The sequence below is a fragment of the Lagenorhynchus albirostris genome, chromosome 7 (genome assembly GCF_949774975.1).
Source record: "Lagenorhynchus albirostris chromosome 7, mLagAlb1.1, whole genome shotgun sequence".
NCBI classification, from domain to species: domain Eukaryota; kingdom Metazoa; phylum Chordata; class Mammalia; order Artiodactyla; family Delphinidae; genus Lagenorhynchus; species Lagenorhynchus albirostris.
Genome location: NC_083101.1, coordinates 96,768,003 through 96,840,091, shown reverse-complemented (window position 1 = coordinate 96,840,091; position 72,089 = coordinate 96,768,003). Strand labels below are relative to the sequence as shown.

The 72,089-nt window shown below is 39.5% G+C and overlaps 1 protein-coding gene and 1 pseudogene across 1 annotated transcript; one reads left to right on the top strand and one right to left on the bottom strand.

Annotated features, from left to right (window-relative positions):
• Nucleotides 1–7,258: 7,258 nt before the first annotated feature.
• LOC132522683 (nonsense-mediated mRNA decay factor SMG5-like) lies at nt 7,259–10,293 on the bottom strand (annotated as a pseudogene).
• An 8,044-nt stretch (nt 10,294–18,337) lies between these two features.
• LOC132522682 (zinc finger protein 25-like) lies at nt 18,338–47,498 on the top strand. The gene is made up of 5 exons (XM_060153231.1): nt 18,338–18,424; nt 18,519–18,716; nt 21,967–22,093; nt 40,220–40,312; nt 45,048–47,498. Exons 1-5 carry the CDS (start codon nt 18,338–18,340, stop codon nt 46,133–46,135), a joined length of 1,593 nt encoding a protein of 530 aa, XP_060009214.1. The 3' UTR covers nt 46,136–47,498.
• The last annotated feature ends 24,591 nt before the right edge of the window (nt 47,499–72,089 follow it).

Here is a 72,089-nt window from a genome sequence, read left to right as displayed (position 1 = left end):
TTCTTGAAATAACTCTATCAACTAGAGGTGAAATAGCACTCTTAGATACATCTTTTATACATGGCTCTTTAAACACACTCTTTTATAATCATTAAAATGGGGAACACAGTCATTCACTGAAGTAACATTATTCTCAACTTCTCACAGAGGAAATACTGTAAGAAGCATCTTTTGTAAATGTGCACTTAAACAATGCACATATAAGCAGTCCAGTGTGGCAAACACATTCATTCACTGAAATAACCTTTCTCACACCTTCTCGACAAAGTGGCCCTTTTAGAAACATGTTTATAACATTTGTCTCTAATGTTTACCATGCAGACCAATGTGGCAAATATTCATTGAAATAATGCTGTTCTAAAATTTGCACACTAGTAATGTTACATAAAATTTTTTCACACGTGTCTTTAATAGTGATTTAAATGCAGACAATTGGATGGACAATCATTCACTGAAATATTTTTTCAAATTCACATGAAAGTAGTACTGTGAAACATTTATATATATGTGTATTTAAACAGCAATTTATATATGGAGTGAGCTGATGAACCCATTTATTCTTTAAAATAATACAGTCCTCATAGGAGCTCATATGAGCTTTGTTAGAAATATTTGTTTAAATATATCTATAGGGCTTCCCTGGTGGTGCAGTGGTTAAGAATCCGTCTGCCAATGAAGGGGACACAGATTCGATCCCTGGTCCAGGAAGATCCCACATACAGTGGAGCAACTAAGCCCGCGCACCACAATTACTGATCCTGAGCTCTAGAGCCCACGTGCCACAACGACTGAGCCCGCATGCCACAACTACTGAAGCCCGCGTGCCTAGAGCCCGTGCTGCACAATGAGAAGCCCGTGCACAGCAACGAAGACCCAGCGCAGCCAAAGATAAAATAAATAAATAAAATTCTAAAAAAATGCTATGTCATGTTAAAAGAAATATATATGTGTGTGTGTGTATATATATATATATATATATATATATATATATATATATATATATATAAACACACAAAGCTTCTTTCCAACCCAGGTGTGGCTTCTTCAACGGACCAAGCTGCAACACAGTATTGATTTGACAGAGCCTCTGCTTCAATGATGTCTGTCTCACAGTGGCTCCAATAATCTCTATACAGCAAAATAAAGCCAAACTCTGGAAACAAACAAACAAACAAAAAACAAAAACAAAAACCCCCCCTTCTTTCCATATAGAACAATGTGGTGAACAATTCCTTCACTGAGAAAACATTGTTCACTATTTTTTGCAGATTATTGAGATTTAATTGCCAAATAACATTGTGTACTTTAAGGTGTACAATGTGGAGATTTGATACATGTATATATTGTGAAATGATTACCACAATAAGTTTAGTTAACATATCTATCACCTCACATAGTTATCTCTGTATAGTTATCTCTGTTTTCCATGATGATAACTTGTAACATCTACCCTCTTAGTATATTTCAAGTATATAGTATTGTTAACTATAGTCACATTGCTGTATATTACACCCTAGAACTTATTCATCTAAAAATTGGAAGTTTGTTCCCTTTGACCATCTTAGCCTCTCCCACCCTTATTCCTTACCTTTCCCTGCCAAATACCACCTACTCTCTGTTTCTATGACTTAGGGTTTCTTAGATTTCATGCATAAGTTAGGTGCTACAATATGCATCTTTCTCTGACTTATTTCACTTAGCATAATGCCCTCAAGGTACATCAATGTTGTTGCAAATGGCAGACATTTATATGGTTGAAATATATTCCATTATATATATATACATATATATATATATATACACACACATAATTTTCTTTATTCATTTATTGATCAGTGGACACTTAGGTTATTTTCATAATTTGACTACTGTAAATAATGCTTAAAGAACATGGAGGAGCAGACATCTCTTTGAGAGAGTGACTTCATTTGTTAAGAATGGACACCCAGAGAGGAATTGCTAGATCATATGGTAATTCTATTTTTAATTTTTAGGGGAAACTTCATACTGTTTTCCAGTGGGTGCACCAATTTACTTTCCAACCAGCAGTGTACAAAAGTTCCCTTTTCTCCACATCGTTGCCAACACTTGTTACCTCCTGTCATTTTTATAATAGCCATTCTAACCAGGTGTGAGGTGATATTTCTTTGAGGTTTTGATTTTCATTTCAGTGATGATTACTGACATTGAGAAACTTTTCATGTATCTGTTGGCCATTTGTATGTCTTCTTTGTGAAAAAAATGTCTATCCAGGTCTTTTATCCATTTTTTAACCAGATTATTTATTTATTATCATTATCACTGTTATTATTTGATATTGAGCTGTATGAGTTTCTTATATATATTAGAATTAACCCCTTATTAGATGTGGCTTGCAAATATTTGCACCCATTCTCTCAGTTGCCTTTCATTTTCTTATTTCCTTTGTTGTGTGTAGAAGCTGTGCAGAAGTTTGATGTAGTTCCACTTGTTTATTTTGGCTATTGTCTTTGTCCTTTGGTGTTGTACACATAAAATCATGGCCAAGACCAATCTCAAGAAGCTTTTCCCTGTATTTTCTCTGAGGAGTTTTATGGTTTCAGGTCTTACATTTAAGTCTTAATCCATTTGAAGTTAATTTTTGAGTGATTTAAGAAAAGGATCCAGTGTCATTATTTTGCATGCAAATAGCCACTTTTTCAAATACTATGTACTGAAGAGACTATCTTTTCCCCATTATATATTCACAGTTCCCTTCTCAAATATTAGTAAGCCATATACACATGAGATTTTTTCCTGTTTTCTCAATTCTGTTTCATTATCTACATGTGCATTTTTATGTCAGTACCATTCTGTTTTGATTAGTATTGCATTTTAATAGAGTTTGAAATCAGAAAGTGTGAAGCCTCCAGCTTTTTAAAAATTATTTCTCTGGATTACTTTGTCTATTGGGGGTCTGCTGTGGTTCCAGATTAATTTTAGCAATTTTATATTTCTGTGAAAAATGTAATTGACTCTTTGATAGGGGTTGCACTGAATCTATAGATGCCTTTGTACTGTAGGGACAGTATAACAATAACAATTCTTAGGAATGGATAAAGAAGATGGGGCACATATATACAATGGAATATTACTCAGCCATAAAAAGAAATGAAATTGAGTTATTTGTAGTGAGGTGGATGGACCTAGAGCCTGACATACACAGTGAAGTAAGTCAGAAAGAGAAAAACAAATACCGTATGCTAACACATATATATGGAATCTAAAAAAAAAAAAAAGGTTCTGAAGAACCTAGGGATAAAGACGCAGACATAGAGCATGGACTTGAGGACATTGGGAGGGGGAAGGGTAAGTTGGGACGAAGTGAGAGAGTGACATGGACTTATAAATGCTACCAAATGTAAAATAGATAGCTAGTGCGAAGCAGATGCATAGTGCAGGGAGATCAGCTCGGTGCTTTGTGACCATCTAGAGAGGTGGGATAGGGAGGGTGGGGGGGGGAGACGCAAGAGGGAGGAGATATGGGGATATATGTATATGTATAGCTGATTCACTTTGTTATAAAGCAGAAACTAACACACCATTGTAAAGCAATTATACTCCAATAAAAATGTTAAAAAACCAATTCTTCCAATACATGAATGTATCTTTCTGTTTATTTATGACTTCTTCAGTTTCTTTCATCAAAGTCTTATAGTTCTCAGTGTACAGATTTTTGCCACCTTGGTTAAGTTTATTCCTAAGTATATTATTATTTTTGATGCTACTGTAATGGGATTATTTTCTTTATTTCTTTTTCAGATAGTTTTTTCCTAGTGTAATGAAATGCAGCTACATTGTTTTCTATATTCTGTATCTTGTTACTTCATTAAATTTGTTTATTAGTTCTAAATGTTTTTTGCATAGGAGTATTTAGGATATTCTACATATATAATAATATGTCATCTGCAAAAGCCAATTTTACTTCTTCCCTTCCAGTTTGGATGCCTGTTCCTTCTTTTTCTCTTCTAATTGCTCTGGCCAGAACTACCAATACATTGTTGAGAGGACAGGTGAAAGTGGCATCCTTCTCTTTTCCAGGGGAAAAGATTTCAAACTTTTTCTGTGGAGTAAGATGTTAGCAGTGGGTTTGTCATATATGACCTTTATTATTTTGTGGGATATTCCTTCTATGTCCACTTGTTGAGAGTTTTTATCATGAAATAATTTTTAATTTTGTCCAATTCTTTTTCTGAATTTATTGAGATGATAATATGATTTTTAACTTTCCATTAAAGTGGTGTATCACATTTATTAATTTGTATATTTTGTACCTTCCTTGCATCCAGGGATAAATCTCACTTTATCAGGGTGCGTGTTCCTTTTATTGTGTGACTGATTTGGATTACTAGTATTTTGTTGATGATTTGCATCTATATTCATCAGGAATATTGGTTTGTGGTTTTTGTTTCTAGCCATGTCCTTATCAGGTTTTGGAAGCAGGGTAATTCTGACCTCAAAAAAAATGAGTTTGGGAATGTTTTCTCCTCTACAATATTTTGGAAGAATTTGGAAAGACTGGCACTACTTCTTCTTTAAATGCTTTGTAGAATTCACCTGGAAAGCCATCTACTCCCGTTGCAGAGCACAGGCTCCGGACACGCAGGCCCAGCGGCCATGGCTCACGGGCCCAGGCGCTCCGCGGCATGTGGGATCTTCCCGGACCGGGGTTCGAAACCGTGTCCCCTGCATTGGCAGGCGGACTCCCAACCACCGCACTACCAGGGAAGCCCGGGAGGTTTTTGAATAGTGAGTCATTCTCATTACTCATTATAGGTCTGGTCAAATTTTCTCTTTCATCCTAATTCAGTCTTGGTAGCTTGTATGTTTCTTGGAATTTATCCATTTCTTCTAGGTAATCCTATTTATTAGCATATAAATGCCTATAGTAGTCTCCTATAATCCTTTGTATTTCTGTGGTGTCAGTTACAAAGTCTGCTCTTATTCCTGGTGTTAGTTTAGCTGAAGTTTTGTTGATTTTCCTTATTTTTTTTAAACTAGCTCTTCATTTGTTGATTTGTCTATTGTTTATCTGATTTTCACTTATTTTTGCTCTGATCTTTGTAATTTTCTTCTGCTAAACTTGGGTTTGAGTGTTTTCTTTTTTCTAATTCCTTGAGGTAAAAAGTTACATTGTTTACTTGAGATCTCTTTTTATCCTTAATGTAGGCATTTTTCACTATAAACTTCTCTGTTAGGAGCACTTTTGCTGAATTTCATTAGTTTTGCCTTGTTGTATTTCTATTTTTATGTATGTCAGAGTGTTTTTTACATCTCTTTTTATTATTTTTTGATCCATTGGTTATTCAGGAGTATGTGTTTTAAAAATTTATACATATGTGCACATTTCCAGGTTTCCTCCTATTATTGATCTCTAGTTTCATATCATTGTGGTAAAAAAAAATAGTACTTAACATGATTTAAATATTTTAATTTTGCTAAGACTTGCTTTGTAACCTATCATATGCTTTTTCCTGGAGAACATTTCATGTATCCTTGAGAAAATGTCTATTCTGTCGGTGCTGGAATGAATGCTCTGTGTATACCTGTTAGGTCCATTTAGTCTAAGTAGAGCATAAGTATGCTCTTTCTTTATTGATTTTCTGTATGGATCATATATCTGTTGTCGAAAATGCGGTAATGAAATTCATACTATTATTGTATTGCTGTCCAATTTCTCCCTTCAGATCTGTTAGTATTGACTTAATATATTTAGGTGTGCCAATGTCAGTTGTATAAAATTTACAAGTGTTAAATCCCTTGCTGAATTGACCCTTCAATATTACATAATGACTTTCTGTGTCTCATGTTAAATTTTAGGCATAAAGTCTATTTTTTCTGTTATATAAGTATAGCTACCCTTGCTCATTTTTGTTTTTGTGGTTTTGTTTTTGTTTTTGTTTTAGGTTTCAGGTGGGGGTGGGTCTTTATTCAGTGATGCTTTAGTCTCAGTCTCTGCCAGGGACTGGAAATGGGGGTGATCACACTGCCCCCAGGTTGTCCCAGACTTACCGTCTCAGAGGAAAGAGGCAGGATGCCTGCTGTCCTCTGAGAACAGCCTGGGAAGCTAGGCTAGCACTGGGGCTGGGGGGAACAGCAGAGCTGAGATCCCCACCTTCAACCCCCAGTCCGAGCTCTATGTGCAGCCTGAGGGGGAGGGGCTGAGGCAATCCTGGCCAAAGCCTCCCACACACAGCCCTGCTCTTGCTGTTCCACTCATGATCTCTACTCCCACATTCACCTCGACGCTCCAAAAGCTAGACCCGTGCTCAGTTCCTCCAGGCCTTTAGTCCTGGGGAAGGACAAAAGTAGGGAAGCCTATCAGGGCAGAGGGCCCCCGGCCAGGCAGCTTCAAGGGATGTCTCCTTTCTGCTGCCCATCGGAACATAGGCCCCTCCCTAGAGAGTAAGGGAGGTGATGGCCTCAAACATCGCCCCCCCTCCTCTTACTGGCATCCCACTCTGTCCCAGCACAGCAGCCCAGAGCACAAAGCGCAGTGACCATGGGGCTGGTGGGCACAGGAGCCCTCACTGGCATACAGGCCTGACTGCGTGAAGCTGTCATGGGCCTGCTCCCTGCACTGGAAGCCAGATGAAGGGAGACAGAAACGAGAAGTGGGGTAGTGGATGTGCAGCCCCTGCAGCAAGATGGATCTAAGCTCTGCCCTACTATTGGTGCAGGCAGCTCCAGGCCCCTCTTTCTTAAGAGTCCCCAAGGCTCCAGAGCTGCCCAGTTTTTGCAAAGGGAGATGAGAGGGGGATGGGTGGGCCTCGAGGAGAGGAAGGGTCTGCAGAGAACCACCCAGACATCTGGTGTTACCCAACTCTACCCACAAGGCCAGAGGGCCCAAACTCCTGGCACCAACCACCCTATGCCTTGGGTGAGGAAGAAGGGCCCCTTCTTCTGTCCCTTCCCCCCAGCAGTCCAGGAACTACTCCAATGAAACGAAGACACCCGTGCCTACCACCTGCCCCTGGGGAAAGCAGGGGGGCTGAGGCAGGAAGGCTGGCTAGGGGCCCACAGGCCTCTCCTGCTCCAAGCACTTTCCTTGCTTTCCTGACATTATCTTGGAAACAGGGGGACCCCCGCCCTCCCAGCTGGCTCCTGGGCCCTTCTTGCAGCCTGTGTGCAGCTGGGCTTCCTTCCTGTGTACAATGCGTGAGTCTGCGTGTGGTGGGGTGACTACAGGTGGTGGTCCTGGCTGCCAGGGAGGGCGGGAGAGATGTGGAGTCAGCCCACTGCAGGGCCTGGGGGTCGGTCTCAGCCAATCTCCTTCCACTGCTTGTAGAAGTCCAGAACATTCTTAATATCCACACTGGCATGTGCAGTGGCCTGCAAGGCTGCCTGCATAGGGCCTGAGAGCATGCTGGGGTTGTCCAGTGGAAGGCCTGTGATGATGGTCACCATGCCACTCGGGTCCTCCTCACCTGCCCTCTGGGCTAGAGTCAGCTGTTTGCAGCTGTCCAGGATCTTATAGAGCACCGAGGCATCTGCATCCTGCCTCTTCAGCTTATGCCACTTGAAGCTCTTCCCCACCTCTTTCTGGCAGCCAATGTTCCTGTTCCCTTTTTTAAACTCTGCCTCCAGGTATTGGATTCCATCCTGGGCCCCTGGGTGTTCCTTCTTCAGCAAATCTAGGCCATCGATCACTGTCATTGGGATGATGACAATGAAGAGGCCACTGGTGGCCAGCTGGCGGATGATAGGGTGGTGGTGGCAGAGGGCTTGGGTGTTGGGGACGAGGAAGGGAGACATTGCTGACTGGGCCTTGGGCTGCTGCAGGCTCCCTTCCAGCTGAGAGACCTCAAGCTGAAGTCATAGCTGGGCCATGTCTCTCATTAGCCCATTCCGCTGAGCTTCCTCCTGTGCCATGAGGAACTGGGCCCGGGCCTGCTGCAGCAGGCTCTCTTGCTCAGACTGGGAGATGCTGACAAAGATGCTGATCTCTGGGTTGAACAGTAGGATGCTGCCATGCAGGCGGGCAATGAAGTGGCCAAAGCTGTGGATGCAGCAGATGTGCACAACTGTCTCCTCTAAGCTGCTGAGCAAGAGCTGATCCGTGTCAAAGTAAAAGCATCTGAGCAGCCTGGAGGGGAGGCAGATTGCGAAGTGCCATGTCCTCTGGGAGCAGCAGGCTAGACGGGAGGTCAGGCAGTTCACAACCTTCAAGAAGATCCTGGACCTTGGGACACAGGACCAGGCCAGACTCTTGGAGTTCTCCAGCAGCTGGCAACAGATTCAGCAACACAGACAGGCAGTTCCACAGACTTAGAGAGCTCTACGCACATACAATGATGAGGCTGCGGTTGGTTTGCAGCCAGTCCAGGAAGACTTTCACAGCAGGAAGCTGGCCTTTGGCCATGAGGACTTGCAGCTTCTCCTGGATGCTGCGCTCATTCCAACAGGCGCGCCCACTGTTGGACTCACTTCCCTCCGACTCACAGCCCTCTTCAGAGGCTGGCTCTGAGGGCTTGTCCACATCCCCTCTGACACAGGGCCTGGGGCTGGCCAATGTGGGAGCTTCGGTGGTGGGCTGGAGGAGCAGGTTGCTGAAGGTGGGGGCCAGTTGGAAGCAGCGTTTAGTCTGCAACATCTGGGTGGACATCGCTTGTAGATTGCTGGCAATGCTGGCCTTGCTGGGGTCCAGTGGGCCATTGAAGGATTCAGGAGCCTCTGACCTGGCCCAAGGTGGCTCCAGGGCTGGGGACCATGTCCCTTCCTCATCCTCCTTATCTTCCAGGTCTGATCTGGACTCTTGGCTCTTCATTTCTGAATCTGTCTTGGCATCAAAGGCTGTTCCCCCACCTTCAAGACTCTTGTCAGAGCCACTGTCTGAGCCCTCGCTGGCCTGGACTGAGTCATGGCTCAAGTCCTAGTCAAAGCCTTCACTCATGTCACTGTCATCACCAGCTGTGGGTGGGCGGCAGAGGCAGGAGAGGTGGGAGAACTTCTGGTTCTTTCTGGCTTCGCCCTCTTGAGGTGCTGCAGGAAGAGGCTCAAGACCCTCCTTCTCCAAGGGTCCCTTGGACTCTGGTTCATATGTGCCATCGCTCTGGAATGCCGGGACAGGAGTCTCGCCCTCTTCCAGCTCAGCTTGCCGCCCTATGTGGACATGACTGACGAGGTGGGAGAAGAGGGCCAGGGTGAAGGCAATAGCTGCACTTTACTGCTTGGATCTGCTCTCTTCAAGCTGTGCACACACATAGGCAGATGACGACCATTTGAAAGATGAGAAGGTCTGGGAGGAAATCATATCCACTCTCATCCTCACTGGCCAGGCTGAGGTTGGGTGGGGAGGGCAGGTAGAAGAGACAGAGGCTGAAGTCCTTCAGGACTGACTGGCAAAGTGACATCAGCTTTGAGTCCAGGGAGCTACTTTTGGGCTGCAGGAGGCTTTGCAGATACATAAAGTTCACCAGCAACCTCTTAATATCCTTACATCGCTTCTTGTTGGGAGAGCGTTTCCTAGTCTCGCACTTCTTCAGCTGTGGTACATTTTGGCTGCCTTGTCACACAGCCGCTTGAGATTCCCATAGGCCCCCTCAAAGGACACTTCCAACTAGATGCAGCACAGGTAGCAATACATGGCTTCCACATTATAGTACTTGCTGCCTGCAAGGGTGCCCAGCTGGTTGAAGGCAATCCAATCTGGGGAGCCACTGACAGGGCTTGGTAGTAAAATCTCTCAGCTAGCAGCTCAGAGTTTGTGCCAGCTAATTCATTCTGATATCATGACAAATCCCCCAGGTACACTAGCCATTGGTGGCATGCCGTCTGTGCTCAATCCATCTACTCCCCTGAGGCAGACACTGGCTTCCTGCATCCTATGAGGGGGTTGGTGACATGGGTCCAGTCGACGCAGCATTGCAGTTCTAGCTGGTAGTGGGACTGGATATAAAGAAGGAGATGCTGGTAGAAGCCAATCCCAGCGACCAGGTGTGTCCTGTAGGCACATTCTAAGGTGCTCCGGCTGTGGATATGCTTTTTGTTAGACTTGATGAGCTGGATAACTTCGTAGCATACCTTTCTCCACAGCAGCTCCTTAGCCTTCCTCCCATAGTCCACCGGGTGCTTGATGCAGAGGTCACGCAGCTTGCTCCTCGGGCTAATGTTCTCTGGTTTGAACACTTCTTGATAAGCAGTTTTGTTGCAAAGGATGAGGTCAAGTCGATGCACAGCCTTTACCACAGCCCGGATAAAGCTGCTTAGTGTTGGGGACCTTTGCTTCGCGGGCTCGCTGCTCTCCCATTTGGCGGGGGGTGAGCCTTGGCTCATGGTGCCTGGGCCCGAGGATGGCTCCCGGTCACAGGCCCCCGCTACACCTACCACTATCTCCACCACTGCCGTCTTTCTGGCCGCGGCAGCAGCCGGCCCTGCTCCGCTGCCATCGAAGGGAGATGGCTGCCCGCGACTGCCTACCCTTGCTCATTTTTGGTTTTCATTTTTATGGAATATATTTTTTCCATCTCCTCATTTTTATTTGTCATGAAAGCTGAAAAAAAATCTCTTTAGGTGGAATACAGTTAGTCTTTTTAAAAATTCGTTCAATCACTCTGTCCTTTAATTGGAAATGTTAATCTATTTACATTTAGAGTATTTATTTATATGTAAGAACTTACTAATGACATCTTGTTAATTTTTTCTGGCTGTTTTGTAGTCTTCCTGTTCCTTTCCTTGTCTCTTGATGTCTTTCTTTGTGAACTGATGGTTTCCTGTAGAGGAATGTTTGGTTTTCTTTCCTTTTTCTCTTGTGTATCTACTGTAGGTCTTTGCTTTGTGGTTACTGTGAAGCTGATAAGCCATGAACATCTTATACATATAACAGTCTATTTTAGGCTGCAACAACCTAACTATTCACATACAAAATTCTACCCTTTTACTCCCTTCCCCCAACAGTTTATGACTAGAGGTCACAGTTTATGTATTTTTATATTGTTTATCTATAGCACACACTTATAGTGTGTAAGTGTAGTTATTTTTAATGCTTCTGTCCTTTAACATTTGTATGATTAATTAACACACCATCATATTTATGCATTGTTGTAATCCTATTTCACTGTATACTTGCCTTACCAATGTGTTTTGTATTTTTTGTTTTAATGTTCTTAGTGTTTTTTCATTTAACCTTGAGGAACTCCCTTTGGCAGTGTAAGCAGTGTAGGTCTGCCAGTTGTGTTCTCCATTAGATTTTCCTTGTCTGAGAGTCTTTATCACTCCATTTCTGAAAGACAACTTTTCAGGTAAACTATTTTTGGTTGATCTTTTTTTCTTTCAGCATGTTGAATTTATCATCCCACTCTCTCAGACCCTGCAAAGTTTATTTTGAGGTATCTGCTTATAGTTTTACGGGGGGGTGGTTTCCACTGCATGTGATGCTTTTTTTTCCCTTGTTGCTTTTAAAACTTTCTCTTTACCTTTGATTTTAGGCAGTTTTATCACAATGCTTGTTGGAAAAGATCCCTCTGGGTTGGATCTGTTTGGGGACTTACGAGCTTTGTAAACTTGGATGTTCAAATCTCTCTGCAGAGCTGGAAAGTTCTCAGTCATTATTTCCTTAAATATACTTTCTACCCCTTTCTTTGTCTCATCCTCTGGGACCACAGTTATGCATAGATTATTACTTGTAATGGTTTCCTATAGTTCACAAAGGCTTTCTTCGCTTTTTGGGAGGGGTTCTTTTTGTAAGCTAACATATGATGTATCATACAAAATGTTCAATATGCACTTGAAGAAAAGTGTGTGTTCTGGGCTTTCTGGGTGGAGTGTTCTCTATATATCTTTTAGGTCTAATTGTTTTATATTGTTGTTCAAATTTTCTATTTCCTTATTGATCCTTGGGCTGGTTGTTCTACTATTGAATATGGGATTTGAAATCTTGCTCTCTAACTGTGGACGTGTCTATATCTCCCTTCAATTTTGTCGACACTTGCCTTGTATACTTTGGAGCTCTGAGGTTTCTTGTGTACATATCTATAGTTATTATATATTCTCAGTGAAATATTTCTTTTACCGATACATAATGTTCTTATTTTTCTCTTTCACCAGTTTTAGATTTAACATCTATTTTGTCTGATATTAATATATAGCCATGCAGCTCTTTTGGTTACTATTTGCATAGGATATCTTTTCCATCCTTTCACTTTTAACTTATGTGTGTCCTTAGATCTAAAGTGAGTCTGCTGTATATAGTATATCCTTTTTGTAAACATCAGCTGTGCAAAACTATGCCTTGTGCTTCAGAATTTTAATCCACTTATATTTAATTACTGTTAAGAAATAATTCTTTTGTTATTTTTCCATAAATAAAGTAATTATTTGTTTTCTGTAATTCTTATGGCTTTTTGTGGTAACTCATTTTGTCTATGACTACCTTCCCTTGTGTTTAGTTAATTATTTGTAGTCACATGTGTCAGCTGCCTTCTAACTCCTTTTACAGATATTTTCTTTGTGGCTACCATAAGGGTTACATATAACACCCTAAAGTTATAGTTCTCTATTTTGAATTGAAACAATATAAATGTAACTGCACACAAAACTACCCCTTTATAATTCCATCTCCCTGCACTTTATGTTACTGATGTCATAAGTTACATCTTTATATTTTTCTGTACTCATTAGCACAGTTTTATAATGACATTCATGCATTTTTCTTTTAAATCCTGTAGAAAATAAAAAGTATAGTTATAAACAAAATTATAATTTTTAAAAACTTTCTCATGGGTATACTTTTACCGGAGATTGTTATATGTTCATATGGTTTAAAATTACTCCCTAGTGTCCTTTCATTATAATCTGGAGGAGTCCCATCAGCATTTTTTAGGGTAGTCTAGTGATCATGAATTCCCTCAGCTTTTGTTTAACAGGGAATATGTTAATATCTTACACATTTATAAAGACATTTTTTTCTGGATATAAAACTCTCAATTAGATATAAAATTATCAGTTGATAAGATTTTTTTCCCCTTTCAATACTTTCTATATAGCATCCAATGCCTTCTGGCCTCCAAGATTTCTGCTGAGAAATTGGTTGATAACCTTAATGAGGATGGATACCTTGTTCATGACAAGTCACTTTTTTCCTACTACTTTCAAGATTCTCTCTTTTTCTTTGTCTTTCAACAGTTTAATTTTAATGTATCTCAGTGTGGGCCTCTTTGGGTTTATCCTCTTGGTAGATGATTGAGTTTCTGGAATTTGTACATACCTCCTTTTCTCTAATTTGGGAGATTTTTGGCCCTCATCCTTCAAGTAATCTCTCTGCTCTTTTCTCTCTTCTTCATCTGGGACTCACATAATGCATACATAGGTACACTTGATGTTTTAAATAACTTGATGTTTTAAATAACTAATTTTTTAATGAGTCTCACTCTAGCTTCTCCTTGGAGCTATGTAATTTATTATATGGGTCCACCAATAATCTAGTTCTCCAGAGAATGCAAATCTAAGATCTGCAGGTCTTAAAAAATTAACCTTAGTAAAGCAGTTTGGTCACTGAATTCAGCTCTCTTCAGAAAGGATTAATTTCCTCCACGCACCTCCTGCATAATGATCAGGATGAAAAGAATATGGGGTTATATGGACCTATTTTGAAATTTAGGTTCTGCCCTGATAATTCTAGTTTAGGTTACCCCCTTCTTTTCCTTGAAAGCTCCCTGAGGGTGCAACACTCTTATAGTCTTGAGTGGTTGTACAGATATATGGAGGTGACTAAATCCTATGTCAGGTTCTTTCCCTGAAGTTTGTCAGAATACTCAGATAAAATGATTATTTTAATTCTTATTTTTTACAGAGGGATGTCTAATCTGTGATTTGGTTTCACCCTACTTTCTAACTAATAATTTTCAAGAAAAAGGGCCCCTGAGAGTAGCTGTGATTAAATTCAAAAAGCAAATACAAATGAAACACAAATTCTTTAAAAAAAAATCAAGAGGTATTTTTTTTTAATTTTATTTATTTATTTATGGCTGTGTTGGGTCTTCGTTTCTGTGTGAGGGCTTTCTCTAGTTGCGGCAAGCGGGGGCCACTCTTCATCGCGGTGCGCAGGCCTCTCACTATCACAGCCTCTCTTGTTGAGGAGCACAGGCTCCAGACGCGCAGGCTCAGTAGTTGTGGCTCACGGGCCTAGTTGCTCTGCGGCATGTGGGATCCTCCCAGACCAGTGCTCGAACCCATGTCCCCTGCATTGGCAGGCAGATTCTCAACCACTGCGCCACCAGGGAAGCCCCAAGAGGTATTTTTAAAAAACTTTATTTTTTCATCATTTTGAAAGATTTTGCTGTTCTCCCCAACTGCCAAGTTGACAGGTTTTTTTTTAGTCCCTTTCTTTCTTTCTTCTTCTTGCTTTGTTTCTGACAAGAAATTTGTCATCTTTATCTTAGCTTCCTTGTACAGATTATTTTTTTCTCCAGCTGCTTTTATTTTTTAAAGCTTTTTTTAAAAATTAATTTATTTTATTTTATTTATTTTTGGCTGCGTTGGGTCTTTGTGGCTGTGCACGGGCTTTCTCTAGCTGTGGCAAGGAGGGGCTACTCTTCATTGCGGTGCACAGGCTTCTCGTTGTGGTGGCTTCTTTTGCTGCAGAGCACAGGCTCTAGGCGCATGGGCTTCAGTAGCTGCAGCACTGTGGACTCAGTAGTTGTGGCTCACGGGCTCTACAGCACAGGCTCAGTAGTTGTGGCACACAGGCTTAGTTGCTCCGCGGCATGTGGGATCTTCCTGGACTGGGGATCAAGCCCATGTCCCCTGCATTGGCAGGTGGATTCTTAACCGCTGTGCCACCAGGGAAGCCTCCAGCTGCTTTTAATATTTTATATTTATCACTGGTTTTGAGCAATTTGATTATGATATACTTTGGTGTAGCTTTATGTTTCTTATGCTTGACATAAACTTCATGGATGTATGGATTTACAGTTTGAAAAGTTTTCAAGCATTATTTCTCTAAATTTTCTCTCCCATATCCCTCACACTCCTACAGGAACTCCAATTGCATATTTACCTGGTCACTTGAAGTTTTTCTACCATTTGCTGTTTATTGTTATTTTTTTTCTCTTTTTTTTTCTTATGTCTTTTCCCTAGGAATTCATAATGTGCTGTTGATCCCATCAATTGTATTTTTATATCAAGCATTGTAGTTTTCATCTACATCTAGAAGTTCAGTTTCAATCTTTTATCTCCCATGCCTCTACTTAACTTTTTGAATGTACAGAATACAGTGACAATAATTGTTTTAAAACCCTTCTCCTAATTCTAACACCCGTATATGATTAGCAACAATTTTAATTGGTTTATTTTGCTCCGCATGGATCCCATTTTCTTGAATCTTTACAAATCTGATCATTTTTAATTGGATTAGAGACTCGTTGGGTGGTGGATATTTTGTAGTCAAAAAAATATTCTTGAGCTTGGTTCTGAGATGTATTTATGTTATTTGTAAACGGTTTGATCTTTTTGTGTTTTGCCATTAAGGTTTGTTAAGTGAGATGAGAGCAAGGCTCTTCTTTGGACTATCTTGTCCTGAACAAAGGGGCAGCCATGACCAAGCACCTCAACCTAAGGGAGCAGCACCAATTTGGTCAGGACTTTCTCCCAGGTTAGTGCCATACTCTCTTGCTCGCTTGCTGTGACTCCAACTAATAGACTAATCCTGAACAGAAAACCAAGAGCAGAGTAAAGGGATTTTTATTTCTTTTTCCCTACTGTCAACACAGCATCTAGAATAATAGGTGTCACACAGCAGGTTTTATGAATACACAGAAAAGATATTTCATATATAATATATATAATATATGAGATGAGATGTATATATACTTTATCTCCATTAGTAATCTTTACTTAAATTCAATTATGACTTATTTAATAAAGCTCCACCAGCCTTTTTGTGCTTATTACTTTTAATTCATTAGAGAGGTGTATTAGTTTGCTAGGTCTGCCATAACAAAATGGTGCAGACTAAGGGCTCAAGCAACAGAAATATATTTTCTTACAGTTAGAGAGTCTAGAAGTTCATAATCAAGGTGTCCTTAATTTTGGTGTCTTCTGTGGAATCTCTCCTTGGCTTGCAGGTGGTTGTCTCCTTTTTTAAATTGAAATATATTTGACATATAACATTATGTAAATTTAAGTTGTAAAACATGTTGATTTGATAGGTTTATGTATTGTAGTATGATTGCTGTTGTAGGGACAATCAGCACCTTGATCATGTTACATGATTATCTTTTTTTTTTTTTTTTTGGTGATTGGAATAATTAAGATCTAGTCTCTTAGCAAGTTTGACGATTACAATACAATATTGTTGTTTGTATTCACTATATTGTGCTTTAGATCTTTGGGACTTTTTTAGTGTTGCCCTCTTATTGTGTCTTCATATGGTCTTTCTTCTGTAGGTATGCATTCCTTGTGTATCCAAAGCTTCTTATAAGAACACCAGTTGGATTGGATTAGAGCTTACCTTAACAGCCTCATTTTAACTTAATTACTTCTCTGAAGGCCCTAACTCTGAATATAGTTACATAGTAGGGTACTCAGGCTTAGGGCTTCAACATATTAATTTGGAAGATGGGTACAATTCAGCCCATAATAGAGGACAAATTATGATAAAATTGAAAATGAGTAACTTGTCATTTTGTGCATGAAAATCCAAGACTATTAATATTAAAATTAGTTAAAAAATAAATTAGAGGATGAAGGAGAAAATATTGTTAATATATCAAAACAAGCATCTCTCCTATGTGCAAATAAATACTTGTTATACCATATGTGAGAGTGTTTTATTTACTGTAATAGGATTCAAATTGAAAGAACTTAATAAATGTTTACCTATATGTAAGTCTATATGAAGAAAAGTATTAACCTGCATAAGAGAGTTAAAGAAGAGAGAGGATATATAGTGGGCAGGATTATATTAGTGGCAGACAGGATAATGTCACTATTTCACTTTTGTAAAGATATCTTTTCTTGCAGGCATGCAGGGTGCAGCCCAGCAATGTAGTTCTAAATAGTTTGACCTGATGATATGATTACATTTTAATTAAGGGTCAAAATAAGCTGTAAATAAGTAGAAAAAAGGAAAGCTTGTATCTGAAAAATGTATTTGTGTGGTGTACTGCACTGAATAAAGTTGAGGCTAATTAACATTGGTTATATTTGGGAAGGAGATGGAGAGTGGGAACTTCCTCCAATTATCCCATCAAGCACTACTCTTTTGATGAAACTGATCTTGTGTTTTTGTATAATTTAAAACAAAATGTTGAAATATATTTATATACATTAAAGAACACAGGAAATACTCCATAAAATGTTGAAAGAATAATGATTTTTCAACAGCCTTGCTCAGGTCAGAATTGGTGGTGTATGAAAAAAATACTTGCAAAGTATATTGAGTATTTTGCTAGGCCTATGTCATGAGGAGGGCCATCTAATTTGCATAAAACAAACATGGTTGGGCTATCAGTGCATTATACTGTCATATTTAGATTTAGTGTTAGAAGGTCAGGCATTTTTACCTAGAAAATCATTGCCAAATGCAAGTTCATGTACCTGATGCACAGTAAGGCCAAACAGACCAAAACATTGATGTTTGGAGCAGGTAAAGATTTACTGCAGTGGTCAAGCAAGGAGAATGAGCAGGTGGCTCATGCTCAAAAGACCTGAACTCCTAGATGATTTTGAGGAAAGAGTTTTATAGGCATATTTGGGGTCGGAGCCTGCATGGTATCTACTTTGGTTGGTGATGAGGTGACTGGGTGCTCTTCAGGAATATTGTGCTCAACCTGAAGTTACCATCCTCCTGCAGAGAGGGGGCTTTAGATCCTGCAGCAAAACTCAAAGATATTTTATGTATAATCCCTTGAAGAGGAACCAGGTCCCTGTTTTATAGCTGCAGTATTGTTTCTTGACTGCTTCTCTTTGCTTCTGCACTCCCTCCGTTCCCTGGTTAGTAACTGTTTGAATCTGTCCTTTGGAACTCAGCGATGGTCTAGGAGCTGAAACCTTTTTCCTACAAAGATGCAAGGGACAGGGAAGGGCTTTTGTATCCAGAAGAGCCCTGTAGCGTCCTACTTGGTTTCAAAATTGCAGTAAATGAAAAAGAAGTCTGTCCCATTATGACTAAACCAGTGAACTCACTTTTGAGAAAATACGCTATTTGTCTTTCACAAAGGACGCCCCCTTGATGCCAAGTAGGTTAATTAATGCAGAGACGGAAAATTCTATTCCATTAGGAGGATATTTTCTCGGGACTATCAGGATCTACCAATCTGGAGAATCTGGTATCAGTCATGACCTTTACCTGCTTGCCTTGGTACACCCACATAGGCCAGGTATGGAGATAGTTCAAGAACCACAGTGCGGAGAAACACCCAATCCGGGGTCTCGGAGAACCCAGGACCACGGAACAAGCATTTCCCCCGTATTTCTACTCTGCTGCAATAAATGGATTGCTCTGTTCAAGACACCCCAGGGCGCGGGGAGCGACGGGAAATGTAGTCTTTCTCCCTCCACAGCCCTCCTGGTTTCTGGGGCTTCCTCTGCGCCTGTGCAACATAGGCCCCGCCTCATCTCTTCCGCCCTCGCAGGCCTCGTGGTGTGAAGAGCCTGGAGCTTCGGCCCTCGCAGGTGCGGGATCTGCACGGTGGAGACGGGAACTTCGCGTGGCCCGGAGCTTTGCTGAGAGCGGCGTTCTCGTGGCGGGGGCGGAAGTGGTACGTCTCGGGCCTTCTGGTCCAGGCGGGACTGCAGTGCCCGGGTCTGGCCTGGACGTCGGCCCTGGGAAGGTGGGTGGGGCGATCCCGGTTCGGGCCTTGTGGTTTCGGGGGCAGGTGGCGCTGAGACCCGTTAGGAGCGGGGACGGTGCGTGTGGGGATGGAAAGCCCGGCCCCGCCTGCATCTGACGGGGGGACGCCGGGGCGGACAGTGGGAGGGAAGGCGCGGTGGTCACGCTGGCCGTGAGCGGGCCAGAAAGCGCGGGCGGAGAGTGTGCTGGGCATCCCTGCTCTGGAGCGGGAGAGACCCGGTCAGTTACAGCCGTGTCACCGGTACTGTGGGCGGGAGAAGTAACCTGGGGACGAGTCAGGTCTGCAAAGGAGGCTATGAATAATGCCTGCTTCCTGGCGTTGTTCTTAGAATTCGATGTGGTGTCATTTGGAAAAAGAGGCAAGTGCCAGGTACTAACCGCCGAAAAAGTGACAGTAGATGTTGTTCAGAAGACACTTTGTTCTTTTCCTTGGGTGGTTTACAGAAGCCTCCCAATTATCTCGTGATAGCGGTATGAGCATCTGCATTAAACACACGTTAAGCAAAAAGCAGATCTGAGTCTCAGGGTGGTGAGGTGGTCCTGAGTTTGAGAGCGCCTGTGACTTCTCCAGGCCCACCCGGAATGTGACAGAGCCAGGAGTCGAACAGTCGTTCATACCGTTCAATCATCAGAAGAAACTTATCAAGAGTCCCTTTTGAGAAAATGCAGCCCACTTCAATAATGTTTTTAAAAATTGTCTTAAAGCTTGCCATCCTTTTTACTGGGCTTCCTGTGGATTTTCTAACTCCAGGGGTAAACAATATTGCTAGGAAAACAAAGTAAGGATGCAGGCAGTGTCTTTTCTTCTACTGTTAATTTTAATGAAACGTGTCGTTCTTTGGTGTATTTTAGTATGTTAGTTTTTTGTTTGTATTGTTTAAATTAGTAAAAAAAATTATTTTTACCAACTGAGAAGTGGTAGGTTTAAGCCCCATGATCATTTCAAACTGGAAGATGGACAAGTGGTGCTTCCACAGGGTACTTCCCTTGCCTTTTCAAGGGCCAAAGTGAGTCCTTAGGGAGGCTGCCCCTCAGCTGGGCTGCTGAGGTGATTGGGAGGTGAATGTAGGAACTATAAGGCAGGCCAGGTGTTCTGACCTTTTCCTCTTTCTGTCCCCCCCAGCTGAATCTTCACGGTCCTCTACACTCTCCCAAGACCTACTGAAAATGAACATATCTGAGGTGAGTGCTTTATTCATCCCCCTGTTAGTGGTATGATAGATTCAACTCTTGATTTCAGATTGCTCTCAGATTCTGTTACACATCTTTTATCAGTGTAAGTTATTTCTCTTTTATAATCAGTTTTACTTGGGTCATGAATGTACCCTGAATTATATCGAATACCTTTTTGTATCTGTTGGAGTAAAGCTACAGCTTATTTTTTTTAATCTCCAAATATTAGAGGTAGCAAGTAGCTTAAATGGATTTTAGAATGTTAACTTACTCTTGAATTCTTGTATAGACCCTACTTCATAGTGGGTGTGAGCCTTTTTTGTTTTAAATTTGTAACTGACATCTTTTTGCTATTATCATATTTGAACTTTTATTCTGTATTCACACACTACATTAGCCTATAATTTTGTTTTCTTATGTCCCTGACTAACTGTGGTATCTTGGTTATATTAGTCTTTGGGGCTCTTTCTGCTTTTTTCTCCTCTCCTCTCCTTTCCCTTCCCCCTTCCTTCTTTTATCCTTTCTCTCTCTCTCTCTCTCTCTCTCTCTCTCTCTCTCTCTCTGTCTCTCTCTGTGTCTATTTCATATGAGAAAATCATCTGTTATAGACTTACTGAAACTCACCTCTAAAACTGGACTTTGTGAGTACATCTGCTTTTTGTGTGTTGATGTAGATTACTGAGTCACTTTATTTAAACAGTCATGGATCTAGTCTGGTTTTCTATTTTTTTTATTATTTTCAGAGAAAATTGTACATTTTTGTCTGTTTTTGCAATGTATTTTCATGACCTTGTTGATAGTTTTCTCTTATATTTGTTGTTACATCAATAATTTCTGTTTTCATATATTTAAACTTTCTACTTAACACAGGGAATGCTGATCAGAAAACAACCAAACGTGTTAACGGGTCGGCCCTGTCATAAATCTAGAATTTCAGAGCCTGCTGTTGGGCTTGGAAATTTGTACTGTTAGTATATTCTAAATACTGAGTTGAGGGAGCATGCACTCAACCATTTTGCTGGTTCCAACTTCAGTACACCAGCTGTCAATTTCTTTTTTAGATAGGTGATATATTCACGTGACTCTAAAATCTAAACAGAAAGCATATTCGTTGAGGTCTTGATCAGTTTGAATTAATTATTTTTTGTGGTGCAAAGTATGAATCAAGGTTATTGTTATTATTTTTCTAATGGAGTTTTTAGTCTAACATGATTTGTGTCAGAATATACTTTCTCCATTGAATTGCCCTGACACCTAAATTAAATAATTGTGTGTGTGCGTTATGTTTGTATATATCATTTTTATACTTTTTCTTTTGATCTCTGTGTTTCATTTTCATTAATATCACACACTTTCTTTGTCTTAAGCTCTATGGTATGTCTTGAAATCAAGTAATATCAGTCCTCTGACTTTGTTCTTTTTCAAAACTGTTTTCATATTCTAGGTTGTTTGCTTTCTATGTAAATATTAGAATTAACTTGTGATTCTAAAAATCCTGGTAAGCTTTTGATTATGATTTCATTGAATCTATAGATTTCTTTGTGGAGAACTGACAGTCTCCATCATACTGAATCTCCTAATCTGTGAATTCAATATTTATCTCTGTTTACTAGGTTGTTTAGAGAATTTTGAGCTGAGAAAAGACATGACCTGACTTATAATTTAATAATAACTCTGAGAGTGGGCTCTAGTGAGATAGTGGTGGAAATAAATGATGTAGCAGGACTTTCAGTAATCCTTTCAAGAAATGGTGATGTTAGCAGTTGTAGTTTGAAGTGATCAAATTTTGGATGGAATTTAAAGGCAGAGCCAAAACTCTGAAAATGCCTGCTTCCCTAGGACATCACAGATAATGTGTGTACTGTCAGATATTTTTGATTTTTCATAATGTGAAAAAATTTCAGTTTTCATCTTACATTCCAAAGGTATTATCCATGTCACCTAATTTTGAATTCTTCAGATTGATGAGAAATGTGCTTTCACAGACATCAGTGTCATTCAAGGACGTGACTGTGGAGTTTACCCTGGAGGAGTGGCAGTGTATGAGCTCTGCTCAGAGGACCCTATACAGAGATGTGATGCTGGAGAACTACAGCCACCTTGTCTCATTGGGTGAGCCTACTTTATCATGCGACTGCCTACAGTGTATTTGATTTTCTGTTTCTTCTCCTGTTTTTTAAAAAAATCATCTATATTGAGGTATAATTAACAGAAAATAAAATTCAACAAGTTTCTATGTATAATTCAGTGACTTTTGAAAAATGTGTACGGCTATACCACCAAAATCATACAGGTATTTCTATCATGTGAAAATTTTCCTTATGGACTTTCTCAGTCAGTCCTCTCTTCCCACCCATTTTATGATAATCACTGATCCTCTTTCTATTTCAATACTTTTGCCTTTTTTGAAAGTTCATATGAATGGAATCACACTTTATATACTGTCTGTATGGCTTCTTTCCCTTAGCATAATTCTTTGGAGATTCATGGATATTGTTGTGTGTGTCTGTATTTATTCTTTATAGTGATGAGTAATGTTTCGTTCTTTGGCGTGTATTTTCAGTTGTTGATAAGACATGAGGTCCTCTTTGCTTTGGTGCTATCATAAGCAAAGGTGCTATGAATATTTAAGTCCCAAGTCTGTGTGTGGCTATGTTTTCATACCTTTGTGTAAAGACCCTAGTTGTTGTTTCCTGGGTCTTATGTATACCTACAGGAAAACCTGGTTTTATCGTGCTTTACTTTATTAGGCTTCTCAGCTGTTACTTTTTGTTACAAATGGAAAGTTTGTGGCAGCCCCTTGGGTCCAACCACGTCTATTGCTGCCAGTTTTCAAACAGCATTTGCTCACTTTGTGTCTCTGTGTCATGTTTTGGTAATTCTCACAACATTTCAAACTCTTTCATTATTATACTTGTTATGGTGATCTGTTGTAATTGTTTTGGGGCACCATGAATTGCACCTGTGTGAGATGGCAAACTTGATTGATAAATGTGTGTGTTTTGACTGCTCCGCTGACTGGCCATTCCCCCATCTCTCTCTTTCTCTTCAGGCCTCCTATTTCCTGAGACATAATAATATTGAAATTAGGCCAATTAATAACCCTGCAATGGCTTGTAAGTGTTCAAATGAAAGGAAGAGTTACATGCCACTTACTTTAAATTAAAAAATAGAAATTATTAGTAAGGAAGGCATGTTGAAAGCCGAGATATTCTGAAAGCTAGGCTGATCGCACCAGTTAGACAAGTTGTGAATGCAAAAGAAAAGTTCTTGAAGGAAAATTAAAGTGATAACTCGAGTGAACACATGAATGATAAGAAAGTGAAACAGCCTGATTACTGATATGGAGAATATTTTAGTGTCTTGGATAAAAGGTCAAACAACATTCCCCTAAGCCAAAGTGTAATCCAGGGCAAGGTCCTAACTCTTCAATTCTGTAAAGGCTGAGAGAGGCAAGCAACCTGCAGAAGAGTTTGAATCTATTATAGGTTGGTTCATGAGGGTTGAGGAAAGAAGCCATCTCTATAAGATGAACGTGCAAGGGGGAGCAGCAAGTGCTGATGGAAAAGCTGCAGCAAGTTATCCAGAAGATCTAGTTAAGATGATTAATGAAGGTGGCTACATGACACAACAGAGTTTTAATGTAGATGAAATACTCTTCTATTGGAAAAAATGCCATCTAGGACTTTCATACGTAGAGAGGAGAAGTCAATGCCTGGCTTCAAAGCCTGGCTTTAAATCCAGGGCTCGTTTACCATTCCAGAAATTCTAGGGGCCTTAGGAATTATGCTGAATTTACTTTGCCTGTGCTCTGGAGATGGAACAACGAAGCCTGTATGACAGCACATATGTTGACAACATGATTTACTGAGTATTTTAAGCCTATTGTTAGACCTACTGCACAGAAAAAAGATTTCTTTCAAAACATGCTCATTGGTTATGCACCTGGTCACTCAAGAGCTCTGATGGAGATGTACAATGTGATTAGTATATTTATGCTTGCTAACACAACATCCATTCTGCAGCCCATGTGTTGAGTTGTTTTGACTTTCAAGTCTTATTATTTAAAAAATATATTTTGTAAAGCTATGGCTGCCATAGGTAATGATTCCTCTGTGGGTGTGGGCAGAGTCAATTGAGAACCTTCTGGAAAGGATTGACCATTCTAGATGACATTAAGAACATTTGTGATTCATGGAAGGAGTTTACAATATCAGCCTGAACAGGAGTTTGGAAGAAGTTGATTCCAGTCATTATGGATGACTTTGAGGGGTTCCAAACTTGAGTGTAGGAAGTGACTGCAGATGGGTGGAAGAAGCAGAAGAATCAGAATTAGAAGCAGATCCTGAAGATGTGACTGAGCTACTGCAATCCCATGATAAAAATTTAATGGATGAGGAGTTGCTTCTTGAAGGGGCAAAGAAAGTGGTTTCTTGAGATGGAATCTACTGGTGAAGACACTTCACACTACTGGTGAAGATCCTTCAAAGGACAACAAAGGATTTAGAATATTACACATTTAGTTAATAAAGTAGTAGCAGGGTTTGAGAGGATTGACTAGTTTTGAAAGAAGTTTTACTGTCTGTAAAATGCTGTCAATTCGCTTTGCATATTACGGAGAAATAATTCATGAAAGGAAGAGTCAATTGATGTGACAAACTTCATTGTTGTCTTGTTTTAAGAAACTGCCACAGCCACCCCAGCCTTCAGTAACCACCACCATTAATAGTCAGCAGCATCAACACTGAGGCAAACCCTCCACCAGCAAGATTACCATGCACTGAAGGTTCAGTGATGGTTAGCACTTTTTAGCAATAAAGTGTTATTTTAAATTAAGATATGTACATTGTTTTTTAAGACATAATGCTGTTGCAAACTTAACTAGTCTACTCTGTGTGTAAACACAGATTTTCTATGTATTGGGAAACCAAACAATTTGTGCTTCTCACTTTATTGTGATATTCACTGTATTGCTGTGATCTGCAACCACACCTGCAGTGTCTGACATATGCCTGTATGTGAAGAAGAAAACAATAACTGCCAAATGTTTTTAAAGTGCATGTGTCATTTACATGGGCATTAGTAACTTATAGTAATTCTAGTTGCTCCAAATATTCACCATCATTTTGTGTTGTAAACCCGATGAGTTTTTATCCTTTTAGTGGGGGTCTGTTGTATCTACTTGGGTTTCATTTATCATTTCTCTTTGACTAATGACGATGAACAACGTTTGTATGCTATTTGTTCATTCACATAGCTTTTAAAAAAGTAAGTTCAGATCCTTAGCCCATTTGTTTTGTTGAGTTTTTCAGCTTATAATTCAGTTGAAAGAGTTCTTTATACAATCTTGATAAAAGACTTTTATAAGATACACATGTTGAAAATTTTTTCTCCTAATCTGTGGTTGATCTTTTTAGTTGTGAAACAGTTGGGCAAAAGGTTTTCATGTTGATGAAGTCCAATCTATCATTTCCTTTACTTTCCTATTCTATTCCCCCCACCCCCTGTTTCATAATTTGCCTAACAAAGGTCATTCAGATTTTCTCCTGTTTTTTTCTAGAAATATCCTTGGTTTAGATTTTACATTTAAGTCTTTGACTTTTTCCGGTTAATCTGTGTAAATGGTGTGAAATGTAGATTGTGATTCATTTTTGCAGCTAAAGGTCTGCTTGGCTCACTGGTTATCCTTTTCCTATTCAGTTGCCTTGGCACCTTTTGAAATAAATTGTACATATATGCATAGGCTTCTCTCAATATCATTCTGGTTTATTGATCTAAATACCTATCTTAATAGGTATGCACTGTTTGACTAGTGCACTAGTCATGCACTATTTTGATTAATCTGTCTATGCAGTAAGTATTTACATCAGAAGGAATAAGTCCTCTTAACTTTTTCTTTTGGCTATTACAGTTTGTTTTTCTTTTCCTATAAATTTTAAAAAATTTTATTTTTTCTGGAAACCCTAGTGGTGTTTTTTATAAGGACTGTGTTGAATGTTTAGAAGATTTGGGGGAAAGTTTACATCTAATAATATTGAATTTTCTGATGTGTGAACAATGTCCTTACTTTTCCTTAGCATTTAATGTTCCTTTGCAGTGTGTTACAGTTTTCACTTACGTGTCTTCAGCCTTTTTTGTGAGATGTATCCTTAAATCTTTTGATGCTATCTGTAATGATACTTTTAAAAACTTCAATTTCCAAATTTTTTTGGATTTAAGTAGAAATATAATTCATGTTCATTGATGTTGTTTATCTCTGTTTTGCTAACTTCACTTGTTACTTCTACTAGATGTCTTGAAGATTCCTTAGACTATTTTATATATTAAATAATATGATTTGTAAATAAAGATATTTTTCTAATCTCTATGCATTTTAATTTCTTTTTTGAACAGGCCAGGATTTAATGTGAAGAATTTATTTATTATTTACAACTAAGTATGATGTTAGTCATAGGCCTTAAATAGTTGCTCATTGTCACCTATTTCTTTTCTTTCTATTCCTAGTGCTGTAAAATTAATATTATTTCTTCCTTAAAAGTTCATACTAGAATTCATTACAGAAGCAATCTGGACCTGGAATTTTCTTTGTTGGAATTTTTTTTTTAATAACAACTTGATTGAGGTAGAATTCGTGTACCAAAAGTTCACCCTTTTAATTTACACAATTCAGTGTGTGTATATATATATATATATATATATATATATATCTCTTGTGTGTGGGGGGGTACGTGGGCCTCTCCCTGCTGTGGTCTCTCCCATTGTGGAGCACAGGCTCTGGACGCGCAGGCCCAGCGGCCATGGCTCACGGGCCCAGCCGCTCCACGGCACGTGGGATCCTCCCAGACCGGGGCACGAACCCGTGTCCCCTGCATCAGCAGGCGGACTCTCAACCACTGCGCCACCAGGGAAGCCCAGCATGATCTTTTTAAGGTTCATCAGTGTTATAATATGTATCCGTAATCAAATTCAATTTCTGGTTAAGTAATATTTGATTTTATGGATATATCACATTTTTTTTTTCCGTTGGTGGGCTTTGGGTTGTTTCCATTTTGACTGTTAATGAATAATGCTGCTAGACCAGTTGTGTTTTTGTGTGCACATAGTTTTCCATTCTACTTTGTATATACTTAGCGTAGAATTACTGGGTGATATGGTAACTCTGTTTTAACAATTTTAGGAACTGCCAAAAGAACTTCTCAAAGCAGTGGTACTTCTTTTACCACCCCACCAGCAATGAATGAGGGTTCCTGTTTTTCCACATGTACCTGCATAATTGTTACTGTCTGTTGTTTTTTTTTTAGCCCTCCTAAAAAAGTGGAGTGTGAAGTGGGATTTCATTATAGTTATGAGTTGTATCTCTCTAATTTTGAGCATTTTAATGTGTTAATTGCTTATTAGCTGTTTGTGTATATTCCTTGGAGAAATGTCTGTTCACATCCCATTCTCCATTTATAAGTTGGGTTATTTGTCTTCATTGTTGACTTTTAAGATTTTTTAATATAATCTGGATACAAGTCTCTTTATCAGTTATATGTTTTGTAAATATTTTCTTCCATTCTATGAGTTGTCTTTTCACTTTCTACATGGAGCTCTTTGAATCGCAAAAGTTTTTTATTTTGATAATATCCAGCTGGACTATTTTCTCTTTTCCTCTTTTTTGTCAAATCTCAGAAAACTTTGCCTAACTCAAAGTCAAAAACATTTACTCCTATTTTTTTCTGTATATTTTATAATTTTTTTCTCTACATTCAGGTCTGTTATTCATTTTGAGTTAATTTTTATAGATGGTATGTGTTACAACTTTATTCTTTTGCATGTGAATAGTGAAGTGTTTTCCAACATCATTTGTTGAAAAGACTATATTTTTCTGATTGAATTGTAGCCCCCTTGTTGAAATTCAGTTGTCCATAGATGTAAGGGTTTATTTCTGTCCTCTCACTTCTATTCCATTGGTCTCTATTTTTATTTTTATAATGTTTATTCTCACACCAGTACTACCTTAATAGTATAGTATGATATTGTGATTTATAATAAGAAAGAAAATTTGGTCTTCATCCCTGTTCCTGGCACAGAGTTCTAAATCCCTTGAGATTTCCTAAATGTAAGAGAGATTGAGGTGTCTTTTGTTATTGGTAACAAGCCCCTTTCAACCATGCCATAGTTCATGTTAATGAGGTAGCATTTGGAAACCCCCTGAGGATGTAGGCTTGTTGCCAGGAATACCAATCAAGTGATTTGAGGGTTGGGACATTCAGGCCCACCCCCAGACCTCCAGGGCTTGACCTAATTACTAACAACAGTTATTCCTACATAATGAAATCTCCATAAAAATTTCTGAACTCTAGGGTTCAGAGAGCTTTGTTGTTGGTGAACACTTGTAGGTGGTGGGAGGCCGATGCTCCTGGACAGGGCATGGAAGCTTTGCCCTATGCAGCTTTTTTATCTGGCTGTTGCTGAGTTTATGCTTTGTAATAAACCTGGCAATCTATTAATAGTAAGCAAACTGTTTTCCTGAGTTCTGTGAGCCATTCTAGCAAATTAAACCTGAGGACCAGGATGTGGGAACCTCCCATTTATAGCTAGCTGGTCAGAAGCACAGGTAGCAACCTGGACTTGTAATTGACATCTAAAGTGTGAGGAGAGGCAATCTTGCGGGACTGAACCCCTAGCCTGTGGGATCTGATGCAAACTCCAAGTAGATATGTCAGAACTGAATTGAATGTAGGACACCTTGCTTGTATTGCAGTTGCCTGGTAGTGGGAAAAACCTCTACACATTCAGTGACCAGCAGTGAAGTAGTATTGAGAATACAGAAGTATTTTGTGAGTAGAGACAGTAATATAGATGAGAAACAGGAGTGTTTTCTATAACAGAGTAATTGAAATTGAATAGTGTGAGCCCTCCAAGTTTTTTCTTTATCAAGGTTGTTTTAGCTATTTTGGGTAACTTGCATTTCCATAATTTTAGTATTGGTTTGTCAATTTCTGTAAAAGAGTAGAGCTGAGATTTTGAGAGGGTTCGACTGTAGCTCAACTCCTGGAGTATTGCCATCTTGACAACTTTAATTCTTCTGATCCATGAATATTGAGATTATCTGTCTTTCCATTTATTTAGGCCTTTTAAAATTTATTGCAATGATATTTTGTTGCTTTAAATGGGCAAGGTTTATACTTTTGTTAAAGGTATTCTAAGTATTTTATTCTGTTTGATGCTATTGTAAATGGAATTGTTTTCTTTATTTCGTATTTGGATTGCTCATTGCTAGTACATAGAAATACAGCTGAGTTTTGCATATTTATCTTGTATTCTGCAACCTTGATGAACCTGGTTATTAACTTTCAGAAGTTTACTTATTTATTTCTGGATACCTTAGGATTTTCTATACTGATTTGGTTTACCTTGCCCTTCCTTTCTTTGCTGTTTTATGATAAAATTTAAGCTCATGAATTGAGACTTGGTTTTGCTTTATTATTTTTATTTATTTATTTTTAATTAATTATTTTTGGCTGCGTTGGGTCTTCGTTGCCACATGCAGCCTTTCTCTAGTTGCAGTAAGCGGGGCCTACTCTTCGTTGTGTTGTGTGGGCTTCTCGTTGTCGTGCGCGGGCTTCTCATTGCGGTGGCTTCTCTTGTTGTGGAGCACGGGCTCTAGGCGCACAGGCTTCAGTAGTTGCGGCGTGTGGGCCCAGTAGTTGTGGATCGCAGGCTCAGTAGTTGTGGCACATGGGCTTAGTTGCTCTGCAGTGTGTGGGATCTGCCTGGATCAGGGCTCGAACCCGTGTCCCCTGCAATGACAGGCGAATTCTTAACCACTGCGCCACCCGGTTTTGCTTTTTTAATGTAAGCATAAGGCACTATATTTTCCTTTGAAAACTGCTTTAGCTGCATCACACAAGTTTTGATGTTGTGTTTTTATTTTCATTTAATCCAAGATATTTTTTAAAATGTCCAGTGATTTCTTGTTTGATCCATTGGTTTTGTAGAATTTGTTTACTTTCCAACTATTTGTTTCATAATTTCTTATTGTTATAATTTTTATATCCTTTGTTTGTGTGTCACTCTGGATAATATTTCATGCATGGTTCAGTCTTACTGAATGTATTGAAATTTGTCTTAGGGCCTAGCATATGATCCTGGGGAATGTTCCATATGTGACTGAAAAGAGTACTTTTTCTTGATGGGGATTAGTTCCAGTGGGCTGATCATATTGCTGAAGGCTTCTATATCCTTTTAATATCTTATCTACTTGTTTTATTAAATATTGAGAAAGGAATGTGAGTATCTAAGTATAATTTGTGTGTTATCTTTCTTAACAAGATTTGCTTCAGGCATTTTGAAGCTCTGTTTTTAAGTGGCAAAGCACTTAGGATTGTTACATCCTCCTGATGAATTTTCCCTTTTAGCATTTTCCATTGTTTATTTTTATTCCTGGTAGTATTTCTTTTCCTGAATTTTGTTTGGTACTGTATAGTCAGTTAGACTATCATTTGCTTATTGTGTGCTTCGTGTGATATATAGTTTTTCTGTCCTTTTATTTCTAACTTGTGTCTTTTCATTCACAGTCAGTTTCTAAGAGAGTATGTTTGTTTTACTTTTTATTAGCTCTGACAATTTTTGTGTTTTAGCAAAATGTTCATATCACTTATATTTAATACTATCTTTGTGGTTGAATTTGAAACCTTCTTGCTGTTTACCTTCTAGTTTTTTGTCTTTTTTTCCCCCCTCTTTCCTACCTTCTCTGTGATTAACTCGTTCCCCCCCACCCCCACCTTTTTTTTTTTTCTTTGGCTGCACTGTGTGGCATGCAGGATCTCAGTTCCCTGACCAGGGATTGAACCTGGGCCCTCAGCAGTGAAAGCACAAGTCCTAAGCACTGGACCACCAGGGAATTCCCTTAACTACTTATTTTTAATGAATCTCCTTTAACCACTTTTGGCTTCTGAGATATACTTGTTTGTATTTTTAGTGGTTTCTAAATATACATCTCTGAAGTGTCAGTCTGCCTTCAAATATCTTGTTACTTCAACTTTGTTATTACAGAATATTTTCCTTTTCTGTCTTTCATCCTTTGTGTTCTTGTTGTCATTTATTTTACTTCTACATATCTTATAATCCACATAATACCTTGTTTTCTTCTTATAAAATGTTATTTGCACTTTAATATATTTTTAAAACAAGAACAATGTGTTTATATATTATCCATTTACTTTTCTCTTTATTTCTTTTGTGTAGATTCATATTTACACTTGGTATAATTTTTTAAAATCCAGATGACTTAACTTTTCTTTTAGATCTGGTCAGCTGGCAATGGGTTTTATTTATTCATTTGTCTAAAAGTGTCATTTATATTTTTGGATAAGTACTAGCACTTTGAGTTTGCTCAGGATTCCAGACACTGGTTTGGGGAGACAAGAGGAACCTAAATTGATTGGGGCAGGTGAAAGTTAATACTTAATTTTAGGTCCTTTATTTAGCAGAGAAAGTTAGTAAGAATAATGTACTGAATTTGTAAGATAAGCATGAACAGTTTGAAAATCTCATGTTTGGACATACTGACTTTTTTTTAAAAGCTGCCATTTAGAATAAGTCACAGGGGAACAGAAATGTTTGCCATTCTAATATTAATATTAGACTTTAATATTAGACTTTTGAATCATCTGGGAAAATTTGTTAGAAATGCAGATTCTCATATGTCACCCCAGAACATTAGACATTCTAATATTAATATTAGACTCTAATATTAGACTTTTGAATCATCTGGGAAAATTTGTTAGAAATGCAGATTCTCATATGTCACCCCAGAACCACAACTTAAGAACCACTAGAGTAATAGAATGCTCAGTTGGCCGGGTGCCCTTTGAAATTAATGAGGAATTCCTGAAGGCACTGAATATGGCAGGTCTATTAGGACCATATGGCCCTTTGACTTGGGAGTCCCAGTGACCTTCTCAGAGTGCCTTTGAGGTCAAAAGCTGCCATAACGACACTAAGGTATTAGCCTTTTGCACCATTCACAAGCAAACAATGCAGTTTCCAAATAAGTATATGATTGGAACATAACAAAATGAGTGCAAAAGCACATGAGAACCTACATGTCTTATTAAAGAGATCTATGTCAGTTTTTATATCTGATGTAAATATTGGTAATCCTTTTAACAAAACCCTTTGGAGTCTTTTAGTGTTTTTCTCCCCTCCAGGGAGTATATTGTCCTGCCTTGAAGTTCAGTTCTGGACTTTTGTTTTAACACTGTTTTCTCAACATGTTCATGTTTTTCTCTATCTTCTTTAACCTATGGAGTGTATTAGAATAGCAGCTTTGAGGTCCTTGGAAGCAAATTTAATCTCAGATGACATTTTTTCTTCTGTCCCATTGATTGACTTGTTTCCTGGTCATGAATCATGTTTTCCTTCTTTTCATACTTGGTCATTTTTTTAAAATTTAATTTTAATTTTATACTGGGGTATAGTTGATTTATAATGTTGTAGTAGTTTCAAGGTACAGCAGAGTGATTTAGTTTTAAATATTCATATAAGCATTCTTTTTCAGATTCTTTTTCCATATAGATTATTATGGAATATTGAGTAGAGTTCCCTGTACTATAAAGTATATCCTTGTTTATTTGATATATAGTAGTGTGTATATGTTAATCCCAAACTCCTAACTAGTCCCTCCCCCGCCTTTCCCCTTTGGTAACCATAAATTTGTTTTCAAATTTATGAGTCTGTTTCTGTTTTGTAAATAAGTTCACTTACATCATTTTTTTAGATTCCACATGTAAGGATATCATGTAATATTTATCTTTCTCTGTCTGACTTCACTTAGTGTGATAATCTGTAGGTCCATCTGCAAATGGCATTATTTTATTCTTTTTGCTACAAATGTTACAAATGGCATTAGTTTATTCTTTTTTATGGCTGAGTAGTATTCCACGGTAGATATGCACTGCATCTTTATCCATTCCTCTGTTGATGGACACTTAGGTTGCTTCCTTGTCTTGGCTATTGTAAATAGTGCTGCAGTGAACATTGGGATGCATGTATCTTTTTAAATTATGGTTTTCTCCGGTTATATGCCCAAGAGTGGGATTGCTGGGTCATATGGTAGTTGTATTTTTAGGTTTTCAAGAAACCTCCACACTGTTCTCCACAGTGCTTGTACCAAATTACATTACCACTGACAATGGAGGAGGGTTCCCTTTTCTCCACACCCTCTCCAGCATTTATTGTTCATAGACTTTTTGATGATGGCCAGTCTGACTGGTGTGAGGTGATACATCATTGTAGTTTTGATTTGCATTTCTCTAATAATTAGAGATGTTGAGCATCTTTTCCTGTGCTTTTTGGCCATCTGTATGTCTTCTTTGGAGAAATGTCTATTTACATCTTTTGCCCATTTATTGATTGTTCTGTTTTGTGGGGTTTTTTGATATTGAGCTGCATGAGCTGTTTGTATATTTTGGAGATTAATCCTTTGTCAGTTGCTTTCTTTGCAAATATTTTATCTCATTCTGTAGGTTGTCTTTTTGTTTTGTTTATGGTTTCCTGTGCTGTGCAAAAGGTTTTAAGTTTAATTAGGTCCCATTTGTTTATATCTGTTTTTATTTTTATTACTCTAGGAGGTGGATCTAAATAGATGTTGCTGCAATTTATGCCAAAGAGTGTCTACCTGTGTTTTCCTCTAAGAGTTTTATAGTATCTGGCCTTACATTTAGGTCTTTAATCCGTTTTGAGTTTATTTTTGTCTGTGGTGTTAAAGAATGTTCTAGTGTCATTCTTTTTACATGTTGCTGTCCAGTTTTCCCAGCACCATTTATTTATTTATTTATTTTTTTTGCGGTACGCGGGCCTCTAACTGCTGTGGCCTCTTCCGTTGAGGAGCACAGGCTCTGGACGCGCAGGCTCAGCGGCCATGGCTCACGGGCACAGCCGCTCCGCGGCATGTGGGATCTTCCCGGACCGGGGCACGAACCCGTGTCCCCTGCATCGGCAGGCGGACTCCCAACCACTGCGCCACCAGGGAAGCCCCCCAGCACCATTTATTGAAGAGGTTGTCTTTTGTCCATTGTATGTTCTGGCCTCCATTGTTGTAGATTAATTGACCATAGTTGTGTGGGTTTATTTCTGGGCTTTCTGTCCTGTTCCATTTATCTATATTTCTGTTTTTGTGCCAGTACCATACTGTTTTGATGACTGTAGCTTTGTAGGATAGTCTGAAGTCAGGGAGCCTGATTCCTCCAGCTCTGTTTTTCTTTCTCAGAATTGCTTTGGCTATTCAGGGTCTTTTTTGTCTCCACACAAATTTTCAATTTTTTTCTTCTAGTTCTGTGAAAAATGCCATTGATAATTTGATACGGATTGCATTGGATCTGTAGATTGCATTGGGTAGAATAGTCATTTTGATAATATTGTTTCTTCCAATCCAACAGCATCTGTTTGTGTCATCTTCACTTTCTTTCATCAGCGTCTTATAGTTTTCAGAGTACAGGTCTTTTGCTTCCTTAGGTAGGTTTATTCCTGGGTATTTTATTCTTTTTGATGTGATGGTAAATGGGATTGTTTCCTTAACTTCTCTTTCTGATCTTTCATTGTTAGTGTATAGGAATGCAAGAGATTGCTGTGCATCAATTTTGTATCCTGCAACCTTTCCAAATTCACTGATTAGCTCTGGTAGTTTTCTTTTAGCATCTTTAGGATTTTCTATGTATAATATCGTGTCATTTGTGAACAGTGACAGTTTTACTTCTTCTTTTCCAATTTGGATTCCTTTTGTTTCTTTTTCTTCTCTGATTGCAATGGCTAGGACTTCCAAAACTGTAAAAGTGAATAAAAGTGGCAAGACTGGAGATCCTTGTCTTGTTCATGATCTTAGAGGAAGTGCTTTCAACTTTTCATGGTTGAGAATGATGTTAGCTGTGGGCTTGTCATATATGGCCTTTATTTTGTTGAGGTAGGTTTCCTCTATGCCCACATTTGGAGAATTTTTATAATAAATGGGTGCTGAATTTTGTCGAAAGCTTTTTCTGTTCTGTTGAGATGATGATACAGTTTTTATTCTTACATTTGTTAATGTGGTGTGTCATACTGATTGATTTGTGCATATTGAAGAATTCTTGCATCCCTGGGATAAATCCCACTTGGTCATTGTGTATGATCCTTTTAATGTATTGTTGAATTCGTTTTTTTAGTATTTTGTTGAGTATTTTTGCATCTATGTTCATCAGTGATATTGGCCTGTAATTTTCTTTTTTTTGGTGTCTTTGTCTCATTTTGGTATCGGGGTGATGGTGGCCTCATAGAACAAGTTTGGGAGTATTCCCTCCTCTGCAATTTTTGGAAGAGTTCCGGAAGGATAGGTGTTATCTCTTCTCTAAATGTTGATGGAATTCGCCTGTGAAGCCATCTGGTCCTGGACTTTTGTTTCTTGGAAATTTTTTAACCACAGTTTCAATTTCAGTACTTGTGATTGGTCTGTTTATATTTTCTATTTCTTCCTGGTTCAGTCTTGGGAGATTGTACCTTTCTAAGAATTTGTCCATTACTTCTAGGTTGTCCATTTTATTGGCATATAGTTGCTTGTAGTAGTCTCTTATAGATCCTTTGTGTTTCTATGGTATGAGTTGTAACTCCTTTTTCTTTTCTAATTTTATTGATTTGAGCCCTCTCCCTTTTTTTCTTGATGAGTCTGGCTAAAGGTTTACCAATTTTTTATCTTTTCAGAGAACCAGCTTTTAGTTTCATTGACCTTTTCTATTGTTTTCTCAATCTCTCCTTCATTTATTTCTGCTCTAATCTTTATTATTTCTTTCCTTATGCTACCTTTGGAATTTGTTTGTTCTTTCTCTAGTTGCTTTTGGTGTAATATTAGGTTGTTAATATTTGAGATTTTCCTTTCCTGTGGTAAGGTTGTATTGCTATGAACTTCCCCCTTAGAACTGCTTTTGCTGCCTCCCACGTTTCAGATCGTCATGTTTTCATTTTCATTTGTGTCAAAGTATTTTTTATTTCCTCTTTGATTTCTTCAGTGATCCATTGGTTGTTTAGTAATATATCGTTTATCCTCCATGTGTTTGTGTTTTTTACAGTTTTTTTCCTTGTAGTGGATTTCTAATCTCATAGCACTGTGGTTGGAGGAGATGCTTGCTATGATGTAAATCTTCTTAAATTTTCAGAGGCTTGATTTGTGACCCAAGATGTGATCTATCCTGGAGATTGTTCTGTGTGCCCTTGAGAAGAATGTGTATTCTGCTGTGAGATGGAAATGTCTTATAAATATCAACGAAGTCATTTAAGACTTGTGTTTCCTTAGTGATTTTCTGTGTGGTTGATCTGTCCTTTGAAGGTGGGGTTTAATAATAGTGGCATTGAAATCTCCCACTATTATGTGTTACTGTTGATTTCTCCTTTTATGGCTGTTAGTATTTGCCTTATATATCAAGTTGCTCCTATGTTAGGGCATATATATTTATAATTTTTATATCTTCTTCTTGGATTAATCCCTTGATCATTATTCAGTGTCCTTATTTGTCTTTTTGTAACAGTCTTTATTTTAAAGACTATTTTGTCTGATAAGAAGATTGGTACTCCAGCTTTCTTTTGATTTCCATTTGCTTGGAATATCTTTTTCCATTCCTTCACTTTCAGTCTGTATGTGTCCCTAGGTCTGAAGTGGGTTTTTTGTAGACAGCATATATATGGGTCTTGTTTTTGTATCCATTCAGCCAGCCTGTAAGTCTTTTGGGTGGAGCATATCTATATGTATGTTCTTATTGCCATTTTGTTAATTGTTTTGAATTTGTGTTTGTGGGGCTTTTTTCTTCCCTTCCTCTTTTCTCTTTGGTGATTTGATGACTATCTTTAGAGTTGTGTTTGCCTTGCTTTGTCTTCTTTTGTGTGTGTGTCTCTATTGTAGATTTTCAGTTTATGGTTACCATGAGGTTTTGATATAGAAGTCTGTATATAAACAAGATTGTTTTAAGCTGCTGGTCTTTTAATTTCAAATGCATTTCCAATATCCTACATTTGTACCATCCTCTTCTCACAGTTGCTGGCTTTGATATCATTTCTGTGTGGATGATTTCCTACCTTTACTGTTTGCCTTTACCAGTGAACTTTTCCATTAATAATTTTCTTGTTTCTTGTTTCTAGTTGTGACTTTTTCTTTCCATCTGGAGAAGTTCCTTTAGCATTTGTTGTAAAGGTAGTTTGGCGGTGCTGATTCTCTCAGGTTTTGCTTGTCTGTAAAGCTTTTGATTTCTCCATTGAATCTGAACGAGAGCCTTGCTGGGTAGAGGATTCTTGGTTGTAGATTCTTCCCTTTCATCGCTTTCAGTATATCGTACCACTCCCTTCTGGCCTGCAGAGTTTCTGCTGAAAAATCAGCTCATAACTTTATGGGAATTTTGTTGTATGTTATTTGTTGCTTATCCTTGTTGCTGTTAATACTTTCTCATTGTCTTTAATTTTGTCAGTTTGATTAATGTGTGTCTCAGTGTGTTCCTCCTTGGGTTTTTCCTGACTGGGCCTCTGCAGTTCCTGGACTTGGGTGACTGTTTCCTTTCCCATGTTAGGGAAATCTTCAGTTATTATCTCTTCAAATATTTTCTCAGGCCCTTTCTCTCTTCTTCTGGAACCCCTATAATGCGAATATTGGTGCATATAATGTTGTCCCAGAGGTCTCTTAGACTGTTCTCATTTCTTTGCATTCTTTTTTCTTTATCTGTTCTGCAGCAGTGATTTCCAACAATCTGTCTTCCAGCTCACTTATTTGTTAGTCTGCCTCATTTTTCCTGCTATTGATTCCTTCTCATGTATTTATATTTCAGTTATTGTATTGTTCAACTCCCTTCTCAAAGCTTCTAGTGCATTATTAAACATTTCTTCTATCTTCTTCATCTGTGCCTCATTTTCCCAAGATCTTGGATCATCTTTATTATCATTACTCTGTATTCTTTTCCAGTTACGTTGGCTATCTCTATTTCACTTAGTTGTTATTCTGTGGTTTTATCTTCTTCCTTTGTCTGGGCCATACTTCTCTGCTGTCTTATTTTATCTAACTTTCTGTGTTTGTGGTCTCCATTCCTCAGTTTGCAGGACTGTAGTTCCTTTTGCTTCTGGTGTCTGCCCCCTGGTCGGTGAGGTTGCTCCAGAGACTTGTGTAGGCTTCCTGGTTGGAGAGACTGGTGCCTGCCCACTGGTGGGTGGAGCTGGGTCTTGTCCCTCTGGTGGTCAGGGCCTTGTCAGGGGGTTTGTTTAGAGGCAGCTGTGGGGTTAGGAAGACTGTAGGCAGCCTGTCTGCTGGTGGGTGAGGCTGTGTTCCCACCTTGTTAGTTGTTTGGCCCGAGGCATCCCTGCACTGGAGCCTGTAGGCTGTTGGTTGGGGCCAGCTGTCGGTGCCAAGATGACGATCTCCCGAAGAGCTGATGGTGATGATTATTTCTTGAGGCCTCCGCCAGCAGTGTACTTGCCCCCACAGACAGCCACGGCCAACCCCCTCTTCTCCAAGAAACCCTCCAAGACCCACAGCTATGTCTGGCACAGGCTCCTATGGAGTCACTGCTTTGCCCTGGTTCCTAGTGCACGTGAAACCTTGTGTGTGTCCTCCAAGAATGGAATCTCTGTTTCCTCCAGTCCTTTGGAGCTCCTGCACTCAAGCCCCACTAGTGTTCAAAGCCAAATGCTCTGGCAGCGCCTCCTCCTGATGCCAGACCCACAGACTTGGGAGCCTGACGTGGGGCTCAGAATTCTCACTCCTGTGGGAAAACCTCTGTGATATAATTATTTTCCAGTTTGTAGGCCACCTACTCAGTGAGCATGGGATTTGATTATATCACAGAAGCTCCCCTCCAACCGTCTCGTTTTGGCTTCTTCTTTGTCTTTGGGTGTAGAATATCTTGTTTGGTAGGTTCAAGTCTTTTTTGTCAATGGTTGATTGCAGTTGTGATTTTGATGTTTTCATGAGAGGAGGTGAGCTCAAGTTCTTCTACTCCGCCATCTTGTCTCCTGCTCCCCGCCCCATACTTAGTCATTTTTGATAGTGTGCTACATATTGTGACTTTTGCATTGTTGACTGCTAGATTTTGTGATATTTGTTTAAATTCTTTGGGGCATTTTTTGGGGGAGTAGTAAATTAGTTGAGAATAATTTTAATCCTTTCAGTGCTTGCTTCTAATGTAATTTTTTTTTTTTTTTTTTTGCGGTACGCAGGCCTCTCACTGTTGTGGCCTCTCCCGTTGCGGAGCACAGGCTCCAGAGGCGCAGACTCAGCGGCCATGGCTCACAGGCCTAGCCGTTCTGCGGCATGTGGGATCTTCCCGGACCGGGGCACGAACCCGTGTCCCCTGCGTCGGCAGGTGGACTCTCAACCACTGCGCCACCAGGGAAACCCCTAATGTAATTTAATTCAAGTAAATCATTTAAATTAACTCAGTATTTGCTTGTTATTTCAGGTCTAGAGCATTCTTTAAGACTAACTTGGTCATAGTAGTAGGACAATAATACTCTTGGATACAGAGCATCTAATACCTCACATAGTAGAAGATCTTTCCACTCTTTCCAAACATCCTGTCTCTGTGTATGCTTGGGAATTTTTCCACCTATTGTGTTTGGGTTCTTTTTCCTGCATTGTTGGAAGCTTTCTTATATGAATGTACAAATTTTACTCAAGGTGACCTTTCTGTTAGAGCTTCCTGCCTCTCTCTCAGCATACCTCTTTCCTCTGAAATATTTTACTCCAGAAATTCTAATTGTTTTGGCTTTCCTGAACTCTGAACTTTGCATTCTGTAGTTCAGCAGGCTGTGATTTGGCGTCTTCTTTCTGTACCATAACCTAGAAATTCTGTTTCTTTCCCTTCTCTCAGAGGTCCTTGTTTTCCAGTGCCATTGTCTCATGTGTAATCCCTAAAGGTCATTATTTTATTGATTTTGTATGGTTTCCAGTTGATTGGCTTGTACCATTATTCCTCTTACACCATGATGGTCATGATTGGAAGTTCCTGTGCAGAGCCTCATTTAAACCTCTGTACATGTAGACTCAATGTTATGTATCCTTATGATTCAGGGCTTTAATGAGATCAATTCCTTTTTAGATTCAGAAAAAAACTATATTGTAGTTTCCTCTCCAAAGGAAAGGTCAAATGAGCACCATAACTTTGCTACTCCTATAACTATTCCTTCCTTCACATTCATGTGCATTAAAGCCAGTTCAGCTGATCTAAATGCCATATTATTTCCCATTTACAGGGTATTATTTTACAAAACCGGATGTAATCATCAAGTTGGAGCAAGATGATCCATTGTTATTAGAGGAAGAATTTCTAAACAAGAGCCATGCAGGTGAGTTGAGTACTTTAGACACAACTCCAGGGGAAGTTAGATCCAAAATGGTCAGTTAGAGGTGGACACTGTGAAATAGTTTAAACACTTTTCTTTGTGAGGACTTATATCTTGAAGTGTGTAAAGAGTATACCAAATATGATGTAAATGAGTGTGTAAGGAAAGGGATGGAATATTAGCACATTGATTTTCTCATCTTACAAATAGTAAGCTTCAAGATACAGTACAAACCCAAATACATAGATGATTGTTCTAAATATAAATGATATAAACATTTCCATTCAAACATGCAATTTAGCAGTCATTCACATGGGGAATTTTCTTCAGTTTTATGCATTGTTACTTTAGAAGTCAAGAGTCAGTAAATCATGTATTTGGTCCTGGTTTCTCTGTTGTTTCTGTGGCCTCTTTAATATCTCTACACTAGACCATTTCATATTGATTACAGCACCTTTATGACATGTTTTAATAATGAGCTGATCAAATTTCAAAAAATACTCATGAGATTTTTTTTGGCATGATATTAAACCTTGAATTTAACTTTGAAAAATTGAATTCAGCCTTGACTGAGATTAGTGAATCCTGAATTATTTTTATATGTTTTCTTAATTTACCACTTTATATTTCTGATTTTCCAAATTAATTTTAGGTATGTCTCAAATACAGTCTAATAGCATTTTCTTTTAATAGTTTACATTAGCCCATTCATATTGATCGGCAGTTACTTCTAAATGCTGTTTCTGTGTATAATGTTACAGAAGCTCTTCAGTAATAGCCCTGCTTTCTTTTCTTTTTAGAATAAGTGTTTTTCTCCTAATAACGTAGTTAGGTTGTACTTTGGCTTAAGGTGTGACCATAAAAATTTATAATCTCATGCAATTGCTTAATGATCCATTTATTTAGGCAATGTCTAGTAATCACCTGATGTGTAAACAGTTATGAAATTAAAATGCTTACTTTCTCTTCCTTCCCATATTTTAACACCCAACTTTAGTTTCTTTTATAATCTCTCTTAGTTTTTACCTCTTCAATATCATTGTGACCGTTACTTGATTTGTCAGCTGTAAGTTATGTATTTGGCTTCCTAGCTTTTCAAGATGTGAAAAACATCAGGATTACATCTCATTACTTTTGTTACATCTTACTTTTCCGATATTGAATATATTTTTTCTAAACATCCAAATTCTTAAGGCCTCTAAAAGAGAGTTGTAAAACAGCACAGAAATGAGAGTAATTAATTACTATAAATTTTATGAGTGATGTGACGTGTAATGATGCAGAAACTTGTGCTTAAGAAAGACCTGATGTTTTTCTGATCCAGTCATATTCTGTTTCTTTATGAGAATGATAATTCCATGGGTGGTCACTCTGTACTATTTCTTATCATGGACAGAATAGTTGTATGTATATTTATGCTAAGTTCCATATTTTTATAACCATGAGGAGACAAATCAAACAGTGGGAAATGATATTTGTTATAAATATACCTCAGAAAGAATTTATTTCTATAATACATAAGGAATTCAGCTCTTAAGACAGATATCTCCTTAGTATGGCCTTCCATGACTATCGTATTTTAAATGTCACTCCTGTGTCAAATAGTCTTATTTCCTCCTTTTTTCTGTTTCATTTTTCTGCCAACCACTCAACACCTAATATACTATTGTGAAGTATGAATTTTTCCCTCTGTCTCTTTCCACTGGAATATAAGCTCTCTGAGAGCAGATATTTAAAATATTTTATTTCCTGATTCAGTACCTGAGACAAAAACTTGGGACTCAAATGTATGTTAAATATTAAACTACTAAAATTGTTAGTAAAAAGGTAAGCAACCCATTTAAAAAAGAGTCAAAGTCCATAAAGAGGCATTTCTCAAAGAAGGGGATGAATGGCATAGATGAAAAAAGCTTACTCTGGGAAGCACAAATTCAGATCAGATCACACTGTAGTATGATGTTCTTCCCACTCAATTTTCAAACATGGAGAAGTTTTATGATTCCAAGAGTATGATGATATGCAGGGAATCATCAGCAAGGCAGGAGCGGTATTACTTGGTATTTGGGAAAACAGATTAGCATTTTCTTTAAATTTTAACATACCTGTTCCCCATGACTCAGTAGTTTCACTCCCAGGTTTATCTTCTAGAGTTTCCTGTACATTTTCACTGGGAAACAAAATAAGATACTTTGCATACAACATTTGTAAAAAGGCCAATTTTGGAAGGAACCTCAATACTAATTTACATGTGAACTTAAAGTTAAATCATGATATAATAATACAATGGAATATTACACACTGCAGGACAACCATGGTCTATGAAGCTAAAATGAAAATTATGCATATGAAATCAAGCAGCAAAAGTCTATTGGTAGAAAAATGCCATATAAATAATGGTCAGAAACAAAAAACTGAATAGTATCTTGTTATTTGGAACAGAATGTTAAAACATACACACATACAAAAATTAAGATGTACTCAAAATGAATGTGTGTGGGTAAATTATTTGGTGTATTATAATGCACCAGAAAAGAATATTCCCTACTTTATTCCTGCCTCTTCTGGGACATTATATATAATTAATATTGTGTAGTTACATTGGATTGACCATAAGGTTGGAGAGAGATATTTCATACTTATTGATGCAGCAGTCAAATTTCTTTGACTAAGCCAGTGTAACTGAGAGTGGTCTGGGTAGCTCTGAAACATACTGCATTTAAAAAAATATATATATATATATTTTTTTTTTTGGCTGCGTTGGGTCTTTGTTGCTGTGCACACAGGCTTTCTCTAGTTGCAGTGGGCGGGAGCTACACTTCATTGTGGTGCACTGGCTTCTCTTGTTGCAGAGCACAGGCTCTAGGCACATGGGCTTCAGTAGTTGTGGCTCATGGGCTCTAGAGTGCAGGCTCAGTAGTTGTGGCGCACAGGCTTAGTTGCTCTGCAGCATGTGGGATCTTCCTGGACCAGGGCTCAAACCCTTTTCCCCTGCATTGGCAGGCAGATTCTTAACCACTTCACCACCAGCGAAGTTCCATACTGCATTTTTAAGGACTACTAATTTATATCATATCACAGAGGAGTGCAAAAATAATCAGAGAATGAGAGTTCTGTTTCAGATTTAGGAGCACAAAGCTGCATGAAATATATTTTATAGGCTCTAAGAAGGTATCAGTTGAAAGAGGAACCATTAATTTAGGGGTAGCTAAAAAACTGTCAGCATGCCATTAATTTTAAGATGAATCCTGATTTAAGTGATAATAATTTGCTTAAAAATGTGTGTGCCTCAATGTGCACATGTGCTCTCCATCTATTCATTGTTAAGATGAATGGTATAGGCAGTACTTATTGTGAGAGTGTAAATTAGTGTTGGGGAGCTCTAAGAAGGTATTTTCTTGGTCAAGTTTAGAGAATAGTATTGCCTCAAAAGATATCTAGATTAATCTTTAATCCTTAAATTGGGATATAGAGTTACTTAGAGAAAGGATTGTGAGTAGAAGATAAATGTTGAAACTGAAAAATATTATTGTAGATAAGGAACCACTGATAGGAGACAAATAGCCTGGCCAGACTATGGAGACAAATAGCCTGGCCAGACATATGGAGTTGTGAAATGGTAGCTAGAATATCTAATGTGCCTGGAGTTGTTAAAAAAAAAAAGTTGTTTTCCAGAATGATGCCACTTAACTCCTGTTTTCTGTTGTATTTAGAGTAGTGTGTTCAGTGCCACCTTAGGTTTTAGCATAGGGCTGACATTTTACATCAAAGGTTAAAATAGCCTAAGTAAGATGAGTCACACATATGAAAGAAACTTTTATGTGAAATGAATAAAAAGGGTATTTCTAAATAGGCTTTTGGAAACAGGTTGAAACATGCTATTTAAGGATCTCAGCTAATAGAAACTAAGTATGTTGAGAAGTAGGTGGGGTGCTTATATAGAGATTAGTCATGGTTAAGACTAGTTTCAAGAGAGTGAGTAATCATAGTGAAAGTGGAAACTTATGATTTGATGTTCAAGAGAGGTTTGTTGTTGAACAACCCTGGTATAGTAAACTAAGGCATTAGAGCCAGCATATAGAAGTGAATTCATTCTAGGTCAAACTATGGTTTTACCTCTCATCACTTTTACACTTCTTGTACATTTGTATTTCTGTGAATAACTCCAGGAGGATTTGAGCTTGAGCTATAGAATTGTTTCTATAATCAGGAGAAAATTAGTGCAATTATAAATTTATTTTAGTGTTCATGTGTTTAGAATAGAAAAGGGGGGACTCCAGCCGGAAGCTTGTAGACTTCCCACTGTAATCTCTAGTTGGAAGTATAAGGACCTGGACATTGTTATTCTTCCTCAGTCCAATCCCTTCTTTGATCTATCATTTGAAAACCCTTGTTAACTGATTTTTCTTACAATTCTACCTACTGCTCATAATCAGTCATCCCAGTCTCTCATTTTCAGATTTCCTGAGTGAACCACTTTAGAGAGTCCTATTATCTATTTACCATTCATTTCCTTATTTTTAAAATGCCAACTATATAGTAATAATCATCATAATTTTGTTGTCCTTTTTTCTCAAGGAGTATAGGAATAGTATAAACATTTGGAATGTTTATTTCAGGGAGACTTGGTGCCTAGAAAGCAAATAATTAAATACAATATAGCACATATATATAAAGGCTGCATCCTATAAGAAATGTGTTTAATGTTCATAAGACATTTTAATTTTCTTTATTTTATAAGACAGCAAACTTGATAACCTCTTAGAGAAAAGTCTGGCAAATCAAGGAAAATACTTGCAGGAAGACTTTTTTGCTCAACTTCAGAATAAAGACACAGTTGAGAAAACTTTCCTCCAGGAGTTACACTGCAGAGAACATCAAAGCACTCACTCAGAAATAAAGACCTTTGAAATTGGAGGAAACTTAAGCCCTGATGCAGCCCTTACCATTCCCCAGAAGTGTGACACAAAAGGGAGCTTCCATCATGATACCATATTTTGGCAAACCTCGCCTGCTCAGTCTACCTTTAGTGTACATCAGACAACTCAAATAAGGGTGAAACCCTATGGATGTAAAGAATGTGGAAAATCCTTCTCTAGGAAGTATTACCTTATTGGACATCAGAGAACTCATACTGGGGAGAGACCTTATGCATGTAATGAATGTGAGAAAACTTTTACCCACACGTCACACCTCAGAGATCATCAGAGAACTCATACAGGGGAGAAACCGTACGAATGTAGTGAGTGCGGGAAAGCTTTTAGCCATAAGTCAACCATAAAAAGACATCAGAGAAGTCACACAGGTGAGAAACCCTATGAGTGTAATAAATGTGGAAAAGTCTTCTATACAAAGTTTCACCTCACTGAGCATCAGAGTAGTCACACAGGGGCAAAACGCTATGAATGTAGTGAGTGTGGAAAATCTATCTGTAGGAAGTCGTACCTCGTTGTGCATCAGCGAATTCACACAGGGGAGAAACCCTATGAATGTAATGAGTGTGGAATACTTTTCTATAGGAAGTCATACCTCACTGGACATCAGAGAACTCATAGTGGGGAGAGACCTTATGCATGTAATGAATGTGAGAAAACTTTTACCCACATGTCAAACCTCAGAGAACATCAGAGAACTCATACAGGGGAGAAACCTTATGAATGTAGTGAGTGTGGGAAAGCTTTTAGCCATAAGTCAACCCTAAAAAGACATCAGAGAAATCACACAGGGGAGAAACCCTATGAGTGTAATAAATGTGGAAAATGTCTCTCTAGGAAGTCTCACCTCACTCGGCATCAAAATTCACACAGAACAGAAACCTTAACAGTGTAGTAAGTGTGGAAAACCCTTCTGTGAAAATTCTCATCTACCTCTGCATCAGCGAATTCACGGAGGAGAAACCCAATGAATGGGTTGAATGTGAGAAAGCTTTAACTAGATGCCAGTCCTAAAGATTTCAGAGAACTCACACTGGGGAGAAATCCTATTAGTAATGAACGTGAGAAAGTTTTCCCCTATAAACTGAACCTCAGAGTACATCAGACAGTCCCCACGTGGGAGAAACCTTATCAACGTAGTAAACTTTAGAAAACTTAAAGCAGCAACCCAGGCCTAAGAACACATCAGAGAAGTCACACAGGGAAATCCCATTCATGATGAATATGGGAAAGCTTTTAGCCAGAAGTCAGGTCTTAGGACACATCAGACTGAGAAACTCTATGAATGTAATGGATATGGGAAACTTTGACTGGAAGTGCAGCATCAGAGAACTCAGGGGAAGATCAATGAATATAATAAACCTGGAAATTTTCTCTTCGAGAAATCAACCATCAATCAACAAAACTCCCAGAGAAGTCCCTCATGTGCATTGTGTATGGATAGTGTTTCAACCAGATTTCAGCCCTCATTGGACATTAGAGGACTCACACAAGAGGTAAATCCTTGAAATTAATCACTTATGAACAGTCTTTCCACCAGACTACTCAGTGGGTGTTCGAAATTTACACAGGAAAAACATCCTGTGAAGGTAATGGATGAGGAAAACTTTTCTCCCCAAAGAGGACCTTCAATTTAATTGTATTGGAATCCAACATGAGAGTAGTGGGAATTATGCACTTTTTATGTAAAAACTATCATTATGTAAACATGTTAGAGGATACATTTGGGTAGTTAAAATACCTCATGTTCCTATTTTCTCTTACTGTCTTCTGGCCAGTGTATAAAAGATATACAATTGTTAGTGAATTGCCTCTTCAGGAAAGAAGCCAAACAATGTTTTCTGCAAGACTTTTATTGTCTCAGGGTCACCAGTGCATTTAGTGTGAACATTATATTCATTATGCAAAAGTCATATGCACAGTCGTTGGGAGAACAAATCTGATTCAATTGAGTTGCTGTGAACAGTGGTACTCACTGTTTACCCTGTAAACAGAAAAAGAAGTTGTATTTCCATTCTCTTTTAGTTCAAAATATTTTAAAATTATCTGGGACTCTTTTGATGTAAATGTTATTTAGAAGTGTGTTGTTCAGTCTGCAAATGTTTTGATATTTCTGGCTGTTTTTTTAATTAATTCTAGCTTCATTGTCTTTTGAATTGTGCATTGTGACCCACAATGTTGTCTATCTCAATCAAAGTGCCATCTGAGCTTAAAAATGTGTATTCTGCTGTTGTAGAATAAAGTATTCTATAAACGTTGATTAGATCCCATTGATTGATGGTGCTGCTCAGTTCAACTGTGTCCTTGTTTCGACTGATGAATCCATTAAGTACAAATGGAAGTTTGTTGAAATCTCAAACTATAATTGTTTTCAGTTCTTTTTTAAAAAAATTATTTATTTTTGGTTGCGTTGGGTCTTTATTGCTGCACGTGGACCTTCTCTTGTTGTGGCAAGTGGGGGCTACTCAGCATTGCGGTGCTCGGGCTTCTCATTGCTGTGGCTTCTCTTGTTGTGAAGCAGGCTTAGTAGTTGTGGTGCATGGGCTTAGTCACTCTGCGGCATGTGGGATCTTCCTGGACCAGGGCTCAAACCCATGTCCTCTGCACTGGCAGGCAGATTCCTAACCACTGTGCCACCAGGGAAGTCCCAGTTCTTGCCTCCTATTTTGATCTGTTTTTAAACACATACTCTTAAGCCTTGTTCTATCTTCTGCTGAATCTACCCCTTTACCATTATGTAATGCTCCTCTTTATTCCTGATAATTTTCCTTTTGTTAATTCAGCTTTGTCTGAAAGTAATAAAGCTACTGTAGTTTACTTTTGTTTTGTTTTTTTTTTAATGGCTTTTAAAATTTTATTTATTTATTTGGCTTAGTTGCGGCATGCCAGACCCTTCGTTGTGGTGCGTGTTCTCTTCGTTGCGGCTCGCAGGCTTCTCTCTATTTGTGGCACACAGGCTCCAGAGTATGCGGGCTCAGTAGTTGCGGTGCACAGGCTTAGTTGCCCTGTGGCATGTGAGATCGTAGTTCCCCAACCAGGGATCGAACCCATGTGCCCTGCATTGGAAGGTGGAATTTTAACCACTGGACCACCAGGAATTCCCTTCATCCCTTTACTTTTAATATATCTTTCTACATTCAAAGGGGTTTTGTATAGATAGCATATATTTGGGTCTTTTTTTAATCCACTCTGAGATTGTTTTTTCATTGGTATATTTAGATAATTCACATATATCTGCCGTTTTAAAATATTTATTCATTGTACTTTTTCATTCTTCTCTTTTCCTGCCTTGTGTAAATTTTTTTTTTTTTTTTTTTGCGGTACGTGGGCCTCTCACTGTTGTGGCCTCTCCCATTGCAGAGCACAGGCTCCGGACACGCAGGCTCAGCAGCCATGGTTCACAGGCCCAGCCGCTACGCGGCATGTGGCATCTTCCTGGACCAGGGTATGAACCAGTGTCCCCTGCATCGGCAGGCGGACTCTCAACCACTGCGCCACCAGGGAAGCCCTGCCTTGTGTAATTTTAACTGTGCATTTTATGTGATTGCATTTTCTTTCCTCTTGATATACCAATTATCATTTTTAAAGCTTTAGTGGTTGCCCCAGAGTACACTATACACTTAAAGGTAATTCAGGTACTTTCAAATAATACTCTATATGCTGGAAGTTTGAACAGCATATTCCTAGATAGTTTTATTTATATATGGCTTGGTGTCCGATGGCTTCCTGGATCTGTGGTGGGAGTCTGTCTCTAATTTTGAAAAACTCAGCCATTATTATTTAAAATATTTCATTTGTTTTTGCCTTCTTCTTCTGGTATCCTCATTATACATATGTTGCTTCCTTTGTAATTGTCCACACATCCCTTGGGTGTTCTGTCTGTTTTTTTTTCCTTTTATTCCTCTTGCATTTCAATTTGCTGTTTCCATCTTGAAGTTCATTGATTGTTCCTCTGCTGTGTCCAGGCTACTTGGGAGCCCGTCAAAGGTATTTTCATTTCTGCTGTAGTGTTCTTTTTTTTTTTATAAATTTACTTTTTATTTATTTATTTTTGGCTGCATTGGGTCTTTGTTGCTGCGCATGGGCTTTCTCTAGTTGCGGTGAGCAGGGGCTACTCCTTGTTGCAGTGTGTGGGCTTCTCATCGCGGTGGCTTCTCTTGTTGCAGAGCACGGGCTCTAGGCATGTGGGCTTCAGTAGTTGTGGCTCGTGGACTCTAGAGTGCAGGCTCAGTAGTTGTGGCACACTGGCTTAGTTGCTCTGCGGCATGTAGGATTTTCCTGGACCAGGGATTGAGCCTGTGTCCCTTGCTTTGGCAGGCAGATTCCCAACCACTGAGCCACCAGGGAAATCCCTGCTGTAGTGTTTTTAACTATTAACTTTTCCTTTAGGATCTTTCCTAGAGGTTTTTTAATATATATATTTTTATTTTTATTTATTTATTTATTTTTGGCTGCGTCGGGTCTCAGTTGCGGCACGTGGGATCTTTCATTTCAGCGCATGGGCTCTTTGGTGTGGTGTGCGGGCTTCTCTCTAGTTGTGGCATGTGGGTTTTCTCTTCTCTAGTTGTGGAGCATAGGCTCCAGGGCGCATGGGTTCTGTAGTTGTGGCGCGGGGGTTCCATAACGCGTGGGCACTCTAGTTTTCGGCATGTGGGCTCTAGTTGAGGTGCATGAGCTCAGTAGTTGTGGCACACAGGCTTAGTTGCCCTGCGGCATGTGGGATCTTAGTTCCCTGACCAAGGATGGAACCCTCGTCCCCTGGTTGGAAGGAAGATTCTTTACCACTGGACCACCAGGGAAGTCCCTTTCCTACAGTTTTAATCTCTGTTCTCCTAATGTCCATTTGTATTTGCGTGTCATCCTTTTTTTTGCAATAGAGCCTTTAGCCTATTAATCATATTTTAAAATTCCTGTCTGATAATTCCAAAATCTGTCATATTTAAGTCTGGTTCTCTTGCTTGCTTTGTCTCTACATACTGTATTTTTTCTTGTCTTGTAATACATTGTAATTTTTGGCTGAAAGCCAGACATAATTTATTGGGACTTCAGTGAGAGGGTTATGTTTATCTTGCTAGGACTTATGCTAGCATGTTCACTGCACTGTTCACTGTTTGCTATACCTGTAGGTGTCTAAATCAATTTCCTCTAATATGCTTGTTTTTCTGTTCTTGATTGTCTTTGAGTTTCCCTAGAATTTCCTCCTCAGAGTCTAAATCTTGCAGTTCTTTCAGCTGTAATCCTCTTTTATGCAAGAATCCTGTTAATGAGTTAATAGGTGTGGGGGGAGGGGAAGCAGTCTATGATTACATATCAGTCTTTTACTTGACCTGTGCCCCTGGGATGTATCCTTCTCAAGTGCTTCTCAGCTTTTTGTTTCCTGTAGGTGTGAGAAACAGGGAGGCTTGGAGTTGAGTGTTTTCCTTCCCCTACATGAGTTAGATTAACTCAGAGTAATTTCTCTTAAGAACAGGCACAGAACAGTATGCTCTGGATATATTAAAAATGGCTCCTTTTCCCCCTCCCTGCTGGAAACACGAGGGGATTTTTCTCTGACCGTCATCAGGAGAACTTGGTGGGGCTCCTTGAGGTAAAACTCATGAACGTCTGGCACTTCCCCTAAGAATAGGCTCACGGGAGTTTCTAAATCTCAAGCTAGTCCATACTCAAGCTCCAGCAGTTTGATTATATTTACCTACCAGTTTCTGGCTCTAGCAGCTTCTTCTCTTGGCAAGCTGTGTTTCTCTGTATTCACCTCTTTTGGGGCAATTGTTTTCCCAGTGACCTTGTTGCAGCAAGGGGGACCCCTTCTAGGGCGTGAGAGCAGGCTCTTGTCTAGCACTCGGAAATGAATCGTCCGAGGAGACGCATGCTGACAAAGCAAGAGACTTTATTGGGAAGGGGCACCTGGGTGAAGCGCAGGAGGGTAAGGGAACCCAGGTGAACTGCTCTGCCATGTGGCTCGCAGTCTGGGGTTTTATGGCGATAGGATTATTTTCCGGGTTGTCTCTGGCCAAACATCCTGACTCAGGGCCCTTCCTGGTGACGTGTGCATCGCTTAGCCCAGATGGATTCCAGTGAGGCGGATTCTGGGAGGTTGGTAGGACATAATGGACTGGAGTCTCCTCTCTCCTTTTGACCTTTCCCTAATTCTTCTGGTTGGTGGTAGCTTGTTAGCTCCATGTTCCTTACCAGGATCTCCTGTCATAAAATAACTCATGCAAATGGTTACTGTGGTGCCTGGCTAGGGTGGGCAGTTTTAATCACTGTCTCCCCTAACAACCTCAGTTGTCTGATAGATCCAAGAAGTGTAGTTGTTCACTTTATTTGTTAGATATTCTTCATTCTTGTGAAGATGGGACTGACAATTTCAAGGCTCTTCACGTGTTGGAGTGGAAACATGAACATACCGTCTCCACGGTTTTTGATAATGCTGCTAGGCTTGAATTATCCCTGCTCTGATGCACTTCCTCAAGGCAAAACTGAGGAGCTGTTCCAACTGCCTCTCCTTCCCAGGTAAAATCTCTGCATCACTGCTCTGGAACTGGGTTCAGGCAGTATCCTGCTTCTCCTGGAATGACATGCATGCTCTGCAAACATGCTGGGTAGGGGCTGTAATGGCTAGTCTTCTTGGATTGCCCTTCCCTGTGTGGATACTCCACCCCGTGAGCTACTGTGAGGTTTATCAGGACTCAAATAATTTTGACTTAACTGTACCTGGAGTAGAGCTTCCATCCCATGTGTACCATCTGGGTGGGGATATTCACTGCTGTGTCTGCAAGAAAGAGCTTCTGCGGCCCCGGGCGGGCAGAAATGAGAAATTCCATGTCCTGCCCCTCCTGAGGTAAAAATGCAAAATTCTGAAATGGGGGAATGGAACCCATTTGCTGGTTTGAATCTGCTCAGATTAGCATGCCCACAGCAAAGATCTGTGGGGTGGGAGAAGGGGAAAGTAATGCATTCATATTTCAGACTCTGGCTGTTAGTAAAATTTAGATTTTCTCAAATCTGTGTTTTTCCCTTTACGATATGCACTACAGACAATATCCAGAAACTTTTAATAATATTTTAAAGACAATTTTCTCCAGTTAAATCGGCTCTTTTGCTGTTGTTGTTGGGTTTTTTTGTTTGTTTGTTTTTTATGTGAGTCGATGATCCACCACACCTCTGTGCTTAGCCTCAGAAAACCCTCTGGCTGCTTTAAAATTTTTCTTCTCATGTTTAGGTTTTGAAGTTTTTCTGTTGTGTACCTACATATTTTCTTCATATTTATGTTGCTTTGATTTTGAGATTCTTGGATACAAAAAGTAATTTTGTCACCAAATTTTAGAAATTTTCAAGAATTATTTCTTCAGATATTTTACCATTTTTCTCTATGTCTTAACCACACACATTCGATCACTAGTATTTTCTCACAGATCATTGATACAGCGTTCACTTGTTTCTCAGCCTATTTCTCTTTCTGATCTTTAGTTTAGATAATTTCTATGGAAATAATAATTTCTATGTGCCCCCATAACAAAAAGCAATTGCCTGGTTGTGCATGACTGAAAATACTGGCGTGACGTATTTTGTTCATTATTACTTGTCTTTGACTGAATTAGTGCCAGTTGCGTACTAAGTACTCTGTCACTAGCAGCCCAGAAGTCTAAAGACATTGCTTTTTTTTTTTTTTTTTTTTTTTTTGCGGTACGCAGGCCTCTCACTGTTGTGGCCTCTCAACCACTGCGCCACCAGGGAAGCCCAAGACATTGCATATTTTAAAAGATCATTGTGTCTGTTTTGCAGAAAATGTATTAAAGATGCTAACATTAGAGGCAAGTGGACCATTTGGAGGTGGCTGGAATAAACTCAGGAGAGAAACTGTGATGCCCACAGGTTTGATGTGTATTCTCAGGTTAATCCAGCTAATAGGCCTTAACTCTGTATCTTCTGGGGCAGATGTTTGTCTGCCCCTGAAGAATAAGCAGGGATTGGGTCCTGCTTAGTTCATTCAGTTCATTGGATTCAGCCAATGAACTGAATCTGTTAAAACTTCCTATTTTATCTTCCATGTAAATTTGATGATAGTAACACCGCCACCACCTAACACTTGTAAAACACTTGCAATGGCACATTGCCACTCCTTTTATATAGGTTAACGTCTTCACGCTTCATAATAGCCCCATGAGGCTGTCAATATATTATACACATTTTTCAGATGAACATACAATGATTTAAGTGAGGTTAAGTGTCCTACCCAATATCCCATAGGAGACCTGAGACTTGAGCACATGGAGTCTGGAAACAAGTCCATGCCCTCAAAGGTGTGTCGTGTACCAACACTGGATAAGTCAGAGCATGCTATTTGGGACTCCATCATACAAATTACAAAGGCAGACAATATATGGATTATAGAATTAAGATTTGCACAGTCAGTTCTAGATAGGTATTTCACTGAAACACATTAGAAGTACAAAAAAAAACCCCATGAAGTTTCCCTTTAGAAAGTTTTGGGTAACCTAGATGACTCTCCATTTGACCCTGCTTCTCCCCTTCTGCACCCTAATTCCTGCTCTTATACTTTAAATTTGCAAAGAAAGGGCTTCCCTGGTGGTGCAGTGGTTGAGAGTCCGCCTGCCGATGCAGGGGACACGGGTTTGTGCCCCGGTCCGGGAAGATCCCACATGCCGTGGAGCGGCTGGGCCCATGAGCCATGGCCGCTGAGGTTGTGCGTCCGGAGCCTGTGCTCCGCAACGGGAGAGGCCACAGCAGTGAGAGGCCCGCACACCACAAAAAAAAAAAAAAAAAAAAAAAAAAATTTGCCAAGAAAGAGTGCACTCACAGAACCATAGACACACCCCCACCCCCAAACCCTAATAAAGACAGAACCCCAGGTCCGTGCTCCATGCCTATATATCTAACTCACTGTGTGGCCCTCAGGTATGCCCTGTACCCTCCAGGACCTGTTGTTCTTCAGAGCTCTCAAATGATTTCTTGCTCGGGTGCATTCTATGATTATGATAACCACAGGCTGGTCCAGCCACAACATTGGCTCTGGTAGGAGGTGTCTGTGGTTTCTCACCACCAGTAGTACATCCTAGGTGAGTGCCTCAGGGATTCCTACTCAATAACCTCACTATTAATAGAATGAGACCAGTACATCCTGCTGGTGTAGCCAGCAGGATTGCATGATTGTACTTGCAGCTAACCAAGGGGAGTTCCCTTTATCAGTGACTGGCTAACCCAGCTGGGTAACACCCTTTGAGGAGGCAGCAACCACTTACTGGAGGTCTATGACACTGCTTTGTGTTTTTGCATATTCCTCTGCCATGTGTTGTCAGCAGTACCCATCCCCAAGTGTCACAACTGCCGTAATAATTGAACAGTTTTCCCAGAGCTGCATGGTCAAGGCCATATGATCTAATAAAATGATTAGACCACTAATTATAAAGGTCTTAATTAACTGTTAATATAATCAACTATCTTCCACACCTCACGCCAAGGAGAGCTAAGGAGGGGGGATTGAATCGTAAGGCTATTATCACTGCCCAAGGTGGAGCTCTGGTCAAAGGCACAAGGAAAGGGTATTCCCATAGGTAAGGTGGAGGGAAGCTTACCCCTGAAACCACTGAGGCAGTAGCATGCCAGGACTATTGTGTCCTAACCTAGATGAGTGAAATACCCTTGCAACAGAAACTCATGGCACCAAGAAAGGGGAAATTCCACCAAGACTTGCTTTCTCTAAGTGGCTGCCTCACTTCCTGCTGTAACTCTTTGTCCCCCAACCTAACGGGATACTGTGGGTGTCGGGATGTGATTTCTTTTGTGTCATGATTCATCTTGTGTGAAATCATAGGACTTACGTATATTAATTGATTTTAAATGGAGTCATAGTGGCAAATGTGAACCTACATATTGGTTGTTTTGAAATGTTCGGTATATGACTGTGGATGTCTTAGTGTGATGAATTAAGAGTGTTACTTTAAGCATAAAGACAGACATACGGATCAGTGGAACAGAAAAGAGAGCTTAGAAATAAACCCACACACATATGGTCAATTAATCTTCAGCAAAGGAGGCAAGAATATACAGTGGAGGAAAGAGTCTCTTTAGCAAGTCGTGCTGCGAAAGCTGGCCAGCTGCATGTAAATCAGTGAAGTTAGAACACACTCTTACACCATACACAAAAATAAACTCAAGATGGCTTAAAGACTTAACTATAAGACATGACACCACAAAACTCCTGGAACAGAACATAGACAAAACATTCTCTGACATAAATTGTGACAATGTTTTCCTAGGTCACTCTACCAAGGCAATAGAAATAAAAGAAAAAATAAACAAATGGGGCCTAATCAAACTTACAAGCTTTTGCACAGCAAAGGAAACCATAAACAGAACAAAAAGACAACCTATGGACTGGGAGAAAATATTTGCAAATGATGCAACTGACAGGGGCTTAATTTCCAAAATATACAAACAGCTCATACAACTCAATAACAAAAACAGAAACAACCCAGTCAAAAAGTGGGCAGAAGACCTAAATAGAAATTTCTCCAAAGAAGACATACAGATGGCCAATAGCACACAAAAAGATGCTCATCATCCCTAATTATCAGAGAAATGCAAATCAAAAGTAAAATGAGGTACCACCTCACACTGGTCAGAATGGCCATCATTAAAAGTTTGCAAATAACAAATGTTGGAGGGAGTATGGAGAAAACGTAACCCTCCTACACTGTTGGTGGACATGTACGTTAGTGTAGCCACTATGGAAGACAGTATGGAGGTTCCTCAAAAAGCTAAAAATAGAATTGCTGTATCTAGCAATCCTACTCCTGGGCATATACTCAGACAAAACACTAATTCTACAAGATACATGCACCCCTATGTTCATAGCAGCACTATTTACAATAGCCAAGACATGGAAAAAACCTATATAAATGTCCATCTATAGATGAATAGATAAAGAAGATGTTGTATATATATACAACAAATACTACCCAGCCATAAAAAAAGAATGAAATAATGCCATTTGCAACCACATGGATGGACCTGGAGATTATCATACTAAGTGAAGTAAGTCAAAAAGAGAAAGACAAATACCATATGATATTATTTACATATGGAATGTAAAATATGACACAAATATGACATATACGCAAAAGAAGCAGACTCATAGATAAAGAGAACAGACATGGTTGCCAAGGGTAGGGATGGATTGGGAGTTTGGGATTAGCAGATGCAAACTATTATCTATAGAACAGATAAACAAGGACCTACTGTATAGCACAGGGAACTATATTCATTATCCTATAACGAACCATAATGGAAAGGAATATGTGTATATATGTACAACTGAATCACTCTGATGTACACCAGAAGCTAACACAACACTGTAAGTCAACTATACTTGAATTAAAAAAAAAAAGTGTAGATAAGGTATTCGATGACATCCAAGGAAACACTTCACCAGAACAGAAGGAGCAACTAATGAGAGAGGAGTCCCCCTGGGGTGTAACCACTATACCCTACCAGCAGGCTCCTTCAAATGAGACCACTGAACTCAGCAACTTGAAGGCACTTTGCTGGAGGACCGACTCCACCCTGCTGAGAGCTGTTCCCGACTGATGCTGCTGGAGCCTCTGTGGGAGCAGAAGGCAACTTCCCACTCTTGCTTGTCTCAAGACCCGTTGCTGGACCAGAGAGATTGCTGCTGGTGCTGACACATTTCTTTCTTAGACTTCTCCTTGGTGTGGTTCGTTATCCCCTTCGAACGTTAACTATTTTGACTAATCTGTGATGTGTGCTATGTGCAATAAACCAAGTGACTTGTTTCATGTATCTCCAATCACATGATTCTTACCTCGCCTTACTGCTGGGCCCTGTGACAAAACAGTGGGTCCAATCCCTAACACAGTGTTGCAAAAAAACTTAATGGACAACTGTTAAGTGTTCTGAGCATCTTGTGCCAGTGCCTTCTAAAACCCTGGAAGAGATTCAGTAACTCCTCCATAAATGTAAAATCCCTATAGGAACTTCCTGGGTGTGGCTTGGTAGCACAGCAGCCAGCAGGCCAGGGCTTTGTTATTACTCTCCAGAGGCCTCGGGGCTTTTTCTGAAGACCCTGTGTGTAAGACACTAGTGGAGGCAGACCCTAATTCTTGGGTGCTTCACTGGGACACCCAGGAAGGGGAGTCAGCCACTTACTAAGAGGGCTTACAGGAAGTCCTCCACAAAATTTCCAATACCAACACGTAAGGTTCAGGTAACAGGAGAAAAATTCAAAGTCTCAAAACTGAGATCTGAAATTATATCTTCAATTGAAAGCTTAAAAATTTGGTGCAGCAGAGGGGAGAGAAGGGAGCTGATTGACTGTTGCGGGTTTTTGGAATGGGCTCTGGATTGTTACTCTCAGCTGCTGAAATATACCAACTAGCCAGTACCTCTTAAAGACCTTAAAGATCCATCTGGGCTGTGTGCTCATTTCCTCTGAGATACCACAACCTAAACCCTCTTGGCTTTCCCCGAATGAGGGCAGAACCAAAAAACACACCTCATGGGATACCCCTGCCACCAAGGAAAAAGCTGATAAGGTTATTAAGGCCTCTGGTGACGTGGAGGGGAGGACAAGAGAAGGCAAGAACCACTGGTACCCGCACCAGCCCTCCCTCTCCTCACCTGGGTGTTTATTGCCTGGCACCATGCCCACCTTTCATCATGGTGATTACTGCTAAGCTCAGTGAATAGAAAACGTTAGATGAGGCCCATCTTGTGCTGCACAAAATTGGCATGATCCAATGGGTGTACCATTTCTATGACTATAGTGACTCAAATGAACGCCTCTCTGTTTCTAACCCTAAAGAGGGCCCATTTAACTCTTTAGTCCAGAGGATTTTTACAACGCACTCCTCCTAAATACACAGTGGCACTATTCCATTTTATTGAAACTTTTGAAACCATTCAAAAGGCACCGAAGGACATGAACCCGGTCGTTAGACATGGAGGAGAGATTTGCACCCAGACACCCAAATACTTGAGGCTTATGCCCCTCTGCCCCACTGCCCTAGAGAGATGGCCCTAAAGGAAATTTCCCCAATTGAAAAGGCTCCCCATTTCCTCCCCAATGAATTCCCATCCTAATTTTGCTCCTCAAGGGAATACATAGCAGACCTCTGCTGGGAGTCATGGCCACTTGATCTCTGAACAGCCAGTCTCAAAATTTCAGTCTATAGAACTAGCATTCTCACACTGCAGCCCCTTTCTACCATCCATCCTCTTGCCACAAAACCCCCTCAGTCCTTAATGCTCCCTCTGTGTTCTTCCCTAACCTCCAGGACTTCCAGCCACCTAAGCCCCTATCCTGGAAAATTGGTGGCTCCTGAGGGCTTTTCCCATCCGCTGGGGACAGTCGCTCCTGTTACCATTCTGGTGGACAGTTGGGACAATAAAAATATGCAGGGTTTTTTTGGCCCTATTGGAAACAATGTCACTATTATTCCAGGTAGTCCCTCTAAATTCCCAGTGTGGGAGCCCTACTACTTGCAGGGAATTGCTGGTAAAACCGTCAGATCCATTCGGATGTAACTGTTGGGACCACTCACATCAAATGGCTTCCTCTTATGGTGGCCCTCTTGGTTCTTTATTTATTGGCATGGATGCACTTACATGAATCTATGCCACATGGAGGAAGCCCAGTTTGCTGGCCTTCCTGCTGGGAGTGGCCAGCTGGCTGCAAATGACTCTTCTTCCTCAGGTCAAGATGGTGAGCACCCCCAATACTGACTTCCTGTGCCCTGAATACTGAAGTCCTGTGCCCTGTTATTACAGAAATGGGAGTCATTAAGCCCCCAGCCTCCCCTTTCAATAGCAGTGTTTATCTGGTACTTAAGCTAGCCACTGATGAGTGGTGCCTCACCATGGACTAGCTAAGCCTCAGTTCTCAGTTTTCCCAATTTCTAGTATAGAAAGATTGGGGAGATACAAGCGGCCCAAGGAGTGTCCTTTGCCGTCACTGACCTAGCTAATATATCTGTTCCCATCTCAAAGGAATCCCAGATCCAATTTGCTTTCACTTTTGAATGGGTTAAACACGTTGCTATGGCTCCCAATGGCATATTTAAACAATACTGCAGTTGCACGGACCTCTGCTCCTGGGATTTAGATAAATTGCAATTGGAAAATTGCATTTTTTTTTTTTTTTTTTTTTGCCGTGCCCGGGCCTCTCACTGCTGTGGCCTCTCCCGTTGAGGAGCACAGGCTCCGGACGCGCAGGCTCAGCGGCCATGGCTCACGGGCCCAGCCGCTCCGCGGCATGTGGGATCCTCCCAGACCGGGGCACGAACCTGTGTCCCCTGCATCGGCAGGCGGACTCTCAACCACTGTGCCACCAGGGAAGCCCGGAAAATTGCATTTTTGAGGCATTATTTTGATGGCATTATGCTGAGTTGTCCGTCTGAGGAAATGATATGGGCAGAGTTGCACACCCTTACACACCACCTACACCAGTGTGACTGGGCAAATGCCCCTCAGGACATCTAATGCCCAGTGTTACCTTTACGTTCCTGAGCATCACCTGGGACTTGAAGGGCTGAGAAATTCCCCCAAGTGCCAAATATCCATTGCTCACTGTTGAATTACCCACTACGCTCAGACAGGCACAACACATTCAGGCTTCAGGCCTTTTCAGGTTCTGGAGGCAACACATTCCTTATGTCTCACTGGTTATTTGCCCTATCTATGCCACCACATGCAAATTTGCCACCTTCCATTAGGGAGAGGCCCAGCAGTGTGCTTTGGACACTGCCCAACAGAAAGTCCAACAAGCCTTACCTTCAGCGCCACCTACTCCACGTTCTGAGTATAGTCTGTGGCCACGCCTGACTCTGCTTCCTGGGGTCTCTGCACCAAACCTGAGTCTATTGAGTTTCTTTTGGGTTTGGGGCATACAGGAAGGGCTAAACTTGACATCAGAAGCCTTTCCATATTGCAGGAGAATGTACCTTTCCCACACTGCAAGAGGTATCCCATGGCTTTCTTGTCAAAAGCAACTGCAGTCAGCTGTTAATCGATATTCAAGCAGCTCATCCAGAAGGAATCCCATCGAAGCCCATCAGATATTGGTGCTCTGTATGGCTGTAGCCATTCTTACTGCATTATGCAGTCTGGATAATTGAGTTACTGGTAGATCCCATGGGGCCTAACCAGCACTCAGGGACAATATTAGAATAATACTTCTCCTGTCCACAACTGCACCACAGGGTGGATAAACGGGGAATGTTGGAGAGCTGTGTTGGAAGGGTTTAGGCTAGCATGACACCACATCTGAGCAGCAGAGGGATTGAATCCCTTCACAGGAAATGGGTTCTCTGGAGGTGATGTCTAAATGATACCCACCAATTCTTTATATCAAATATTGTTACAAACTAATTGGCCCTGTAAGTGACCATACACAAAACCCATCTGGTTACAGGGACTGTGCTCCCATGATTTGTCCATCACCCTCATGGGGCAGTCCCAAGAACGCCTAAATAGTATCCAGAAGATCTTCTTTAGCCTGGGTTGTAAATGTGCTCAGAATCTTTGTGTGCCTTGGATGCACTGCACATGGAATGAAAGGGCAGCCACCTGTTCCTTTGGGGAATGTGTCCCTGATGACGCCAGGGAGGTGTTAATAATTTGTTCCAGTAGCTGGAGGCACCAAATATGAAAGTCAGTCTTCAGGAAAGCTTCCAAGCTGTATCAGGCTAGTCTGTCCCAGCCCATGACCGATATCCCAACCGGATAGCCCCATTGGAGGGTCACTTGCCCCCTGGGTGGCACCATTCTAGAGGACCTTACCCCTGAGTGAGGTGAACTCAGAATTGGAGAGGACATCATCTCAGATGATTTGCCCCAGCCCAAGAGGTCACTGCTGGAGATGACTATGCCCCATACAGTAGAGAGGACACACCAGGGGCATATCACTGTGTCAGAGACCTTGACACTTGCCCAGATTGCTCTGCTCCCCAGTTTACTGTGACGTCTCTGAAATACTGCAACAGGGTCTAAGTGTTTGTGAGAAGAGTGGTTTAAATATATTGCCTTAATAGAATCAGGGGACACACTGGAATATTATTTTCCTGAATTTGCCTGGTGTTTGCCTGCTGACCCTTCCTAATACCAACAGGCTTGTCAGACTGTGAGTACATCCTCTGTCAAGTGCAGGGCAGCCTTGCCTCCTATCTTCCCTATCGTGGCAGTCAAAACTATGCATTCAGCATCATATAGCTTCCCTGCCTAGAAATATTACACATATAGACTCTTTGCCCTACCTGCTCTCCTTGATCTTCCAATTTTCTGAGCTTACATAGGAATTCCCAGCCATGACTTCTGCGGGCCGCCACCATCCCCTACCAGGACTACCCCTGACACTTTCATAACCACGTCCACTACACTTCCTCCTATATTGGCAAGATGCTTCACAAACACCAGCAATTTTTTTGGCCAATATGCTGAGAGGGCTGCCCATACTTCGAAGTCAGAAATTGCTAGGCCTATCGTTTGGCCTCCAATCACTTGTACTCTACCTTAAATGCTTACCCTGCTGACATATTCAATTTCAGTCGACTCCACTTAACAATAATGTCTTTGCCCTGGGCTTCCCTTCACTTAGATGCCTCACCCATTTTCTACTCCAACAGCTCCTCCAAGGGTCATTTTGAAGTAGCCTTCAAGCCACCTTGGTGATTTTGTGCCCAGAAGCAAACAAATCTTGGGCCACGTACCCTGTGAATCACACCACTCCTATAGCACAGATAACCATGAATGGGCTCAAATTCCTGCTTTTCTCACTGACAAGCCCAATGAATATTTTACAGTAAAAATGGCCAACTTTGGATTCTACTCTATGCGACAGTGTAAGATACTCACCCAGTACATTACTCTCTTTCCCAGCCCTCCTGTGATTGACTTTCCCTGGGCTACACACTAAGTGCATCATTGTTTCTTTCGTCCTGCCTGTGGAGGTATAAACCACGGGACACAAAAATCACTGAGTTTCTTACTCTGCTTGGCTTCTACTGACAAAAAGCCATTTTCATTGCTTTAGTCCTGGGCATTTCAGTTCTACTAGGACTTACTAGACTGGGCACCAGTGCACTGGCCCTTGCCACACAAAATTGGGTATTTAGTGCCAAGAAATAATTATTGGCAATCTTAACCCAACATATACAAAGCCTCCATGACCCCCTGTCCCTTGTGTAACAGTCATGAGTCACTTGCTCCAGTGGTTTCAGAAAACCACCTGGCCTTAGTTTATCTTCTTGCCAAGGAAAGAGCAGTTTATGCGCTCCCTGGGACCACTTGCTGCATGTTCATCACTAACTCAGGACAAGTTAAAACCTACTGATACAAGATGGCCCAAGATGTTAAAATATTCAGTAATACTGTCCAAATCTTTGAACATATTCCCTGGGCCTCCAAGATCACTGATGTATTTTCATGGCCGGACCTTTCAAGTTTGGGACAAAGGCTACTGACTGAATATCCAACCATTGTTTGTATAATTATTATAGGATTTGTTATCATAACTGAAATCAGATGCATATTTTCTTGGAACCTACCCCTGACTTTTAACGTATCTGCTACCCAGGCTGTTAGTGTCCTCACCACTAAATCTGATGCCTAGGTATATTAGGGTGGATTGTAGTGTAAGTGCCTGACATTAAGCTTTTGATTGCCCTGGCATCAATTTCAAAGGCATACATCTCAAATAAAGGTATTGCCAACTGTGTGACACAGCTGTTAGCAAAAGAACTAAAGAAGGAACCAGACTGCCTCACTCATAAAATTTCCCTTCTAGAAAGTTCTGGGTAACCTTATAACCGACCCTTTGGGTCACTTCTTCTTTCCCATACCCTAATTCTCACAGCCTATGCTTTAAATTCACCCAAAAATTGTGAATCCATGAAACCATAGACACCCCACCCATCTAATCCTAATAAACGGAGAGCCCCAGGGGTGTACTCTCTCCCTCTGTCCCTCCCTCCCTCTCTCCCCACAACTTCACTGAGTGGCCCCATGTATGCCATGTACTCTCAAGGACCTGAGAGTAACAAATCTTATTCTTCAAATTTCCCTGATGGTTTCTTGCTGAGCTGCATCCTGTAATCATGAGAATCACAAGGGCTGGCCTAGTCAACATTTTCCCTAGTGGTGATGGTGGGAAATGTCTGTGGGGTTCACTTTGAGTCAATATAGTAAATGTACTTGCCCAGGCATTCCTGGCAGAGAACAAAGGTATCAATAGGCTGAGTCAATACAACCTATTACAACAGAGATTATTTTTTAATGTAAGAAAGCTTCTGGAGGGAATGTAAAGACATATTACACATTTGAAACAACCTTGTGAATGACATCCTTCTCATCAGAAAAAGGTAACCCAGTATTCTATATCAAGGGAATTGTATTTCAAAACTGAGGTTGACATAAAGGCATTTTCAGAAAAATGACAACTGAGATGTTTTGTTACAGCGGATATGCCCTGGAAGAAATGATAAATTGTTCAGGCTGTAGTAAATTCATATCAGATGCAAACTTGTATCCATGGGAAGAAATTGAAGAGCACCAGAAAAGGTAAGTTTACCATTATGTATAAAATACTGCTCCCTCTTTTCCTTCTCTCAGTCTGTTGTTTTTTTTTTCTTCTTTGAAACATAATGGCATGAAATATGTCAGATAACAGGGGTTCAATTGCTAAAGAAGATTCACAATGAATATACTTAGAAATCTACACCCACAATGAATATACTTAGAAATCTACAGTTTAGTGAACGAAAAGTATACAACATAGTTACACATCTAAGTAATGATATGAACCACATTGAAAACTGTGTCATAGCAAGGGGTCTATAGAGGCCAAATCTGGGCTCTAATTATCTTACTTCTGTAAGTGCTGTGACAGAATATACTTTGTATTAGATCAGAAGCCACCAACATATGCAATGACCCCTTGAAATCAGGGAGCCTCAAATGGAATGTTGGTTGAGATGTATTATTTTAAAATTTTGCTAATCATTGAGGCATATTACTGCTACATATTGAGCCTCAATGGTAGAGGCTTTCAGGAGTCTCTCCAATACCATGTGCAATTATCTATGCTCCTGTTTTCAATACACAGTGTTTATGGTTGGTACAATACACTCTTAAATTCTATAGACCCAAAGCAAAACTCTTAATTAGTGTGTTTCCCTTCTTGTTCAGAGTTCACTCTCATGCAAATATATTAGCAAAGCAACTCAGGCTCATTCCAGGCCTGGTAGAGTTGAATCTCTTTTGAGCTTGAGCGGCCCATTCTCCTTGCTTGGCTCCACATTGGGTGTGATAAACAGTGTACTTTCCTTCACTACACTCTCAGTGTTAGTAGATTGGTTTTACAGTGCATTGTGCAAGTGGACCCAAGTTTGTTTTGGTAACAATACCAAGTGACTTTTTTTTTAATACAGTGGTATAAAATTAGAAATCAACAACTTGAGGAAAGCTGGAAAATTGTAAAAATTAAACACCACACTCCTGAATAACCAGTGTGTCAAATAAAATATCAAATGAAAAATCAAAGGATATTTGAAATAAAAAATAGAACACAACTTACCAAACCCCTGAGAGTTGCTATAGCAGTTCTGAGAGGGAAGCTTATAGCAATAAATGCATATACTAAGAAGTTAGAAAGATTGCAAATAAACAACCAAAGTTGCATGTTTAGAAAAGAAAATCAAGTTAAACCAAAGTAGCAGATGGAAGGACATAAGATCAGAGCAGAAATAAATAAAATAGAGTTCAGAATAACAATAGAAAAGATAATGAAACTAAGAGCTGATTTTTCTGAGATAACAAAACTGAAAAACCTTTAGCTAGACTAAGAAAAAATGTGAGAAAACTCAAAGAAGAGAAATAATAACTGACACTACAGAATTACATAGGATGGTAGAAGATTATTATGAATAATTATACAGCAACAAATTTAATAACCTAAAAGAAATGGTTAACTTCCTAGAATCATACAACCTACCAAACTGAACCGGGGAGAAACAGCAAGTCTGAACAGACAAAGAAAAAGTAATGAGATTAAATCAGTAATCAAAATTCTCTCAACAGAAAATCCCAGATCAATGGAATATACTGTATAAAGGCACATGTATAAAAGAGGTTAGAGTGCCTGTGGTATATGTAAATAAAGAACCATCTTCTTTCAGTGAAATAATTAGTTCATCACACTGTGGCACATAGAAAAAAAACTTGCTAAGACACATGTATAAAAGAAGATTACAAACAAGGCAGTTGTACTTGTAAAAATGACAGTTATTCTAGTGCAAGACTGAGTTCAACATTCTGTGGAGCATGAAAACACATTATGAATTTACATGTATAGAGTTTTTCCTAATAAAGCTAGCTGTATATTTGAAATAATGACAGTGTTATTAGAGTGAAAAAATGTGGTCACCATACTGGGGAGTGTAGTATAATGTATGTAAAAACCTGTGCATAAAACATATCTTAGAGGGACTTCCTTGGTGGCACAGTGGTTAAGAATGCCCCTGCCAAAGCAGGGGGCACAGATCTGATCCCTGGCCTGGGAAGATCCCACATGCTGCAGAGCAACTAAGTCCGTGTGCCACAACTACTGAGCCTGCACTCCAGAGCCCACGAGCCACACCTACTGAAGCCCGCACACCTAGAGCCCATGCTCCACACCAAGAGAAGCCACCACAATGAGAAGACCACGCACCGCAATGAAGAGTAGCCCCCTCTCACCACAGCTAGAGAAAGCCCATGGGCAGCAACGAAGACCCAACACAGCCAAAAATAAATAAATAAATAATTTATTTTAAAAAACGTATCTTAGAATGCTTGTTGTATATGTGAATAAGATCTGTGTATTTTAGTGAGAGAATATGATTACAGTACTGTGGTGCATTGAATACACTATGAAAAGTCACATGTATAGAAAATCTTTCAAGAAAGCTAGTTGTATATGTAAATAAAGGACAGCGTTATTTCAATGAAAAAATGTGTTCACCAAATACAATATGTGTTATATATTCTAAACGAACATGTATAAAAGATGGTCCTAAGAGAATTTTGTTGCATTTCTGTAGTGTTCGTTCAATGAAAGAATGTGTTCAGTAAACTGTGGTACATTAAATTCACTATAATGAAAGATATACAGACACGTTTTACAGAATGGTAATTGTATGTGTGAATAAGGATAGTGTTATTTTACTGAATGAATAATTCACCACAAAGTGGTACATGGAAAACATTATGTGAAAGCAGGTTTGGAAACCATGTTTCTTTGAATGCTAATGTTTATGCATATGAAGGGGGTGTAAATTCAGTGATAGAATGTGTTCACCACTATTAATAATGTAGTACATTATGGTAAAACTCATGTATAAAATTGTTTCAAAGAATGCTAATTTTCTAAATGAATATGATAAAGTTATTTCAGTGAAGGAAAGAATGACTACAATGTGGTCTTAAGGTTACTCTAATTAAGATACATATATAAAGGATGCTTCCAGTTACTGTGGTTGTACTTCTGAATATGTCCGTGTTAAGTGGAAGAATGTGATCACTGGAAGAATGGTCATGGAATATATTGTGAAAATCACATGTATAAATGATTACCCTAAAATGCTAGTTTTATATGTGAATATATAAAATGATAGCATTTTTTTTCTCAGTGAAAAAATATGTTCAGCATACTGTTGTTGGAATATGCTATGTAAAAATACCTGTATAAAATAAGTTTCAAAAAATTCTAGTTGTATATATGAATGAGAGTATTAGTGTGTTGAAAACATCTCACTAAAGGTGTTTTCAACACACTGTGATATTTGCTATACACTATGTAAACACACATGTATAGGAGATGTTTCAAAGAAAGTTATTTATATATATGAAAGAGCAGAGTGACATTCCACTGACAATGTATTCACCAAACTGTAGTGCATGGAATCCATTATTTAAAGAAACGTTTAAATAAAAGATGTTCCTCATAAAGCTAGTTGTTTATGGGAAAAAGAACAGTGTATTACCACGAAAATTAGTTCAAAGTAATGATATATTAGAAACACTAAGGGTCATATGAAAACACTATGAAGAAATAATATGCCAACAAATTAGGCAATATAGAAAAAATAGAAAAATATTTAGAAACATATAGCTTAACAATTATGAATCATGAAAAATAAAAATATGAACTACTAGATCAAGTATAGTAAGGAGATTGAATCACTGTGGTGCACATAATATACTATATAAAGTCACATGTATAAGAGATGTTTCTAAGAATGCTAAGTATATGTGTGACTAATTAAAGCAATGTTTTGATGAAAAACATGTACAGCAAAGTATGGTGCATGATATGAATATAATGCTCAAACATATTATAAAAGATGTTTCTAAGTGTGCTAGTGTTTAGTAGCATCTAAGTAGTTATTTTAATGAAACAATGTGTTCAGCACAATGCTGCATATTATATACACTATCGACACATATAAAAGATGTGTGAGAATGCTAGTTGTATATGTGAACAAGTACCCTGTTATTTAGTGAAAATGTAATTAACACATTACATTAAAGGAGTACACTATGTAAAGACACGTATATAAAAAATGTTTATAATGAAGAAAATTATACAGGTGAATAAGCATTGTGTTATTTCAATGAAAGATAATTTCACCACAATGTGGTGAATGAAATACACTTAAAGAACCATGTAAATGAGATGTTTCTAAGATTCATACACTTATTTTTTTCATCCAGGTATTGTTACTTCCTGGAAGTTATGTTTTCACCACACCATACTGTTCTGCATGAAATATGCTATGTAAAGACACATGTACAAAAGACGTTTCAAAGAATACTAGTTTTATACGTGAATAATAAGTGTTATAAGGAAAAGCTTTGTTGACCACACTGTGGTTCAAGTATAATATTATTTAAAGTCATGCATAAAAGATGTTTCAAAGAATGGCAGTTGTTTATGTGAATAAGAATGGTGCTGTTTTATTGAAACGATGTATTCCCCAAGTTGTTGTGTATGTAGTACTATATAAAGACACGTGTATAAAAGATGTTTCTAGGGCTCCCCTGGTGGCGCAGTGGTTGAGAATCTGCCTGCCAATGCAGGGGACACGGATTCAAGCCCTGGTCTGGGAAGATCCCACACGCCGCGGAGCAACTAGCCCCGTGAGCCACAACTACTGAGCCTGCGCGTCTGCAGCCTGTGCTCTGCAACAAGAGAGGCCGCGATAGTGAGAGGCCCGCGCACCATGATGAAGAGTGGCCCCTGCTTGCCACAACTAGAGAAAGCTCTCGCACAGAAAAGAAGACCCAACACAGCCAAAAATAAATAAATAAATAAAAAATACTGAATACATAACTACTTAAAAAAAAAAGATGTTTCTAGAAATGCTATCTATCTTTATCTTATTACAGTGAAAGAATGTGTTTACCAAACACTGGTGTATATATTCTCTGTTAAAGCACACATATAAAAATTGTTTCCATGTGCTAAATTTGATGCATCCAGGTAGTGTTATATGTCTTAAAGAATGTGTTTACCACATGGTGGTACACAGAATACACTGTAAGATCACATGTATAAATATTTTTCAAAGAATGCTTATTGTATATGGGAATACCATTGTGTATTATTACTTTAGATTCAAATATCTTTCATTCCATTTCAGAAACCTTTTCATTTCCCTCCTTTCAGAAGATATAATCACAAAAGGGAAAGGGAGAAGTTCCTGTGTACCTTTAGAAATCTTCATATAAAATTATACTTAATTTTGGGTCAAGAGTGGGCTGAGGGAGGTAAAAACAATTAAAATTGAGAATGGAAAAAGATCTTGGCTTTATTTTTTTTTAATTCTTTTTAAAAAGTAGATAGTTTAGATGCTTGGAAAATCTGAATTAGTGTTTTCTTCAAAAGAAACGTATAGGAATAACTCTTAAAATTGAAATTAATTGTAATTGTTTTGAGAAGTTCAATTTATAAATTACAAGTTTTTGTATTTTGTTTTTTTGTTTTTTTAAAATCTACAACAGTGATTTCTCACCCTTGGTGCTGTTGACATTTTAGTCTGGATAATTTTTGTTGTGGAGGCTGTCTTGTCCCTTTGTAGTATATTTAGCAGCATCCTGGCCTCTATCCACTAGATGTCATTAGCAAGTCCCTCCTTTCACATCCAGTGTGACAACCACAGAGAACAAATTCCTCCCGGATGCCCTGCATTATAGGATTGCTATAATGTAGTAGTACTGTAGTTACTATAAGTGTAACTTATATTGCTCTTTTCTTCTATTGTGAATATCAGATTTGACTAAAAATTTAATATTCAACCTTTTTTTTTTTTCATGTACTTCATCACTCCTTTGCCTCTTGCAATCACCTATCTGTTCTCTGTAACTATAGGTTTGGGTTTTTTTAATTTTAGATTCCACGTATAACTGAGATGATACAATGTTTATCTTTCTCTAACTTGCTTTGGCATAATGCCCTATAGTTTATCCATGTTTTTTCAATGGCAGGATTTCCTTCTTTTTTATAGATATATATGTATATATATCAATAATAGACAGCTGGTCTATCCAGTAGCCTGATGCTGGAGGCTAAGTCAGAGATGCCCAAGATGAACAGCTAGTCAATCCAGCAGCCCAGTACAAATTCAGAACACTCTGGGATGGACAACTGGTAGATCCAGCAGCCAAACTCAGAAGGCAAAGTCTGGACTCCCCAGACAAAACAGCTGGTTTACTTGGCAGCACAGCACATGAGGCCAAATCCAGGATGCTCAAGATAGATAGCTAGTCAGCTGGGCAGCCCAGCACCAAAGGCCAAGTCTGGGATGTCTACAATAGACAGCTGGTCAACCTGGCAGCCTGGTGCCAGAGGCCAAATCCTGGGTACCCCTGAAGGACATCTGGTTGACCTGGAAGCCCAGCACCTAAGGCAAAGTCCAAGGTGCCTAGGACACCTTGGATGGTCAGCTAGTCAACTAGGAAGCCTGACACCAAGGCCAATTCTAGGACACTCAGGATGCACAGGAGGGATGGCTGGTTGACCTGGCAGCCTGTCTTTGAGGCAAAGTATGGGAGGTCCAGTTGAGCAGCTGGTTGACTCTGCAACCTGGTGCTGAAAGCCAAGTATGGGACACCCAGGGTAGATAGCTTGTTACCCTGAGAGCCCAGTGCCCAAGGCCAAGTTCTGCTTGGCCAGCTATTGTAAGTAATGCTGCAATGAACATAGGAGTTCATATATCTTTTCAAATTAGTGTTTTCATTTTCTTCAGATAAATATGCAGAAATGGAATTGCTAGATACTATGGTAGTTCTATTTTAAAATTTTTGAGGAATCTACATAATGTATTCCATAGTGGCTGCACCAATTCATATTCTCACCAACAGTGCATGAGGTTTCACTTTTCTCAACATCCTTGTCAACACATATTATTTGTTGTTTTTTGGATGATAGCCATTCTGACAGTTATAAGGTGATATCTCATTGTGGTTTTGATTTTCATTTCCCTGATGTTTAGTGGTGTTGAGCATCTTTTCATGGGCCTATTGACCATCTGTGTGTTTTCTTTGGAAAAATGTCTATTCAGATCCTCTGCTTATTTTTTTTAGTTAATTAATTTATTTATTATTTTTGGCTGTGTTGGGTCTTCATTTCTGTGCGAGGGCTTTCTCCAGTTGTGGCGAGCGGGGGCCACTCTTCATCGCGGTGCATGGGCCTCTTCACTGTCGCGACCTCTCTTGTCGTGGAGCACAAGCTCCAGATGCGCAGGCTCAGTAGTTGTGGCTCACGGGCCTAGTTGCTCCGCGGCATGTGGGATCTTCCCAGACCAGGGCTTGAACCCATGTCCCCTGCATTGGCAGGCAGATTCTCAACCACTGCGCCACCAGGGAAGCCCATTTTTTTCATGTTTGTTTTTTGGTTTTTTTGAAGGTGTATCATATGAGCTCTTTGTATATTTTGCATGTTAACTTACCAGATGTACCAAAGGCAAATATCTTCTTCCATTCAGTAGACAGCCTTTTATTTTAATTGTTTTCTTCACTGGGCAAAAGCTTTTTATTTGTATATAGTCCCATTTGTTTATTTTTGCTTTTGTTCCCCTTGCCTGAGGAGACATATTCAAAACAATATTGCTAAGACCAATGTCAAAGAGCATACTGTCTATGTTTTCTTTGGGAAGTTTTATGGTTGCAGGTCTTATATTTAAGTTTTTAATCCATTTTGAGTTTAGTTTTATATGTGATGTGAGAAAGTAGCCCAGTTTGATCCTTTTGCATGTAGCTGTCCACATCTTTTTTAGATGTGTCTTTAACGGTGCTTTAAACAGACAGCTGTGTAGTTAACACATACATTCCTTGAAATAACACTTTTTGAAAATTGCATGCAAAGAGTACTCACATTTTTTACATGTGTCTTTAAACACTGATTTACATTTAATAAAGTGTGGGTAACACCCATTATTTTCAGTTACACGTCTCAAATTCACATTCAAGTAGCTCTTAGGAACAGCTATTATACATTTTATTTATTTATTTATTTATTTATTTATTTATTTATTTATTTATTTATTTTTGGCTGTGTTGGGTCTTCATTTCTGTGTGAGGGCTTTCTCCAGTTGCAGTGAGTGGGGGCCACTCTTCATCGCGGTACGTGGGCCTCTTACTGTCGTGCCCTCTCCCGTTGCGGAGCACAGGCTCCAGACGCGCAGGCTCAGTAGTTGTGACTCACGGGCCTTGTTGCTCCGCGGCATGTGGGATCTTCCCAGACCAGGTCTCGAACCCGTGCCCCCTGCATTGGCAGG

Coding starts and splice junctions, on each gene's coding strand:
- LOC132522682 (XM_060153231.1), top strand. CDS start 18,338: ATGGAGATAGTTCAAGAACCACAGTGCGGAGAAACACCCAATCCGGGG. Junction 18,717..21,966: donor TCGTGGCGGGGGCGGAAGTG/GTACGTCTCGGG, acceptor GTGCTTTCACAG/ACATCAGTGTCATTCAAGGA. Junction 40,313..45,047: donor TCTAAACAAGAGCCATGCAG/GTGAGTTGAGTA, acceptor TTATTTTATAAG/ACAGCAAACTTGATAACCTC.